This window comes from Ranitomeya variabilis, chromosome 1 (assembly GCF_051348905.1).
Source record: "Ranitomeya variabilis isolate aRanVar5 chromosome 1, aRanVar5.hap1, whole genome shotgun sequence".
Taxonomy (NCBI): Eukaryota; Metazoa; Chordata; class Amphibia; order Anura; family Dendrobatidae; genus Ranitomeya; species Ranitomeya variabilis.
In genome coordinates this window covers 710,621,304-710,693,392 of record NC_135232.1, presented here as the reverse complement: position 1 = coordinate 710,693,392, position 72,089 = coordinate 710,621,304, and the positions used below count along the sequence as shown (strand labels likewise).

Sequence of the window (72,089 nt, the reverse complement as noted above, 5' to 3'; positions counted from 1 at the left end):
TGACTCTAAGCTGGTGGGAGGAAACCTGCTGCTATGATCTCTATCTCAGAGGATTTCTGCTCTTCTTTCCTCTTTTAGCACAAGCATGGGGGAAATTATACAGTAACACTGGGCTGTGTAGATCTGAGAGAGTACGGTAAATGGTCCAAGGTCATCAAAAAAGACCTTTTAAAACTTATAATTGTTATTAGATATACTTTAAAATTGTCCAGCCATTTGTGTCTCGTGTAGATGATGTGAAATAGATGCTGCTAATATTAACTATAAGGTCGGGGGCCACATTTGCGCGTGTGATGTGAGAAACTCGCATCAATACCCGGCACTTGGGACCGAGGCGTTCAGCTACATAGAAGTACATGCAGCCGCATACTGCGGTCCCGAGTGCCGGGTAGTGATGCGTGAGTGCGACGCCGGCCTAATTGTGAGGAATTCATTATCTGTCAACCACCCTGGTTTTGCACATAGTCATGATGGTGATGACTCTGAGTGTTTATACTATTGTCCTTGAACCAGAGAATGGGGAAACAGGGATCTGCAGGGGCAGCCATCGAGTAACAGGGACACCAATTGTCGTATCATTTAGGGTGCAGAGTAAACCCAAAGTTTAGGGCCTCCTAGGGCTCGTCAGGGTGGATATTTTTCTAATATTTGTGTCCTTGTTTGTTCTTTTTGTATTGTCTTTATATTTAAAAACATATCTAATAAAAATGATACGTTTTAAAAGGTCTCTTTTTGATGGAGCTGTGTAGATGTGAGTCCAGATTTGGGGTGAGATAAAAGACTTATTAGAAAGCTCAGCAATATCTTCCCTCTGCTTGTTTCCTCTCTCTGCTCCTCGTTACTCCTCTCACCTCCATTTTCCATAGAATATAGTGGGCTGTATCCAGTGAGACACATGACAGTGAGGTGGCCGTCCATCTTGTTTCTTTCGGAGTGAATTGTGACGGGACATGTGACAGAGCAGTCAGGAACAGTAGGCCGATGAACAAACCAACGACTTTTATTGAGACGGAGAAAATAGAACACCAAACGTAGACTCTTTAAGACTCTGCAAGGTGGCCACACAAAAGGGACAAATCCGGGGACGCCACCCGGTAATCTGACGCCAAGGAATCTGTAACAACAATCTATTGATTCGGTCCTCAAATCCAGCTGGGTTGTAAGACATCACAATCCCAAGTAGCAAATGATCTTCCATCTCCATTAATGTCATAGGACTTGGCAGCAGATGCAGATCCTCATCCTTCCCAAGACACAGCATCAACTGAAAATGTGGATTATTGTCCTATCACTCTTGGGATCAGCCCCTTTGTTGGGCAGAGACAGGGCCCTTAATGCCCTTACTGGCGTATGGGACCCGATGAGCAGAAGGAGCCCGCACCGGGCCCCCTCTTCTCCGCTCAGTGAGCCCCAGTGGCAGGCTTGTGCCGGCTCAGTAACTGCCCATGCGTCCTCAGACTTACGAGCAGTTAAAATTTGTTGCCGTGCGGGAGATTCTTCCCACACGGCAACAGTTAACAGCCGCCAGCCAATCACAGGATGGCAGCTGACGGCAGCGGGCATGTCGCCGGCGTATGACATCACTGTCATACGCCGGAATGACTCAACGCACCTCAGATGTATCAAGCATAGGACATTGCTGGATCTTGGCCAGGTAAAGAGAACCATTTTTATTTTATTGCAAAGCCGTGGTATGGGGGTGCATTATACCCATATGGGGGAGCATTATATTATAGGGGTGCATTATTCCCCTATGGGGGAGCATTATATTATGGAGGTGCATTATACCCCTATGGAGCTTCATTATACTAACTATGGGGGTGCATTATATTATGGGGCTGCATTATACCCCTATGGGGGAGCATTATATTATAGGGGTGCATTTTACCCCTATGGAGGAGCATTATATTATGGGGGTGCATTATGTTCGTATGGGGGTGCATTATATCCCTATGTGGAAGCATTGTACCCCTATGGGGGTTCATTATACTATGGGAAACATTATACCCGTATGGGGGAGCATTATATTATGGGGGTGCATATACCCCTATAGGGCTGCATTATACCCTTAAGGAGCTGCATTATACCCCTATGGGGCTGCATTACGCTGCTATATATGACTTTGAGATGCATCATACTACTATATATGACTATGGGAAGCATTATACTACTATATATGATTATGGGATGCATTATACTACTATATATGACTATGGGATGCATTATACTACTATATTTGACTATGGGATGCATTATACTATTATGGATGACTATGGGGGCAATATGGAGAGACATGAGGCAGAATGGGAGGCCATGTGGGGTCCAGAATGGGAGGACTCGTGGGGTCCAGAATGTGGGATATTATTACTGTATGCTCTAATTAAAGGATATTAATTTTGAGGATACTGTTTTCAGTGTGGGGGAGGAGATCTCCTGTTACTGTGCAGGAAGACACGGTTGCTTTTTTTTCCATCTGGCGTAGTATAGAGGTTGGGGAATGTGCTCTAGATAGCTGTGTCATTTTCTGCAGGGAAAAGTCCTGGCTGGAGGAAGTGATGGTGGTCTGAACCGGATGAAGAAGAAAAGTGAAGATGAAGGACTTCAACTAGAGACGTCACCGGTGAGTCAGTGTGTTACCTGTACACTTACACTATATACTATATACAGAGCTCCTGTGTATTTCACTGGGGATCTCTGTATTACCTGTACACTGACACTATATACAGAGCTCCTGTGTAAATTGTCACTGGTGATGGATTTGGAGCACCCCCACGTTAAGGGCAATGGGGTACTCGGTACCGGGTCTATCTCTCTTGGCTCTGGGGTTGTCACGGTGGCCCGACCCGATCCGTGGCCCTTCTGAGGGACGTCCAGTTAAAGGGGATAGTTTGTATAGTGTTCGTGACGCCACCTGTGGTACTCGGTCAGGGTGACCGACGCTGCTTAGGGGTCCGCTGGGGGTGATGGAATGGCAGCTAGATGGTATACCTTCCTACAGGTGAAGTATGTCCCCAGGGCTTCCCAGATGTGTAGGTGGTGATGGTGGACGATGTAAGGCGCAGTGAATAACGAGGACACAAAAGGGGTGCAGTCTCTTTACTTTTACTGAAGGCTTCAGCATCCACAGTCCAGAGCACTGATCACAGGGCAGGCTGAGTCCGGCCGGTCCGAAGGCACATCCAGAGTTCCTTTACTCAGGTGGAAATCAGTAGCCTTCCTACTAGCGCCTGTGTGTTGTAGTACCTCCCTGCTGAGCACCATGGGATAGTCCTCACAACTTTCGTGGATGTTTCTGATGTTATCTCTCTCTCTGTCCCCCAGATGGTATGGATAGGACAACCCGTATGACTGGGATAGCCTGGGGCTTGTTTGTAGGGACCCTAGAGACGCCCCGACCCCCACAATTTGCCACTGTGTCTTCTTAGGTATTAAGGTCGGGCAGCCAACATGGAATTGACTGTCCTGCCGGTCTCTGAAGTAATGCGTAGAGTCAATTACTCCCTTGGTGTTCCGGCCACCGGCTACGCGCCTCAGAAGGAGGCTGCCGATCTTGGGGCAGAACTCCTCCCGGTATTATCTCCTTGTGCTGTGACTTTGTTTCTCACTCTCCACAATACAATTCCTTTCTTGTCCTTTCTTAGGATGTTGCCGCATGGCGTGCAGGCGCAGCTCCGTGTCTTTCTGTCTCATGCTAGGCCTCTGTCAGGATCCCACCCCTGAAGGGACTCTCTGCAGCTCAGATGTTCCTCCTTTCCCCCTGTCTGCCTGACAGGTGTTGCCTGGGCCGAGCCCAGTCAGCTTCTCACTGACTAGATGTTACCTGGGCGAAGCCCAGCCTGCTTCTGACTAACTTCCTATCCAACCCACCAGTTTTACCTGAATGTGAGGAGTGCCCTAATAGATAGGAGCAAGGCTCCCCCTGGTGGACTGGAGTGTGAAGTGTAGTGTGTGTCTTGTGATACCTGGCAAGGTGAACTCCTTTAATACCATCAGACGTAATATCACTCCCCCTGGTGGAAAAGCGACATTACTGCAATGACCAGGACTCTGGGGCGCTGCACTTTTATTACCTGTACACTATATTCAGAGCTCCTATGTATAATGTCACTGGTGATCACTGTTTTACCTGTACACTATATACAGAGCTCCTGTGTATAATATCACCGGTGATCACTGTATTACCTGTACACTGACACGATATACAGTACAGACCAAAAGTTTGGACACACCTTCTCATTCAAAGATTTTTCTGTATTTTCATGACTAAGAAAATTGTAAATTCACACTGAAGGCATCAAAACTATGAATTAACACATGTGGAATTATATACTTAACAAAAAAGTGCGAAACAACTCTAAATATGTCTTATATTCTAGGTTCTTCAAAGTAGCCACCTTTTGCTTTGATTACTGCTTTGCACACTCTTGGCATTCTCTTGATGAGCTTAAAGAGGTAGTCACCGGGAATGGTCTTCCAACAGTCTTGAAGGAGTTCCCAGAGATGCTTAGCACTTGTTGACCCTTTTGCCTTCACTCTGCGGTCCAGCTCACCCCAAACCATCTCGACTGGGTTCAGGTCTGGTGACTGCACCCCATCACTCTCCTTCTTGGTCAAATAGCCCTTACACAGCCTGGAGGTGTGTTTGGGGTCATTGTACTGTTGAAAAATAAATGCTGGTCCAACTAAACGCAAACCGGATGGAATAGCATGCCGCTGCAAGACGCTGTAGTAGCCATGCTGGTTCAGTATGCCTTCAATTTTGAATACATCCCCAACAGTGTCACCAGCAAAGCACCCCCACCCCATCACACCTCCTCCTCCATGCTTCACGGTGGGAACCAGGCATGTAGAGTCCATCCGTTCACCTTTTCTGTGTCGCACAAAGACATGGTAGTTGGAACCAAAGATCTCAAATTTGGACTCATCAGACCAAAGCACAGATTTCCACTGGTCTAATGCCCATTCCTTGTGTTCTTTAGCCTAAACAAGTCTCTTCTGTTTGTTGCCTGTCCTTAGCAGTGACTCTTGGCCTTCCTTTCCTGGGGCAGTCCTCATGTGAGCCAGTTTCTTTGTAGCGCTTGATGGTTTTTGTCACTGCACTTCGGGACACTTTCAAAGTTTTCCCAATTTTCGGACTGACTGACCTTCATATCTTAAAGTAATGATGGCTACTCGTTTTTCTTTACTTAGCTGCTTTTTCCTTGCCATAATACAAATTCTAACAGTCTATTCAGTAGGACTATCAGCTGTGTATCCACTAGACTTCTGCACAACACAACTGATGGTCCCAACCCCATTTCTAAGGCAAGGAATCACACTTATTAAACCTGACAGGGCACACCTGTGAAGTAAAAACCATTTCCGGTGACTACCTCTTGAAGCTCATCAAGAGAATGTCAAGAGTGTGCAAAGCAGTAATCAAAGCAAAAGGTGGCTACTTTGAAGAATCTAGACTATAAGACATATTTTCAGTTGTTTCACGCTTTTTTGTTACGTATATAATTCCACATGTGTAAATTCATAGTTTTGATGCCTTCAGTGTGAATTTACAATTTTCTTAGTCATGAAAATGCAGAAAAATCTTTGAATGAGAAGGTGTTTCCAAACTTTTGGTCTGTACTGTACAGAGCTCCTGTGTATAATGTCACTGGTGATCATTGCATTACCTGTACACTGACACTATACACAGAGCTCTTGTGTGCAATGTCACTGGTGATCACTGTATTACCTGTACACTGACACTATATACAGAGCTTCTGTGTATGTCACCAGTGATCACTGTATTACCTGTACACTATATACAGAGCTCCTGTGTGTAATGTCACTGGTGATCACTGTATTACCTTACATTATACACTATATACAGAGCTCCTGTGTATAATGTCACTGGTGATCATTGCATTACCTGTACACTGACACTATACACAAAGCTCTTGTGTGCAATGTCACTGGTGATCACTGTATTATCTGTACACTATATACAGAGCTCCTGTGTATAATGGCACTAGTGATCCCTGCATTACCTGTACACTGACACTATACACAGAGCTCCTATGTATAATGTCACTGGTGATCACTGTATTATCTGTACACTATATACAGAGCTCTTGTGTATAATGTCACTGGTGATCCCTGTATTACCTATACACTGACACTATATACAGAGCTTCTGTGTATAATGACACCAGTGATCACTGTATTACCTGTACACTATATACAGAGCTCCTGTGTGTAATGTCACTGGTGATCACTGTATTACCTGTACACTATACACTATATACAGAGCTCCTGTGTATATCGCCGGTGATCGCTGTATTACCTGTACACAGACACTGTATACGAAATACAGATCTCCTGTGTATAATGGCATTAGTCTTGTGTTGTTGTTTTTTATTAATGATCGGTATTGTCGTATTCGGTCGCTATTTGGTAGTAATATCTGGTCCAGTCATGGTGTGGCTGTATTTGTTCCTTGTATGTGGTATTATTCGGTTGCTATGTGGTGGTAATATGTGATCTGGTCATGGTGTGGCGGTATTTGTTCCCTGTATGTGGTATTATTGGTCTCCATGTGGTGGTAATATGTTGTCTGGTCATGGTATGGCGGTATTTATTCCCTGTATGTAGTAGTATTCGGTCACTGTGGTGGTAATATGTGATCTGGTCATGGTGTGGTGGTATTTGTTCCTTGTATGTGGTGGTAATGGTAATATGTGATCTGGTCATGGTGCGGTGGTATTTGTTCCTTGTATGTGATGATATTGATCATTTTAAAAATTGAAAAATAAATAAAAACATGCCTAAAATTGTATTGGATATTTTAACAAATGATTACTAGATTAGAGTAGGGCCCGGCCAAAAGAGTCTGCCTTGTCATTATAGCGTATTTAAAAATCTTTTGGCCAAAACCAAAGCTGCTGGCTATATGTGTGAGTTGGTGATGGGAACTGTTAATGTGTGATGGGGAGGACATGGTGCAGAAGTGGAGTTTTTACAAGAGAGGGTAGTGGGACTGTGGAATGTTCGAGAGGCAGAGGCCGGGCTAGGGTGGAGCCTGTGTGGAGTTTCAAAGGGGCCCTGAAAATGTTGCCAGTATGGGGCCCGGAAATTCTTAGTGGCAGTCCTGGGCAGAGATACTAACACCCACCCCCTTAAACATCGCTCGAAGGATTAAAGGTACCTTCACACTAAGCAACTTTGCAGCGAGAACGACGACGATCCGTGACGTTGCAGCGTCCTGGATAGCGATCTCGTTGTGTTTGACACGCAGCAGCGATCTGGATCCCGCTGTGATATCGCTGGTCGGAGCTAGAAGTCCAGAACTTTATTTCGTCGCTGATCACCCGCTGTCATCGCTGGATCGGCGTGTGTGACGCCGATCCAGCGATGTGTTCACCTGTAACCAGGGTAAATATCGGGTTACTAAGTGCAGCGCCGCACTTAGTAACTCGATATTTACCCTGGTTACCATTGTAAAAGTAAAAAAAAAAACAGTACATACTCACATTCTGATGTCTGTCGCGTCCCCCGGCGTCCACAGTGTTACGCGCTGCTGCTCAGAGCTTCCTGCACTGACTGTGTCAGCGCCGGCCATAAAGCAGAGCACAGCGGTGACATCACCGCTGTGCTCTGCTTAATACTGCCGACACTGACACAGTCAGTGCAGGAAGCTCTGAGCAGCAGCGCGTAACACTGTGGACGCCGGGGGACGCGACAGACATCAGAATGTGAGTATGTACTGGTTTTTTTAATTTACTTTTACAATGGTAACCAGGGTAAATATCGGGTTACTAAGCGCGGCCCTGCACTTAGTAACCCGATGTTTACCCTGGTTACCCGGGTGCTGCAGGGGGACTTCGGCATCGTTGAAGACAGTTTCAACGATGCCGAAGTCGTTCCCCTGATCGTTGGTCGCTGGAGAGAGCTGTCTGTGTGACAGCTCCCCAGCGACCACACAACGACTTACCAACGATCACGGCCAGGTCGTATCGCTGGTCGTGGTCGTTGGTAAGTCGTTTAGTGTAACGGTACCTTTAGAATGTTCCAGAAACCCTGTCTGCAATCTGTCTACAAGTTTGTGTATTGGTGATGCCCCCTGCAGAGAGGAACAAAGACTCACATGCCCCCCACCAGATGCAGGACAAGGAATGTTAATGTAGGCCTGACTACAGTATGGTCCATGTGTACAGGCTGGGGGGACACTATGTTACATGAATGATACCTTGAGGAGGCAGTGAAAGAAGTGGTTCAAAGTGGAGAAAGAAGGAGATTTCTCTGCTAGGCTATATTACAAGGTTTCTTAGGCTCTGTTCACATGTCCAGTTGTGACTTCTATGTAACAGATCACGCATTATAAATCAAAGAATCGGGATCTATTACAAACTGAGCAACTATAGATGGTTTTTGTGCTGCATCCATGTTTGTTACATCCTTTTTTACTATCTGTCTCCGAGCACTTCTAGTGTTACAGCTCTATTTACAAGACCTCTGCTGCCTGTCAGTGATTGTTAACCTCAAACCCTGTAGAACTCTAATATCCCTATTCTTTGCTACATACTCAAGGCTGACACATTTACCTGCACTGATACATTGTAACAAATGCTACTTTCTGGAAGGAGAATTGTGCTGTTGATGCATTTAAAGGGAATCTTTCAGCAGGTTTCTGCTATGTAATCTGAGGACAGCAGGAGGAAGGGACTGAGACACAGATTCCAGCGATGTATCACTTATTATGCTGGGAGCTCTTGTTTACTTAAAATGAATGTTTAATCACCAGGAGATTATCACTGCCTAGACAACAGCTCCTGTGAGCCCTGGTCTGACCAAGCCCCATCCTGTGATTAGCAGCTCACTGTCAATAGACAATGTACATACAGAGACTGATGAGGGGGTAGCTTTTTGAGCTCTGCTACATCTAAAACTCTAATGCTGCTGAGAATGCACAATTTTTGGAAGTCTTATGTAAGTGAATAGAACGAGCTGCACAGGTGAATAGGTGGGACCGCGATTTATCAGACATTTATGGCATATTCTGTGCTTGTCTAGAACTGTAGGAAACCCTCAAGTGCGACTCGGTGAGGACGTTTTCCATTCACTGACATGAAGCGGAGATCTGGAAAGTGTACAGTCATGGCCAAAAGTATTCACACCCCTGCAATTCTGTCAGATAATACTCAGTTTCTTCCTGAAAATGATTGCAAACACAAATTCTTTGGTATTATTATCTTCATTTAATTTGTCTTAAATGAAAAAACACAAAAAGAATTGTTCTAAGGCCAAATTGGATATAATTCCACACCAAACATAAAAAAGGAGGTGGACAATAGTATTGGCACTGTTCGAAAAATCATGTGATGCTTCTCTAATTTGTGTAATTAACAGCACCTGTAACTTACCTGTGGCACCTAACAGGTGTTCGCAATAACTAAATCACACTTGCAGCCAGTTGACATGGATTAAAGTTGACTCAACCTCTGTCCTGTGTCCTTGTGTGTACCACATTGAGCATGGAGAAAAGAAAGCATGAGCAAATCTCAAGGCTACAAGTCCATCTCCAAAGACCTGAATGTTCCTGTGTCTACCGTGCGCAGTGTCATCAAGAAGTTTAAAGCCCATGGCACTGTGGCTAACCTCCCTAGATTTGGCGGAAAAGAAAAATTGACAAGAGATTTCAACGCAAGATTGTGCGGATGTTGGATAAAGAACCTCGACTAACATCCAAACAAGTTCAAGCTGCCCTGCAGTCCGAGGGTACAACAGTGTCAACCCTTACTATCCGTCGGCGTCTGAATGAAAAGGGACTGTATGGTAGGAGACCCAGGAAGACCCCACTTCTTACCCCGAGACATAAAAAAGCCAGGCTGGAGTTTGCCAAAACTTACCTGAAAAAGCCTAAAACGTTTTGGAAGAATGTTCTCTGGTCAGATGAGACAAAAGCAGAGCTTTTTGGGCAAAGGCATCAACATAGAGTTTACAGGAGAAAAAAAGAGGCATTCAAAGAAAAGAACACGGTCCCTACAGTCAAACATGGCGGAGGTTCCCTGATGTTTAGGGGTTGCTTTGCTGCCTCTGGCACTGGACTGCTTGACCGTGTGCATGGCATTATGAAGTCTGAAGACTACCAACAAATTTTGCAGCATAATGTAGGGCCCAGTGTGAGAAAGCTGGGTCTCCCTCAGAGGTCATGGGTCTTCCAGCAGGACAATGACCCAAAACACACTTCAAAAAACACTAGGAAATGGTTTGAGAGAAAGCACTGGAGACTTCTAAGGTGGCCAGCAATGAGTCCAGACCTGAATCCCATAGAACACCTGTGGAGAGATCTAAAAATGGCAGTTTGGAGAAGGCACCCTTCAAATATCATGGTCCTGGAGCAGTTTGCCAAAGAAGAATGGTCTAAAATTCCAGCAGAGCATTGTAAGAAACTCATTGATGGTTACCGGAAGCGGTTGGTCGCAGTTATTTTGGCTAAAGGTTGTGCAACCAAGTATTAGGGCTCATTTCCACTGGCGAGGAAAACGGACAAGTGCAATCCGATAAAAAATCGGATTGCACTCGGACCAATGTTATTCAATAGGTGTCTTTTCATTTGCGATTTTTTTTCTCGGCCGAAATTGGACTGAGAAAAAAATCGCAGCATGCTGCGATTTGCTGCGAGTCTCGGACGAGACTCGCCAATGCAAGTCAATGGGTGCGAGAAAAAAATCGCACAGCACTCGCACCATGCGAGTTCTGTCCGATTTTTACGCACCGGTGTCCTTTGAAAAGCCGGCAATTCAGCGCGGTGTACAGTAAAATCACACTGACAGGTTAGAATAGACTAGATATATACACATAGAATGTGTATATATACATATATATATGTCAGTGAGACACCTATATATGTATATTTATATTTAATGCAGCGCTAGATAGCATAAAAGCCGCTAATTCAATTGCCGGCTTTTGCTCTCTCCTTCACAAACCCGACATGATATGAGACATGGTTTACATACAGTAAACGCTCTCATATCCCCTTTTTTTTTGCATATTCCACACTACTAATGTTAGTAGTGTGTATGTGCAAAATTTGGCCGCTGTAGCTGCTCAAATAAAGGGTTAAATGGCGGAAAAAATTGGCGTGGGCTCCCGCGCAATTTTCTCCGCCAGAGTGGTAAAGCCAGTGACTGAGGGCAGATATTAATAGCCTAGAGAGGGTCCATGGTTATTGGCCCCCCCGTGGCTAAAAACATCTGCCCCCAGCCACCCCAGAAAAGGCACATCTGGAAGATGCGCCTATTCTGGCACTTGGCCACTCTCTTCCCACTCCCTGTAGCAGTGGGATATGGGGCAATGAAGGGTTAATGCCACCTTGCTATTGTAAGGTGACATTAAGCCAGATTAATAATGGAGAGGCGTCAATTATGACACCTATCCATTATTAATCCAATTGTTTGAAAGGGTTAAAAAACACACACACATGATTTAAAAGTATTTTAATGAAATAAACACAGCGGTTGTTTTAATATTTTATTGTTCTCTCAATCCATTTGCAGTCCCTCGCTTGGCAAAACACTAAACACACAATATACATACCTTCTGCTGACCCGTCACGTCCCACGAAGTAATCCATCTGAAGGGGTTAAAATAATTTACAAGCAGGAGCCCTGCAAATGCAGCTGTGCTCGTGCTTGTAATTCCCCGGCGAATGAAGGAAATGTAGGTCATTGACCTACATTTCCTTCAGTCGCGGTGATGCGCCCCCTGGTGGATGTCCTCATATGACCTGGAGCGTGGGAAAAAGTTCCCAGGCTGCAGTTCATGAGAACATCCAGCAGGGGCGCATCACCGCGACTGAATGTAAGTATAGATCACTCTGCTTTCCTTTCAGCACCCGGGGATTACAGGCACGAGCGAGTGGTTTATCGCAGCTCCTGCCTGTAATATTAGTTAACCCCTTCAGATGGATTACCTCGTGGGACCTGACAGTTCATCAGAGAGGGTATGTATATTGTGTGTTTATTGTTTTGCCAAGCGAGGGTGTTGCTGATGGATTGAGAGAGCAATAAAATACTAAAACAACCTGTTTGTTTCTTTCATTAAAATACTTTTAAATCATGTGTGTGTGTGTTTTTTAACCCTTTCAAACAATTGGATTAATAATGGATAGGTGTCATAATTGACGCATCTCCATTATTAATCTGGCTTAATGTCACCTTACAATAGCAAGGTGGCATTAACCCTTCATTGCCCCATATCCCACTGCTACAGGGAGTGGGAAGAGAGTGGCCAAGTGCCAGAATAGGCGCATCTTCCAGATGTGCCTTTTCTGGGGTGGCTGGGGGCAGATGTTTTTAGCCACGGGGGGGGCCAATAACCATGGACCCTCTCCTGGCTATTAATATCTGCCCTCAGTCACTGGCTTTACCATTCTGGCGGAGAAAATTGCGCGGGAGCCCACGCCAATTTTTTCCGCCATTTAACCCTTTATTTGAGCAGCTACAGCGGCCAAATTTTGCACATACACACTACTAACATTAGTAGTGTGGAATATGCAAAAAAAAATGGGGATATGAGATGGTTTACTGTATGTAAACCATGTCTCATATCCTGTCGGGTTTGTGAAGGAGAAGGAAAAAGCCGGCAATTGAATTAGCGGCTTTTATGCTATCTAGCGCTGCATTAAATATAAATATATATATATATATAGGTGTCTCACTGACATATATATATGTATATATACACATTCTATGTGCATATATCTACTCTATTCTAACCTGTCAGTGTGATTTTACTGTACATGGCGCTGATTTGCCGGCTTTTCAAAGGACACTGGTGCGTAAAAATCGGACAGCAATACGGATGTCATACTGATGTCATACGGATGGTGCGATTAAAAATCGCATTGCACTCGCATGACACTCGCATGACAATCGCATACGTTACATCCGTTTTTTCGGTCCAGATTACGGACCGATTTGTCTCTCGCCAGTGGAAATGAGCCCTTAGGCTGAGGGTGCCAATACTTTTGTCTGGCCCATTTTTGGAGTTTTGTGTGAAATGATCAATGTTTTGCTTCATTCTCTTTTGTGTTTTTTTTATTTAAAACAAATTAAATGAAGATAATAATACCAAAGAATTTGTGTTTGCAATCATTTTCAGGAAGAAACTGAGTATTATCTGACAGAATTGCAGGGGTGTCAATACTTTTGGCCATGACTGTATATTACAGCGTTTAGTATAAATTGTACGGACAGGACTCAAAACTCTTCTTACTTGCACTGATACATTGGATCGTTTTCCAGTCTTTTCAATGACAGAAAGCAGAGATGGAGAAATCCTTGTGGAATTGATTCCGATACATTTTCGAACGTTCCATCGTCATCTTTATTTCTTGAATTTTTAAGCCTTTGTTCCCCTATAGGTGAGCGCTTCTTGCGTCCTCTTCTGGGGCCACTAAAATGTGGTTGTGTGCAGCCGTGTGATCCCTCCTTCGTACAGTTGGGGGTGTGATAAAAGCCCATCGCTCGGATGTCAGCTGCAAAAACACTCGAAACACCGAGGAATCAGCTGCGGTTAATCAGCGGAGCCGGCTCTGCGCAACGCCCTACAGCCAAGGTAAAAAGCGCAGGGAATAAGGGAAAGGTGGGCGGCATGGCACATACTTACCTACATGTAGATGTAGCAGAGCTGGAATTGTCATTTATCCTGTGCAGCAGCTGAAGTGCTACTAGCATAGTGTGAATAGCGCAGGAGGTTTACACGCAGCCTCATCTAAGGCTGCCGTCACACTATCAGTATTTGGTCAGTATTTTACATCAGTATCTGTAAGCCAAAACCAGGAGTGGAACAATTAGAGGAAAAGTATAATAGAAACATATGCACCACTTCTGCATTATCACCCACTCCTGGGTTTGGCTTAGATACTGATGTAAAATACTGACCAAATACTGCTAGTGTGACGGCAGCCTAACTCTGAACCAACTGACAAACTCAGCTCTGCTACATCCATTTTTTTTGTATATGAGGATAAATTCAAAAACTTCAGGAATTGGATTTAAAGGCAGGAAAAGGAAATATTAAGCGTTTTCTTCGGATCCTATTTATCACGAATTCTCACTTCTTTTAACCCTTGGCAGAATGGTCTCCCGGTTACGTGTTACATAGGAGAAGCTTCATGCATTTATTATGGGAGAGAAGTGTGTCAGATGCAGCAGAGCTGAGATTGCTGGTTTGCGCATAGGACTTCTTTACATTGTAGAAAATAATAGGCGGAAGTATTGACAAATCCAGCTCTGCTGCATCTGTAGGAGAGTTAATGCTTTAATTGCTTATTAATATATTTTCATTTTTTGTCTCATATCTTCCTTATTTTTAAAACCGCTGTCGGTGAATTAAACTTCTTCCTTTTTTTCTCATTAATATTGAAAACCTGTACAGACCTGTCACAGCTGAGGGTTTGTTATAATTGCATCCAGCATGTGCAGCCCTCTGTGAGCGAAACATCTGAGATGAATCATTCTTCTTTTCTTGTATTCATCTGTTGGGTCTTGAGCACTATTCGGTCGCTTCGAGCACTGATCCATCAATTTCCCCACATCTCCATCACTATCGGAGGGGCTCTTTAATGAAAAGCTACAGCCGCTCAGCCCCCCACTAAATAAACTAACTGCATTCAGGATTAATTGTCATCACTGGCAGCAGAAATTGATGTGACGTGGCTCACTATGGATGAATATATGGTTAGTAGAGCTACTTCTTTGTGGTTTTACTTGGGACTGCAAGTAAGTCTGATAAATCATGACAGTATATAAGAAAATATCAGCATTTCCAAAAGACTTAGGGGAGGGGGAAATGTAAGAAACTTACAGGTACAAAACAATTTTCCTAAGCCCCCCTTATTTCCACCTGTTGTCAGCATAGCCCAGCTGCACTCACTATTCTGCTGAAGCAGTCAATGTGTACATACATTACATTACTAATCCGGAGTTACATGCTGTATTATACTCAAGAGCGCAACTCACTATTCTGCTGGTGCAGTCACTGTGTACATTCATTACATTACTGATCCTGAGTTACATCCTGTATTATACTGCAGAGCTGAACTCACTATTCTGCTGGTGCAGTCACTGTGTACATATATTACATTACTGATCCTGAGTTACATCCTGTATTATACCCTAGATCTGCACTCACTATTCTGCTGGTGCAGTCACTGTGTACATACATTACTTATCCTGTACTGATCCTGAGTTACATCCTGTATTATATTCCAGAGCTGCACTCACTATTCTGCTGGTACAGCCACTGTGTACACACATTACATTACTGATCCTGAGTTACATCCTGTATTATATTCCAGAGCGGTACTCACTATTCTGCTGGTGCAGTCACTGTGTACATACATTACATTACTGATCCTGAGTTATATCCTGTATTATACTCCAGGGCTGCATTCACTATTCTGCTAGTGCAGTCACTGTGTACATTCATTACATTACTAATCCTGTACTGATCCTGAGTTACATCCTGTATTATACTCCAGAGCTAAACTCACAATTCTGCTGGTGCAGTCACTGTGTACATACATTACATTACTTATCCTGTACTGATCCTGAGTTACATCCTGTATTATACCCCAGAGCTGCACTCACTATTCTGCTGGTGCAGTCACTGTGTACATGCATTACTGATCCTGTACTGATCGTGAGTTACACCCCGTATTATACCCCAGAGCTGCACTCACTATTCTGCTGGTGCAGTCACTGTGTACATACATCACATTACTGATCCTGAGTTGCATCTTGTATTATACTCCAGAGCTGCATTCATTATCCTGCTGGTGAAGTCACTGTGTACATACATACATTACTGATCCCATACTGATCCTGAGTTACATCCTGTATTATACCCCAGAGCTGCGCTCACTATTCTGCTGGTGCAGTTACTGTGTACATACATTACTGATCCTGTACTGATCCTGAGTTATACTCCAGAGCTGCACTCACTACTCTGCTGGTGCAGTCACTGTGTACATTACATTACTGATCTTGAGTTACATCCTGTATTATACTCCAGAGCTGCACTCACTATTCTGCTGGTGCAGTCACTGTGTACATACATTACATTACTGATCCTGTACTGATCCTGAGTTACATCCTGTATTATACCCCAGAGCTGCACTCACTATTCTGCTGGTGCAGTCACTGTGTACATACATTACATTACTGATCCTGAGTTGCATCTTGTATTATACTCCAGAGCTGCATTCATTATCCTGCTGGTGCAGTCACTGTGTACATACATACATTACTGATCCCGTACTGATCCTGAGTTACATCCTGTATTATACCCCAGAGCTGCGCTCACTATTCTGCTGGTGCAGTTACTGTGTACATACATTACTGATCCTGAGTTATACTCCAGAGCTGCACTCACTACTCTGCTGGTGCAGTCACTGTGTACATTACATTACTGATCTTGAGTTACATCCTGTATTATACTCCAGAGCTGCACTCACTATTCTGCTGGTGCAGTCACTGTGTACATACATTACATTACTGATCCTGAGTTACATCTTGTATTATACCCCAGAGCTGCACTCACTATTCTGCTGGTGCAGTCACTGTGTACATACATTACATTACTGATCCTGAGTTACATCATGTATTACACTCCAGAGCTGAACTCACTATTCTGAATGTTCATCTGTGTATATGGTTAATAGATTTCTATGTAAGGTTTGTGGGATCCTTAACCCCTTTCTGACATCAGACGTACTATCCCGTCGAGGTGGGGTGGGCCCGTATGACCACCGACGGGATAGTATGTCATACGCGATCGGCCGCGCTCACGGGGGGAGCTCACATGATCGCGGTGTACCGGCGGTATAGGGAAGCATCGCGCAGGGAGGGGGCTCCCTGCGGGCTTCCCTGAGACCCCCAGAGCAACGCGATGTGATCGCGTTGCTCCGAGGGTCTCCTACCTCCCTCCTCGCCGCAGGTCCCGGATCCAAGATGGCCACGGCATCCGGGTCCTGCAGGGAGGGAGGTGGCTTACCGAGTGCCTGCTCAGAGCAGACACTTGGTAAGCCTGCAGCCCTGCACAGCAGATCATCGATCTGACAGAGTGCTGTGCACACTGTCAGATCAATGATCTGCGATGTCCCCCCCTGGGACAAAGTAAAAAAGTTTAAAAAAAATTCCCCACATGTGTGTAAAAAAATAAATAAAAAAAATATCCTAAATAAAGAAAAAAAAAAATATATTATTCCCATAAATACATTTCTTTAGCTAAATAAAATAAAAAAACAATAAAAGTACACATATTTAGTATCGCCGCGTCCGTAACGACCCATCCTATAAAACTGCCCCACTAGTTAACCCCTTCAGTAAACACCGTAAGAAAAAAAAAAAAAAACGAGGCAAAAAACAACGCTTTATTATCATACCGCCGAACAAAAAGTAGAATAACACGCGATCAAAAAGACTGACATAAATAAGCATGGTACCGCTGAAAACGTCATCTTGTCCCGCAAAAATCAAGCCACCATACAGCATCATCAGCAAAAAAATAAAAAAGTTATAGTCCTGAGAATAAAGCGATCCCAAAATAATTATTTTTTCTATAAAATAGTTTTTATCGTATAAAAGCGCCAAAACATAAAAAAAATTATATAAATGAGATATCGCTGTAATCATACTGACCCGACGAATAAAACTGCTTTATCAATTTTACCAAACCCGGAACGGTATAAACGCCTCCCCCAAAAGAAATTCATGAATAGCTGGTTTTTGATCCCTCTGCCTCACAAAAATCGGAATAAAAAGCGATCAAAAAATGCCACGTGTCCGAAAATGTTACCAATAAAAACGTCAACTCGTCCCGCAAAAAACAAGATCTCACATGACTCTGTGGACTCAAATATGGAAAAATTACAGCTCTCAAAATGTGGTAATGCAAAAAATATTTTTTGCAATGAAAAGCGTCTTTCAGTGTGTGACGGCTGCCAATCATAAAAATCCGCTAAAAAACCCGCTATAAAAGTAAATCAAACCCCCCTTCATCACCCCCTTAGTTTGGGAAAAATTAAAAAATTAAAAAATGTATTTATTTCCATTTTCCCATTAGGGTTAGGGTTAGGGCTAGAGTTAGGACTAGAGTTAGGGCTAGGGTTAGGGTTAGGGTTAGGGCAAGGGTTAGGACTAGGGTTAGGGTTAGGGCTAGGGTTAGGGCTAGGGTTGGGGCTAGGGTTAGGGCTAGGGTTAGGGCTAGGGTTGGGGCTAGGGTTAGGGTTAGGGCTAGGGTTAGAGTTGGGGCTAGGGTTAGGGCTAGGGTTAGGGCTAGTGTTACGGCTAGTGTTAGGGCTAGTGATAGGGCTAGGGTTATTGCTAGGGTTAGGGCTAGGGTTAGGGTTGGGGCTAGGGTTGGGGCTACAGTTAGGGTTGGGGCTAAAGATAGGGTTAGGGTTTGGATTACATTTACAGTTGGGAATAGGGTTGGGTGTGTCTGGGTTAGAGGAGTGGTTAGGGTTACTGTTGGGATTAGGGTAAGGGGTGTGTTTGGATTAGGGTTTCAGTTATAATTGGGGGGTTTCCACTGTTAAGGCACATCAGGGGCTCTCCAAACGGGACATGGCATCCGATCTGAATTCCAGCCAATTCTGCGTTGAAAAAGGAAAACAGTGCTCCTTCCCTTCAGAGCTCTCCCGTGTGCCCAAACAGGGGTTTACCCCAATATATGGGGTATCAGCGTACTCAGGACAAATTGGACAACAACTTTTGGGGTCCAATTTATCCTGATACCCTTGTGAAAATACAAAACTGGGGGCTAAAAAATCATTTTTGTGAAAAAAAAAGGAATTTTTATTTTCACGGCTCTGCGTTATAAACTGTAGTGAAACACTTGGGGGTTCAAAGTTCTCACAACACATCTAGATAAGTTCCTTAGGGGGTCTAGTTTCCAATATGGGGTCACTTGTGGGGGGTTTGTACTGCTTGGGTACATCAGGGGCTCTGCAAATGCAACGTGACGCCTGCAGACCAATCCATTTAAGTCTGCATTCCCAATGGTGCTCCTTCCCTTCCGAGCTCTGTCATGCGCCCAAACAGTGGTTCCCCCCCACATATGGGGTATCAGCGTACTCGGGACAAATTGGACAACAAAGTTTGGGGTCCAATTTAACCTGATACCCTTGTGAAAATACAAAACTGGGGGCTAAAAAATCATTTTTGTGAAAAAAAAAAAGAATTTTTATTTTCACGGCTCTGCGTTATAAACTGTAGTGAAACACTTGGGGGTTCAAAGCTCTCAAAACACATCTAGATAAGTTCCTTAGGGGGTCTACTTTCCAAAATGGTGTCACTTGTGGGGTTTTTTAATGTTTAGGCACATCAGGGGCTCTCCAAACGCAACATGGCATCCCATCTTAATTTCAGTCAATTTTGCATTGAAAAGTAAAATAGCGCTCCTTCCCTTCCGAGCTCTGCTATGCGCCCAAACAGTGGTTTACCCCCACATATGGGGTATCGTCGTACTCAGGACAAATTGCACAACAACTTTTGTGGTCTAATTTCTTCTCTTACCCTTGGGGAAATAAAAAAATGGGGGCGAAAAGATCATTTTTGTGAAAAAATATGATTTTTTATTTTTACGGCTCTGCATTATAAACTTCTGTGAAGCACTTGTTGGGTCAAAGTGCTCACCACACATCTAGATAAGTTCCTTAGGGGGTCTACTTTCCAAAATGGTGTCACTTGTGGGGGGTTTCAATGTTTAGGCACATCAGGGGCTCTCCAAACACAACATGGCGTCCCATCTCAATTCCAGTCAATTTTGCATTGAAAAGTCAAATGGCGCTCCTTCCCTTCCGAGCTCTGCCCTGCGCCCAAACAATGGTTTACACCCACATATGGGGTATCAGCGTACTCAGGACAAATTGCACAACAATTTTTGGGGTCCAATTTCTTCTCTTACCCTTGGGAAAATAAAAAATTGGGGGCGAAAAGATCATTTTTGTGAAAAAATATGATTTTTTATTTTTACGGCTCTGCATTATAAACTTCTGTGAAGCACTTGTTGGGTCAAAGTGCTCACCACACATCTAGATAAGATCCTTAGGGGGTCTACTTTCCAAAATGGTGTCACTTGTGGGGGGTTTCAATGTTTAGGCACATCAGGGGCTCTCCAAATGCAACATGGCGTCCCATCTCAATTCCAGTCAATTTTGCATTGAAAAGTCAAATGGCGCTCCTTTCCTTCCGAGCTCTGCCCTGCTCCCAAACAGTGGTTTACCCCCACATATGGGGTATCAGCGTACTCAGGACAAATTGTACAACAAATTTTGGGGTCTTTTTTCTCCTGTTACCCTTGGTAAAATAAAACAAATTGGAGCTGAAATAAATTTTGTTGTCAAAAAAAGTTAAATGTTTATTTTTATTTAAACATTCCAAAAATTCCTGTGAAACACCTGAAGGGTTAATAAACTTCTTGAAAGTGGTTTTGAGTACCTTGAGGGGTGCAATTTTTAGAATGGTGTCACACTTGGGTATTTTCTATCATATAGACCCCTCAAAATGACTTCAAATGAGATGTGGTCCCTAAAAAAAATGGTGTTGTAAAAATGAGAAATTGCTGGTCAACTTTTAACCCTTATAACTCCGTCACAAAAAAAAATTTTGGTTCCAAAATTGTGCTGATGTAAAGTAGACATGTGGGAAATGTTACTTATTAAGTATTTTGCATGACATATGTCTGTGATTTAAGGGCATAAAAATTCAAAGTTGGAAAATTGCGAAATTTTCAAAATTTTCACCAAATATTCGTTTTTTTCACAAATAAACGCAAGTTATATCGAAGAAATTTTACCACTATCATGAAGTACAATATGTCTCGAGAAAACAATGTCAGAATCGCCAAGATCCGTTGAAGCGTTCCAGAGTTATAACCTCATAAATGGACAGTGGTCAGAATTGTAAAAATTGGCCCGGTCATTAACGTGCAAACCACCCTTGGGGGTGAAGGGGTTAAGTTTTGGCGTCTGGTTTCCGTTACATCATCCATCCACAGTTGGCGCTCAGGTTGATTCCCGGGAACAGACACCCCATTGTCGTCTGAGTAGTGATGTAGTGTTGAGGCTCTCACTATTCCAGCATCTCCTCCATTAGTGAGGAATTCCTTGGTGTAAATACAGCTCCATTACTGACTATAATCGCCCCCTTTTCTTTCATTTTTTATTTTTTGCTGTTAAACCGTTTTCCCTCAATTTCCCGTAAGTTTCCAGACAGTGTGATGGGTACAGATGTAGCAGAGGTGAACTTGTCACTTGGGCCATAATACAATATAAGAGCTTGTATATAATATAAAACCCTCTGTCTCCCCACTGCTGCCTGTCTGTAGTGCATCACTGCAGGGTCTGACTGCACAGAGCTGCCTGTAGTCTGTAACTATGGAGACACATACAGTCATGGCTGAAAGTGTTGGCACCCTTGAAATTGTTCCTGAAAATTATTGTAATTCCACATGTTTTGTCATACACATGTTTATTTCCTTTGTGTGTATTGGAACAACACAAAAAAAACAGAGAGAAAAGGTAAATTGGCCATAATCTCACACAAACCCCCTAAAATCCTCTGGACAAAATTGTTGGCCCCTTTCCAAAATTGTGAGTGAACAACTTTGTTTCCAGCATGTGATGCTCATTCAAACTCACCTGTGGCAAGTAACAGGTGTGGGCAATATGAAAATCTCAAGTGAAACCAGATAAAAAGAAAAGTTACCGTATTTTCCGGCGTATAAGATGACTTTTTAACCTCTAAAAATTGTCCCAAAAGTCGGGGGTCGTCTTATACGCCGGGTACGGCGTGTGCAGGGAGCGATCCTGGATGTTCCCAGGGTCTGAAGGAGAGGAGACTCTCCTTCAGGCCCTGGGATCCATATTCATGTAAAAAATAAAGAATAAAAATAAAAAATATGGATATACTCACCCCTCCAACGAACCCTGGCTGTCACCGCCGCAAGCGTCTGCCTCTGTTCCTAAGAATTGCAGAGAGTGAAGGACCTTGGATGACGTCGCGGTCAGGTGACCGGTCACCTGACCAGTCACCTGACCGCTCACATGACCGCGACGTCATCGAAGGTCCTTCACTCACTGCATTCTTTGGAACAGAGGCAGACGCTTGCAGCGGTGACAGCCAGGGGCCGTCGGAGGGGTGAGTATATCCATATTTTTTTTTTTTATTCTTTATTTTTTACATGAATATGGATCCCAGGGCCTGAAGGAGAGTCTCCTCTCCTCCAGACCCTGGGTACCACATGCCGTATAAGATGACTGGACGTATAAGATGACCCCCGTCTTATACGGCGGGCATATCCCAAATTCCATATTTTATATGGAAAAGTTGGGGGTCGTCTTATACGCCCAGTCGTCTTATACACCAGAAAATACGGTAACTCAATCTTTGCATTGGGTGTCTGTGTGTGCCACACTAAGCATGGAGAACAGAATGAGAAGAGAACTGTCTGAGGACTGAAAAACAAAATTGCTGAAAAATATCAACAATCTCAAGGTTACAAGTCCATCTCCAGAGATCTTGATGTTCCATTGTCCATGATGAGCAACATTATCAAGAAGTTTACAACCCATGGTGCTGTACCTAATCTCCCTGTATGTGGACCACAATCAAGCTACAGAGAAATTCATGCTGTCCTGAAGGACAACAGGGTGCGTCAGTGTCAGCGCCAACTCTCCATACACATTTGAATGAAATGAAACACTATGGCAGGAGACCCAGGAGGACCCCACTGCTGACACAGACATTAAAAAGCTAGACTACAGCTTGCCAAAATGTGCATGAGTAACCAAAATCTTTCTTGGAAAGTGTCGGGTGGACAGATGAGACCAAAATGGAGCTTTTTGGTAAAGTACATCATTCTACTGTTTACTGAAAATGGAATGAGGCCTACAAAGAACACAGTGCCTACAGTCATATATGGTGGAGATTCAAAGATGTTTTGGGGCTGTTTTGTTGCCTCTGGGTGCCTTTAATGTGTTCAAGGCATCATGAAATCTGAAAATTACCAAAAGTTTTTGTGTGGCAATGTATGTCCAGTGTCAGAAAGCTGGGTTTGCGTCCTAGGTCATGCGTCCTCCAGTAGGACAATGACCCCAAACATACTTCAAGAAGCACCCAGAAATGGATGGAAACAAAGCACTGGAGACTCCTGAATTGGCAGCGATGAGTCCGGGTCTAAATCCCATTGATCACCAGTGGAGATATCTTACAATTACTGTTAGGAGAAGGCGCCTTCACATATGAGACTTGGAGAAGTTTGTAAGACACATCCAAGATACAAGCTGAGAGGAGTATGAAGCTTGTGGATGGTTATAGGAAGCGATTGATTGCAGTTATTTATTTCAAAGGGCGTACGTTTTCTGGAACAGTTTCAAGGGTGCCAACACTTTCATCCATAAATTAGCATAGTAATAAGCCATAGTAATAAGTAGAATGAACTCTTGTGAACTTGAGTGCCAAGCTCATTCTACTTACTACTTTCATCCCTGACTGTAGGTCTGCACAGGAGCTGTATGCATAAAATTATATATTTTTTTTTAATCAAAACTATTTGCAAAGTGGCTTCATATTATGATTTATATGAGGATGTAATGCACTGCACAATATAAGAGGATACATACCCCGTAATATAAGGTCTAGAAAAAAATGTGTCCTGATCCTCCATTCACCTCTTGCCCATCTTTATGCAGAACTTTTCCCTCCCTCTTGGAGCCAATAGTCACAGATGTTGTTTTGTAAGTGCAGGGAAATGAGATCAACTGTTTCTAAAATGTAACGTTCCAAGTACAAGTATCGCCTCCATATACTGTAGATATTGTGGTGACGGGTTACACGACCAGCTACTCTTCTAGTGACAGATGTTGCAAAATAAGGGGAGCTGGTTTCTGTGCTGTGGACCTGTGTGTGATGTCAGCAAATGCCGGAGATCTGCAATAAACAAGGGGTTAGGTTTCAGAACCGGAGATGGACACTTAATACCCAGCTTCCCGATAAATGTCATGTGTCATCAGTGCCTCATTCCCTCCTGTCCCCGGCTGGCCGGTGTGTCAGGACCTCAGTGTCACTCTTATCATCTAATACTTTACTTCTGGCTCCGGCCCAGATTATGAGGCCTGGAGGGATTTCTAGGGTTTTGTGATAGTCACTCCTTGTGTGTCTTATATGATCTATCTATCTATCTATCTATCTATCTATCTATCTATCTATCTATCTATCTATCTATCTATCTATCGTCTATCCATCTACTGTATTTATTATCTATCTATTGTCTATCATCTATCTTTCATTTATCTATTATCGATCTATTAAATATTATATATATACAGTTATATGAAAAAGTTTGGGCACCCCTATTAATCTTAGGCTTAATGTTTTATAAAAATTGCTTTTTTTGCAACAGCTATTTCAGTTTCATATATCTAATAACTGTTGGACACAGTAATGTTTCTGCCTTGAAATGAGGTTTATTGTACTAACAGAAAATGTGCAATCTGCTTTCAAACAAAATTTGACAGGTGCATAAGTATGGGCACCTCACCAGAAAAGTGACATTAATATTTAGTAGATCCTCCTTTTGCAAAAATAACAGCCTCTAGTCGCTTCCTGTAGCTTTTAATGAGTTCCTGGATCCTGGATGAAGGTATTTTTGACCATTCCTCTTTACAAAACAATTCCAGTTCAGTTAAGTTTGATGGTCGCCGAGCATGGACAGCCCTCTTCAAATGATCCCACAGATGTTCAATGATATTCAGGTCTGGGGACTGGGATGGCCATTCCAGAACAGTGTAATTGTTCCTCTGCATAAATGCCTGAGTAGATTTGGAGCGGTGTTTTGGATCATTGTCTTGCTGAAAGATCCATCCCCTGCGTAACCTCAACTTTGTCACTGATTCATGAACATTATTGTCAAGAATCTGCTGATACTGAGAGGAATCCATGCGTCCCTCAACTTTAACAAGATTCCCGGTGCCGGCATTGGGCACACAGCCCCAAAGCATGATGGAACCTCCACCAAATTTTACTGTGGGTAGCAAGTGTTTTTCTTGGAATGCTGTGTTTTTTTGCCGCCATGCATAACGCCTTTTTGTATGACCAAACAACTCAATCTTGGTTTCATCAGTCCACAGGACCTTCTTCCAAAAAGAAATTGGCTTCTAGAAATGTGCTTTTGCATACCTCAGCCGACTCTTTGTGGCGTGCTTGCAGAAACGGCTTCTTTCGCATCACTCTCCCATACAGCTTCTCCTTGTGCAAAGTGCGTTGTATAGTTGACCGATGCACAGTGACACCATCTGCAGCAAGTTGATGCTGCAGCTCTCTGGAGGTGGTCTGAGGATTGTCCTTGACTGATCTCACCATTCTTCTTCTCTGCCTTTCTGATGTTTTTCTTGGCCTGCCACTTCTGGTCTTAACAAGAACTGTACCTGTGTTCTTTCATTTCCTTACTATGTTCCTCACAGTGGAAATTGACAGGTCAAATGTCTTAGACAGCTTTTTGTATCCTTCCCCTGAACAACTATGTTGAATAATCTTTGTTTTCAGATCATTTGACAGTTGTTTTGAGGAGCCCATGATGCCACTCTTCAGAGGAGATTCAAACAGGAGAACAACTTGCAAGTGGCCACTCTAAGTAGCTTTTCTCATTGCATACACCTGGCTATGAAGTTCAAAGCTCAATGAGGTTACAAAACCAAAAAAAAACTTTAGTAAGTCAGTAAAAAGTAGGTAGGAGTATTTAAAACAAGAAAATGATAAGGGTGCCCATACTTATGCACCTGTCAAATTTTGTTTGAATGCAGATTGCACATTTTCTGTTAGTACAATAAACCTCATTTCAAGGCAGAAACATTACTGTGTCCAACAGTTATTAGATATATGAAACTGAAATAGCTGTTGCAAAAAAACAATTTTTATAAAACATTAAGCTTAAGATTAATAGGGGTGCCCAAACTTTTTCATATAACTGTGTGTATATATATATATATATATATATATATATATTTATATATACAAAAAGAACACAGCAGCACATGTGCATGAATCTAGGCCTTGTGAAAACACAGACAAACATTCAATATAGATTATACGTCTCAAAAATATTTTTCACAAATTTAAAAAAATATATATTTACAGTAATAGATGAAAATGAAGGTTCTTAGCGCATAAATTGGCCAATTCATGTATGTCCATCAACCACGGCAAGGTGATCTCCCTCTGATGGGTCCTACTCTACTGTACATGCCACTTTTGGGCCACCAGCCTACAACTATGGACAATACATGTCACTCTCAGGCTAAGCATACAATTTATGGGCAGGTAGAGCTGATTACGGCCTCCTGCAAGGTCATTGTGACCTTCATTTTCGTCTATTACTGTAAGTTTTATGGAAAAAAAATGTGAAAAAATTTGTGAAAAAATATTTTGGAGAAATGCAGTTTTGCAGCGTGCACATGTTCACATTAGGAGTGCTGGTTGTTTTTTCTTTAAATATATATATATATATATATATATATATATATATATATATATATATATATATATATATATACATACACACAGGGTGGGCCATTTACATGGATACACCTAAATAAAATGGGAATGGTTGGTGATATCAACTTCCTGTTTGTGACACATTTAGTATATATTCCAGGTGACTAGCTTTACATCCTAAATACACTTATTTTGGCTTCCTTCCTTTTCTGGTGTTTTTTCCACGACAGCATTTCTCAGTCTGAGGCTGTCGCAATGCGTCGTTTTGGAGAAAAAACGCATCCTGCAAAGTTGCCCGCAGGATGCGTTTTTTCTCCATAGAGTTGCATTAGCGACGCATTGCCACACGTCACGTCCGTCGTGCGACGGATGCGTCGTGTTTTGGCAGACCGTCGGCACAAAAAAAGTTCCATGTAACTTTTTTTGTGCATCGCGTCCGCCATTTTCGACCGCGCATGCTCGGCCAAAACTCCGCCCCCTCCTCCCCGGACATTACAATGGGGCAGCGGATGCTTTGTAAAACTGCATCTGCTGCCCACGTTTTCCAATTATTTCACAGCATGCGTCGGTACGTCGACCCGACGCATTGCGACGGGCCCGTACCGATGCTAGTGTGAAAGTAGCCTGACAAATATGCCACAATGCAGCAAGATCTTATGCTGCAGAAAAGTGTTATTTGGCACTTAACATGTTAAAGGCCTTTTCTGTGTTAAAAGTTCAGATATAGCTTTGTGCTTTTTTTGCGCCTTTCCGTGACGTGGTGTTACTTAAAGGGGTTGATTTCCACATCTTAAATGGGTATGGAAAAAACAAATACTTTGCAATTTACTTCTTTCTATTCTCAAAAGTGGATTGAATCTTAATTGAATAGCAGGGCTGTCACCAGGAATTTCAGGGCCCCATACTGGCAAACTTTTGGGGCCACATTGAGACTCCACCCAGGCCCCAAACCAGCTCTGCCTCCACCCCTCAAACCTTCCATAGTCTCACCCACTCTTGGAAAACTCCACTTTTGCACCACATCCTCACCAATCACACATTAACAGTTCCCATCTAACACCAGATCACATAGATAGTCAGCAGCTTTTATTTTGGCCAAATATTTTTTAAGTCGCCACCACGACAAGGTAGACTGTTTTGACCGGGTCATACTCTACTTTAACCATTTAAACATTTGTTATTTGTTATACTTTTTAGGTATATTTGTATTTATTTTTATTTCAGGGAATGTGTCACATACATTTTTTAAATGATCAATAATACCACATACAAGGGGCAAATACCGTCACACCATGGGCGGACCACATATTACCACCACATAGTGACCGAATAATACCACATACAAGGGACAAATACTTCCACACCATGACCAGATCACATATTACCACACACAGTGACCGAATAATACCACATACAAGGGACAAATACTTCCACACCATGACCAGATCACATATTACCACACAGTGACCGAATACTACAATACTGATGATTAATAATTAAAAAATGCACAATACTAAGTGCCATTAAACACAGGAGCCCTGTATATAGTGCCAGTGTACAGGTAATACAGGGATTCCCAGTGACATTATACACAGGAGCTCTGTATATAATGTACAGGTACTACACTGACTCACCAGTGACTTCTCTATTTTGTTTTTCATTTTTGCTTTTCTTTCTCATCCTGCACAGACCGCCATCACTTCTTCCTTCCAGGACTCGTCTCTGCATAAAATAGTACATAGTTACCTAGAGCACCACTTCCAGAGCACATTCCCTTCTTTTTCCCTTCTTCTACACTACACATCTAAATAAAGAAATGCACCCACCATTAATATATAGTTAGTTATTATACAACCCACCATTCCAAATATAAATTATAATCCACCACTGTGCCCCTACTAACTATAAATGTTCACTTTCCCCACCTAATAAATATATAAATTAATTAGCCCCTGTAGTTTTACCCCCAATTCAATAAAAATCACTGGATCTCAGCGCACCCACTCTGTACGTCCCACTCCCCCGATTCAATATATTTACATGCCCCCCTACTCCCCAATTCGTTATGTCATGTCCTCGCTCTCTCCCACCCCCACCCTCTATTCAATTTCAACTGTTCTCCCCCACATCCAATACATCATTTACTCTCCCACACCCTCAATTTATCATTATTTGCTGCCTCACCCTCAATTCATCATTTGTTGTTCCCCACCCTCAATTCGTCATCATTTACTGTCCCCATCTCCCAATCTCAATACATCACTATTCATCCTCAAAATGCATCATTATTTTGCTCTCCTCACCCCCACCTTCAATTCAGTTGCAGTCCCCCATCCCCCACCCTCAATTAATTATTTGCATGAATGCTTGGCCAAGCCGATATTTCCAGTGTACACAAGTGTCAAGAGGTAGTTTTCCTTTTTGTCATTGTCATGTTACTAATGAATGGTGAGCATTCACCGGATTTGGGCATCAGTGCTGCGGTGATGATTTTGGAGCGCCCCCACACCGCCGCAGGGCCGAGGGGTACCCGGAGCCGGGCCTCTGGGGATCTCAGTCCTGGGGTTGTCACGGTGGCTAGACCCGGTCCGTGGCCCTGTCTGTCAGTGGGGGACGTCCGTTGCAAATAGGTACTGTTAACGGTGGTATAGCGGTGCAGTTGTGGGGTGCAGGTCGCGGTAAATAACGAGGACACCAGGTTGCAGTCTCTTTACCTCTTTACTGGAGATCTCTCGGTCCTCAGTCCAGAATCCGGTCCACCAGGCTGCGCAAGTCCGGCCGGTCCAATGGCACTTCCAGAGTTCTCCTCACAAGTGGAAATCAGTGCCTTCCTTCTTAGCGCTTTGTGTTGTAGTCCTTCCCTGCTGTGCTTACGGAAAGTACCCCACAACTGTTGTGTCTGTTTCTTAAGTTCCCTCACAACTCGATTAACTGATCTTCTGCTAATCTTCCGTCCCTTCCTGATGTTACAGTAAGAACGGCACCCGTTTGTCAGGTAGGCCTGGAGTTCTTCCGGGACCCTAGAGACGCCCCTCTCCCGCAATTGCCCCCCAAGACTTCATAGGTGATATGTGGTAGACAGCCCGCCTGAGACTGACTGTCCTGCCGCTGTTTGGAGTATGGCTTAAAGCTGTATATTATTCCACTCCCTCGGCGTTCCGGCCACCGGTAATGCGCCTCAGCAAGGTGCTGCCTCTTTCAACAAAACCCCTGCTGGTATTCTCCTTCTGCTTGATTTCGTTTCTCACTCAGCACAATCTATCTCGCTTCAAATCCTTTCTTAGGGCACCGCCGCTATTCTGAGCAGGCACGGTCCCGTTACGTTCTTTCAATGCCAAGCCTCTGCCAGGATCCCACCCCTGGCAGAGACCCTACTGTCTCTTCCTCCACAACACCCTCTCTCACTAGGTGTTGCTTCGTTCGATCCAGTCAGCTTTCTCTACTAACTTCCTGCCTGACCCCCAGTTTACCCACTATGGTGGGGAGTGGCCTAATGAATAGCACCCTTAGCTCCCCCCGGAGGCCCAGCTGTGAAACATATTGGTGTCTGTGATACCTGATTGGAGGAACTCCTTCAGTGCCATCGAACGCACCGTGGCTCCCCTTAGTGGCGGAGCCACAGTACTGCAACGACCAGGACTCTGGGGCGCTGCACTCCCCCCTGGTTAAACACAGTACTCCGGGACTGGGAAGAAAACAACAATACAGGTTAGCAAAAAGACATACAAATTTGTTGAGTGCAAAACAATAAGCATACTTGAACAGGCTTCCCTTTATGGGAGGTGAGGACACTTTAACGTTACAAAACATAATCAAATATCATAGCAACAGGCTACAATTAACTCTCATTACCCAACCGGGTATTCTACTAAGTGCAAATGCTGGAACAATAAATTAACATTGCCTTTAAGAAACATACACTCTTAGTTTATCAAAGGCCTTCCTATAATCACATTACAGGGCAAGGTAACTTCACATTCTCCTACTTTGAACCTGCAGGACCGCCTGTCCCTATGGCACCAGACCTACTGCCTCTCCTTTCTTTTACAGGACCGCCCCGTTCAGCCAGGGCCTACTGCCTTTCTCTACTATACATAGTATAGACATAACATTCCTTTCAATTTGAGAGCATGGAGCACACTCTGCTTGGCTCCTATAAGGACTCACTCACTAACCCCTACGGGTCTACTTTCTGTCCTTAGTAACGAACTAACTTTCTATGGGGACGCAGGGTTTACCTTCTATCCTCACCTTCGTTATTACTTCTTTACTTTCAGTTAAACGGAACTCTACATCTACCCCTACGGGCTTTCTGCATCTTTCTCTTTAAAGAACATTATCTAGGTTTCACATTTTAAACAAATTAAACACACATAACTTTTCCATGAAAAACAGTTACATTTCCTTCAAAGCATTATCTCGACATTACTGTTCTAAAACAGTATCACTTTCAAGTTCAATTCTAACCTCCCCTTTAAGAGGAGATCAAGTCTTTCTGAGGTAGCTCTTCTTCTCAGCCTACCAGTCCATGCAAAGGCTCCGGAATGGTATCTTCGCAAAATGTCTTTAAACAAAACCAGTAGGAAGCACCTTTAAGAAGGTGCAAACTATTTACAAGAAAGTTCAAATCATGCACAGTCCATGATTTCGCAGTTTGTGTAACTTTGTGCAAAACTTCAAGAAAACAACAATAGTGACCCCGGGTCAACAAAGGGGTCACCTTTTTAAAGTTTACCCTGGACGGGTTTAGCAGCAACTTAAAGAACAAACAATAACTATTTACATTTTCAGGTTTCCGAGGTTTACTCTTGCTCAGGTGGCTTGGGCTCCTGCCCCCCGGCCACTGTGGTGCCAGTGTCCGCGGTTCGAACGTGCAGATGAACTCGACTGGCCAACTCGGTGGCCGCTACCAGGCGCACTGTCGCGATGGTGACAAGGTCGGGTGCTCCTGGGACCAGGTCCGAGGTGGTAAGGGTCGCGGCTCCAAACATACACCGCCGAACATTCCGTGCATACCACCCGAGCGGGTTCTGGTGGCGGATGTAGGTCACCTGATCCCCCTTTTGCAATGGTTCTCCACTTCGGCCACAGCAGGGAGCCCTCACGTTACAGTGCGCAACAAAAACGTCAGTATCCAATCCCGGCTCGTGTATGAGGCCCCACCCCCTTCTTGCATGGTAGGCCAACACAGTGCCCCGCCTTATCACGTCTCTGTCATCCCATGCCGGAGGGGATTGTTGTATTTTCGATGGACCCATCGGCTCGGCCTCTTTCCGGCCTTTCCACTGTAGAATCAAGCACTGTCTATATTGTTCCCACGTAAGCACCGCAAGAGTGGACCCGTTCTCCTGGGATCCATCTGTCCCAACCCAGGGGCTGTCCCACCGAAGAACTACTCCATCTAGACTCACATCCACGGGCTCTCCCACTCTAGTCGACAGCGGTGGCACCATCCTCCCCAGGTCACCAGGGGATAACACCATTAACCCTGCCGAGAAGGGTCGACCTTTACTGAGATGGAGGTGGGTCGTGGAAGCGGACTCGTGAGGGGGAGCAGGGGCGTCTTCCGTACCTACGCCTGATGTGGTTCCACCGATGTCGATCCGGTCCGCTGACAAGAACGCTGGAGTCGGCTGCTGCTCGGACCGCGGCTCTTCCGATGCGGCCCCCGAACGCTGCTCCGCTCGCTGTGGTTCCTCCTCCACGGACTCCAAGGTCAGGGTTGGTGGACTCAGCTCTGCTATCTGTTCCAGGAGTTTCAGGTCCTCCGGCTGCAGGGGACATAAGTCCGTCTCCGGTGAAGAGGGGCAAGCCGGAGTCGCATCTTCCTCGCTCAGGCACTTGCTGTTCATCATCGCTGCCTGATAGTCGGTGGCAGTGCATGCACCTGACTCCGCCATTTCTCCGAGGTCGGGCTTCTCCATCTCCTGCTTCCCGCCGTTGCAAATCAGGAGGTTGTCTTCTGCTTTGGGGCAGGTCATCTCCTTGCAGCCCGAAGCGCAGAGGGCGGTATCCATTTCTCGCGCCATTCTGGTAGTCTCCTCCCATAGCACGCCCTCCTTCTTCTCCAAAGTAGCAATGGCGGCGGCTTTTGGCGGGAACTTCTATTGGTCAGTGGTAGCACACAGTCTCTCAATAAAGCTACAGTTCATGCACAACAAATCACAGTCTCTAGGCACACATGACCTGATTCTTCAGGCTTAAGTAGATCCTGTTCGTGACGCCAAGATTTGGAGCGCCCCCACACCGCCGCAGGGCCGAGGGGTACCCGGAGCCGGGCCTCTGGGGATCTCAGTCCTGGGGTTGTCACGGTGGCTAGACCCGGTCCGTGGCCCTGTCTGTCAGTGGGGGACGTCCGTTGCAAATAGGTACTGTTAACGGTGGTATAGCGGTGCAGTTGTGGGGTGCAGGTCGCGGTAAATAACGAGGACACCAGGTTGCAGTCTCTTTACCTCTTTACTGGAGATCTCTCGGTCCACTGTCATGATCTCTGCAAGCAGAGATCATAGCAAGCCTATAGAGGGACAAGCTCTCGGAAGATGGAACTATACTGACCATGAACTAAGCCTGCCGCGCAACTAGAAATAGCCAGGTAGCATTTCCTATTTATCGCTAGATGCCCAGCTCTGGCCTAAGACCTAAATAGCTAGCAGAGGGAAATATAAGACCTGGCTCACCTCTAGAGAAATATTCCAAAGAAGACAGTAGCCCCCCACATATAATGACGGTGAGTTCAGATGAAACAACAAACGCAGCAGGAAAATAGTCTTAGCAAATTTGAGGTCCGCTTACTAGATAGCAGAAGACAGATAGTATACTTTCATGGTCAGCAGAAAAACACTAACAAAACACCATCCAGAGATTACCTTAAACTCTGGCATTAACTCATAACGCCAGAGTAGCAATCCCTGATCAACGAGAGCTTTCCAGACACAGTAACAAAACTTCAGCTGTGAACTGGAACAAATAGGCAAAACAAAACATGGACAAAAGTCCAACTTATCTAGTAGTAGTCTAGAAGCAGGAACAAGCACTGAGAGGCATCAGATAACATTGTTGACCGGCAAGAAACCACCAGAGAAATGAGCTTAAATAGCGACACCCACTACTGATGGAACCAGGTGAAACAGGAAAGAGGATGACAAGTCCAATTCCACAAGCGGCCACCGGGGGAGCCCAGAATCCAAATTCACAACAGTACCCCCCCCTCAAGGAGGGGGCACCGAACCCTCACCAGATCCACCAGGGCGACCAGGATGAGCCCTATGGAAGGCACGAACAAGATCAGAAGCATGAACATCAGATGCATTGACCCAAGAATTATCCTCCTGGCCGTAACCCTTCCAGTTGACCAGATACTGGAGTCTCCGTCTGGAAACACGAGAGTCCAAAATTTTCTCCACAACGTACTCCAACTCACCCTCAACCAACACCGGAGCAGGAGGCTCAACTGAAGGTACCACAGGTACCTCATACCTGCGCAATAACGACCGATGAAAAACGTTATGAATGGAAAAGGACGCAGGGAGGTCCAAACGGAAAGAAACAGGATTAAGAATCTCCAATATTCTATAAGGGCCGATGAACCGAGGTTTAAACTTAGGAGAAGAGACCCTCATAGGGACAAAACGAGAAGACAACCACACCAAATCTCCAACACAAAGCCGAGAACCAACACGACGATGACGGTTGGCAAAACGCTGAGTCTTCTCCTGGGACAACTTCAAATTGTCCATAACCTGCCCCCAGATGTGATGCAATCTCTCCACCACCGCATCCACTCCAGGACAATCCGAGGATTCCACCTGACCGGAGGAAAATCGAGGGTGAAACCCCGAATTACAGAAAAACGGGGACACCAAGGTGGAAGAGCTGGCCCGATTATTGAGGGCGAACTCTGCCAATGGCAAAAAAGCAACCCAATCATCCTGGTCAGCAGAGACAAAACACCTCAGATATGTCTCCAGGGTCTGATTAGTCCGCTCGGTCTGGCCATTAGTCTGAGGGTGAAAAGCAGATGAAAAAGACAAATCTATGCCCATCCTAGCACAGAATGCCCGCCAAAATCTAGACACAAATTGGGTACCTCTGTCAGAAACAATATTCTCAGGAATACCGTGCAATCGGACAACATTCTGAAAAAACAGAGGAACCAACTCAGAAGAAGAAGGCAACTTGGGCAGAGGAACCAAATGGACCATTTTAGAGAAACGGTCACAGACCACCCAGATGACAGACATCTTCTGGGAAACAGGCAGATCTGAAATAAAATCCATCGAGATGTGTGTCCAAGGCCTCTTAGGAATAGGCAAGGGCAACAGCAGTCCGCTAGCCCGAGAACTACAAGACTTGGCCCGAGCACAAACGTCACATGACTGCACAAAGACTCGCACATCTCGTGACAGGGAAGGCCACCAGAAGGATCTTGCCACCAAATCCCTGGTACCAAAAATTCCGGGATGACCTGCCAATGCAGAAGAATGTACCTCAGAGATGACTCTGCTGGTCCAATCATCCGGAACAAACAGTCTATCAGGCGGACAACGATCCGGTCTATCCGCCTGAAACTCTTGCAAGGACCGCCGCAGATCAGGAGAAACGGCCGACAAAATTACTCCCTCCCTAAGGATACCTGTGGGTTCAGAATTACCAGGAGAGTCCGGGTCAAAACTCCTAGAAAGGGCATCTGCCTTAACATTCTTAGAACCCGGTAGGTATGACACCACAAAATTAAAGCGAGAAAAAAATAAAGACCAGCGCGCCTGTCTAGGATTCAGGCGTCTGGCAGTCTCAAGATAAATCAAATTTTTGTGGTCAGTCAATACCACCACCTGATGCCTAGCCCCCTCGAGCCAATGGCGCCACTCCTCAAACGCCCACTTCATGGCCAAAAGCTCCCGATTCCCAACATCATAATTCCGCTCTGCGGGCGAAAATTTGCGAGAAAAGAAGGCACAAGGCCTAATGACGGAGCAGTCGGAACCTTTCTGCGACAACACTGCCCCAGCTCCGATCTCCGAAGCGTCAACCTCAACCTGAAAAGGCAGATTCACATCAGGCTGACGCAACACAGGGGCAGAGGCAAAACGGCGCTTAAGCTCCTGAAAGGCCTCTACAGCATGAGGGGACCAATTAGCAACATCAGCGCCTTGTCTGGTCAAATCAGTCAGTGGTTTAACGACATCCGAAAAACCAGCAATAAATCGGCGGTAAAAGTTGGCAAAGCCCAAAAATCTCTGAAGACCCTTAAGAGAGGAGGGCTGAGTCCAGTCACAAATAGCTTGCACCTTGACGGGATCCATCTCAATGGAAGAGGGAGAAAAAATATACCCCAAAAAGGAAATTCTCTGGACCCCAAAAACGCACTTAGACCCCTTCACACATAAAGAATTAGACCGTAGAACCTGAAAAACTCTCCTGACCTGCTGGACATGAGAGTCCCAGTCATCAGAAAAAATCAGAATATCATCCAGATATATTATCATAAATTTATCCAGAAAATCGCGGAAAATATCATGCATAAAAGACTGGAAAACTGAAGGGGCATTAGAAAGACCAAAAGGCATGACCAAATACTCAAAGTGGCCCTCGGGCGTATTAAATGCGGTCTTCCACTCATCCCCCTGCCTGATCCGCACCAAATTATACGCCCCACGAAGATCAATTTTAGAGAACCACTTAGCACCCTCTATACGAGCAAACAAATCAGTAAGCAATGGCAATGGGTATTGATACTTAACAGTGATCTTATTCAGAAGCCGATAATCAATACATGGTCTCAAAGAGCCGTCTTTTTTTGAGACAAAGAAAAACCCAGCTCCCAAGGGAGAAGAAGATGGACGAATATGTCCCTTTTCCAAAGACTCCTTTATATATTCCCGCATAGCAGCATGTTCCGGCACAGACAGATTAAACAAACGACCCTTTGGATATTTACAACCCGGTATCAAATCTATGGCACAATCGCACTCACGGTGCGGAGGTAACGACCCAAGCTTGGGTTCGTCAAAGACGTCTTGATAATCAGAGAGGAACTCAGGGACTTCAGAGGGAATGGACGACGAAATAGAAACCAAAGGTAAGTCCCCATGAATACCCTTACATCCCCAGCTCAACACAGACATTGCTCTCCAGTCCAAGACTGGGTTGTGAGACTGCAACCATGGCAATCCCAGTACCAAATCGTCATGTAAATTATACAGCACCAGGAAACGAATAATCTCCTGGTGATCCGGATTGATACGCATGGTTACTTGTGTCCAGTATTGTGGTTTATTATTAGCCAATGGGGTGGAGTCAATCCCCTTCAGAGGAATAAGAGTCTCCAAAGGCTCTAAATCAAAACCACAACTATTGGCAAAGGACCAATCCATAAGACTCAGAGCGGCGCCAGAGTCAACATAGGCGTCCGTGGCAATGGATGACAAAGAGCAAATCAGGGTTACAGACAAAATAAACTTAGACTGAATGGTGCCAATGGAAACAGACTTATCAAGCTTCTTTGTACGCCTAGAGCATGCCGATATAACATGAGTAGAATCCCCACAATAGAAACACAATCCATTCTTCCGTCTAAAATTCTGTCGCTCGCTCCTGGACAGAATTCTATCACACTGCATACTTTCTGGCGTCTTTTCCATAGACACCGCCAGATGGTGCACCGGTTTGCGCTCCCGCAGACGCCTATCAATCTGAATAGCCATTGTCATGGACTCATTCAGACCTGCAGGCACAGGGAACCCCACCATAACATCCTTAACGGCATCAGAGAGACCTTCTCTGAAAGTTGCCGCCAAGGCGCACTCATTCCACTGAGTAAGCACAGACCATTTACGGAATTTTTGGCAGAAAACTTCAGCTTCGTCTTGCCCCTGAGATAGTGCCATCAAAGTTTTTTCTGCCTGAAGTTCCAAATGAGATTCCTCATAAAGCAAGCCCAAGGCCAGAAAAAACGCATCCACATCGCGTAACGCAGGATCCCCTGCTGGCAATGAGAAGGCCCAATCTTGAGGGTCACCCCTGAGCAAGGAAATCACAATCCTAACCTGCTGAGCGGGGTCACCAGCTGAACGAGACTTCAGGGACAAATAAAGCTTACAATTATTTCGGAAATTCTGGAAGCTAGCTCTATTCCCTGTGAAGAACTCCGGCAAAGGAATTCTCGGCTCAGATACCGGAGCATGTACCACAAAATCTTGTAAATTTTGTACTTTCGTGATGAGATTATTCAAACCCGCAGTTACACTCTGGAGATCCATTATTGTCAGGTGCACACAGAGCCATACAGAGATTAGGAGGAGAGAGAGAAAAAAGACTGCAGCAAGGCAGACTGGAGGAAAAAAAAAAAAAAAAAAAAAAAAATTCCAGCAGACTTCTTATAACTCTCCTTTCTCAACCTGGGTCCTTAACACTTTATTGGCCGGTCAAACTGTCATGATCTCTGCAAGCAGAGATCATAGCAAGCCTATAGAGGGACAAGCTCTCGGAAGATGGAACTATACTGACCATGAACTAAGCCTGCCGCGCAACTAGAAATAGCCAGGTAGCATTTCCTATTTATCGCTAGATGCCCAGCTCTGGCCTAAGACCTAAATAGCTAGCAGAGGGAAATATAAGACCTGGCTCACCTCTAGAGAAATATTCCAAAGAAGACAGTAGCCCCCCACATATAATGACGGTGAGTTCAGATGAAACAACAAACGCAGCAGGAAAATAGTCTTAGCAAATTTGAGGTCCGCTTACTAGATAGCAGAAGACAGATAGTATACTTTCATGGTCAGCAGAAAAACACTAACAAAACACCATCCAGAGATTACCTTAAACTCTGGCATTAACTCATAACGCCAGAGTAGCAATCCCTGATCAACGAGAGCTTTCCAGACACAGTAACAAAACTTCAGCTGTGAACTGGAACAAATAGGCAAAACAAAACATGGACAAAAGTCCAACTTATCTAGTAGTAGTCTAGAAGCAGGAACAAGCACTGAGAGGCATCAGATAACATTGTTGACCGGCAAGAAACCACCAGAGAAATGAGCTTAAATAGCGACACCCACTACTGATGGAACCAGGTGAAACAGGAAAGAGGATGACAAGTCCAATTCCACAAGCGGCCACCGGGGGAGCCCAGAATCCAAATTCACAACAGTCCTCAGTCCAGAATCCGGTCCACCAGGCTGCGCAAGTCCGGCCGGTCCAATGGCACTTCCAGAGTTCTCCTCACAAGTGGAAATCAGTGCCTTCCTTCTTAGCGCTTTGTGTTGTAGTCCTTCCCTGCTGTGCTTACGGAAAGTACCCCACAACTGTTGTGTCTGTTTCTTAAGTTCCCTCACAACTCGATTAACTGATCTTCTGCTAATCTTCCGTCCCTTCCTGATGTTACAGTAAGAACGGCACCCGTTTGTCAGGTAGGCCTGGAGTTCTTCCGGGACCCTAGAGACGCCCCTCTCCCGCAATTGCCCCCCAAGACTTCATAGGTGATATGTGGTAGACAGCCCGCCTGAGACTGACTGTCCTGCCGCTGTTTGGAGTATGGCTTAAAGCTGTATATTATTCCACTCCCTCGGCGTTCCGGCCACCGGTAATGCGCCTCAGCAAGGTGCTGCCTCTTTCAACAAAACCCCTGCTGGTATTCTCCTTCTGCTTGATTTCGTTTCTCACTCAGCACAATCTATCTCGCTTCAAATCCTTTCTTAGGGCACCGCCGCTATTCTGAGCAGGCACGGTCCCGTTACGTTCTTTCAATGCCAAGCCTCTGCCAGGATCCCACCCCTGGCAGAGACCCTACTGTCTCTTCCTCCACAACACCCTCTCTCACTAGGTGTTGCTTCGTTCGATCCAGTCAGCTTTCTCTACTAACTTCCTGCCTGACCCCCAGTTTACCCACTATGGTGGGGAGTGGCCTAATGAATAGCACCCTTAGCTCCCCCCGGAGGCCCAGCTGTGAAACATATTGGTGTCTGTGATACCTGATTGGAGGAACTCCTTCAGTGCCATCGAACGCACCGTGGCTCCCCTTAGTGGCGGAGCCACAGTACTGCAACGACCAGGACTCTGGGGCGCTGCACTTTCACTCAGTGACGTGTATTAACCACTGGTTACAGTGATCGCCACAGCCCTGGTGCCCGGACCTGGAGAGCACTCACAATTCATTACCGTGATCTGAGCAGATCAGTCATGTCATTGCGGTGCTCAGATCATAGTAATCACCGCTGACTGCTTATTAGTTCCGGGTGACTGCGTAGCTGCGGTGACTTTATTTAGTGGTGAGTATACGTCACTAGCACAAATCACTGCTGCAGCACTGGTGCCTGGACCAATGACATGACTGCTTTGCCCAGTTCACAGCAACCCGAGTCGAGCTGTATATCTAACTCTGTCATGTGATATACAGTCTGCATACCTCTGTATTAGTGATGAGTGAGTACACTCGTTACTCGAGATTTCTCAAGCATGCTCGGGGCGTCTCCGAGTATTTTTTAGTGCTCGAAGATTTAGTTTTCCTCACCTCAGCTGAATGATTACATCTGTTAGCCAGCTTGATCACATGTGGGGATTCCCTAGCAACCAGGCAACCCCCACATGTACTTATGCTGGCTACCAGATGTAAATCATGCAGCTACGTCAACAAAAACTAAATCTCCGAGCACTAACAAATAGTCGGAGACCCCCCCGAGTATGCTCGGGAAATCTTGATTAACGAGTGTACTCGCTCATCACTACTCTGTACATGATCTAATAATGTGTGATACTTGCTGCTGAACTGTGTTATTACTGTGATCTGAGTCCTACAGTCACATTGATATGACTGCTTTCTCAGATCTCCTTAAAGACCAATGAGCAACGCAGTGCCGACGAGCCCAATTGCCGAACTTCAGGAGCTGCATCCCATATAGTCGTAAAAGTTGAAAATATCAAAACTTTTTCAATCATTTTTCATATTTTACACCTTCAAACAATTAAACATTAACTCTTTAAATTATTTTTCAATTTGATTATTTTTTTAAACACATTTCCCTGTGATTTCCCACAGCCGATGTCTTTCTGTTCTGCCGTAGTTTTCAAACTGCATCCACGTGCCGAGGACGCTGATACAGTACACAGTGCTTCTTGCCCAGGAGATTTGCCAATTCCTCCATGAGTGTGGGGGTCTCACCTAATTCTGGGAGCCGAGGGAGATGACAGGTGTGATCAATCTGGGAAAGGCAGACATTGCAATGATAGATCTCAGATCGATAGATATTATATCTCTTCTCTCTATTTCTACGTAAGACCTTGTGCAGGGTTGGACATACCATTGGTGCAACCTGTGCAGCCTCACAGGGGCCCAGGAATTAAGGGGGGCCCTAATCTACCTCCATTGCAGGTGGATTGTGCTTTATGACGAGCTCTTGGATTGCAGAGGGCCCATACTTTGCTCCTGCTCAGGAGGTCTGTGGCTGCCCCAGTCTCACATGTAATAGTTTTCCCATCACATTTCCACGTTCCATAAAACATCCCGATCACATTTCCTTGGAATTCAGTTGTCGTCCGGCGCCGTCCTCGCAGTCATGAAGCGGTAGTCACATCCTTTTTCTATTCCTCTTTGCAGTCTTTCCAGGTGGGCGGTGTAGGGGTGCGTCACGGTAGGTCCAGAGATATTTGTTTCTCTGGTATTGTGTGACGCTTCCAGCGTCTTCTCTGGGGATTCACCTTTCATTGTATACATGGAAACTCCAGGACGGGAACGGTTCTAAAAACTGTGAATTGTTCCGTGAAGCTTCTGGCTTTGGGCCAATGTAAATGAAGTCTGACAACTGACACCTAATTATTTTCATCATCTATTTCCCAGAGTCCAGAATTCTGAAAGATTAAACAATTTTGCAATAACATTCAACATAGATGAACTTGAGTGTGCTGTGCTTGAGCCCTCGGTAGGGCATGTTTGCCTGGAGAAGCATTTGTAGCCCTCATCGTGGCGGTATATGTGGCCATGCCATTTTATTTTTTTCCTTCTGTACTGGAGACTGCGCTTGTCTATACATTAGTCCACAGTAAATGTATCCTCAAGGAACAAGGGCTTTTATCACATTGTGACATATACCTCCAAAGAGAAGCTCAAACGCAGAGCCCAGAGTGCCATAATTTCCTGCAAAGCAGTCCCACCCCCGCATCCACTTCGCTAAGCGGAGGTGGGACATAAACAAGCCTGTGCAGCCTTAAGAGGCAGTTTGATAGATAGAAGATAGAAGTGCTGATCACCACTTTAAAAACTGGCAAAATAGTGCAGATACGTCATGGCCCCGGTGGGTTATCACATGATAATGCCTTCCATGATGACCCTTTTTAACTCTTTGTCAGTTTGTAAGGAGCCCTTGGTACCTGATCCTCAGAGAACCATGCTATCTTCATTGTTACTGTTCTCTTTGGCGATAAAGTAGGAGGCCAACTAGGTTCATCTGTATGGAGACAGTTGGGCTATATGTGGCTCTGTATGGGCCATAGCTTCTACTTTATGGGGCACATCTTGTACTGTATGGAGCATTCTCTACATGATTCTTTATTAGGATTATGTTAGTATGTACAATATATACAGTGGTGTGAAAAAGTGTTTGCCCCCTTCCTGATTTCCTATTCCTTTGTCACACTTAAATGTTTCAGATCACCTAACAAATGTAAATATTAGACAAAGATAACACAAGTGACACAAAATGCAGTTTATAAATGAAGGTCTTAACTATTAAGGGAAAAAGAAATCCAAACCTACAGTGCCCTGTTTGAAAAAGTGATTGCTCTCCCTCTTTCCCCTCTTAACCCCTTAACGTCTATTTGAAAAAGTGATTGCTCTCCCTCCTTCCCCAGCCGGACAGCTGAGAGGCACAGGAAGAGGTGCGGGGACCCATGCCGGCGGTCCCCGTACCCAGAACGCTGTGATCAGTCAGTCAATCTGACTAACCGATCACAGCTTGACTGCGCAGGAGATGCTGAAATATTAACACCTCCTGCACGGTCAGTGTAGGAGCTCAGCGCTGCGAGTGGCTGAGCTTCTGCACTAAACAGTCAGGAGCAGTGTCTGCGCCGCCCCTGGCTGTTAACCCCCTAATTGCTGCAATCAGGCGCGATCGCAGCGTTCGGGGGGGGGGGGGGGCAGAGGGATGGGAGCTCCCTCTGCCTTCAGATCGGCATCCATGTGACGTCAACGCGGGGCCCAATCGCTGCCTTGATGACCCGGGGTCGTCATGACGACCCCCAGGTCATCAAGCAATGGAAAGCCTCTGGGACCATGGTCACAGCATGGTCTCAGAAGCTTTCATCATAGGTTTAATGCACTGCAATGCTAATGCATTGCAATGCATCATACCTGCAATCAAAGTGTAAAAAGTGAAAGTCCCACAAAGGGACTAGGTAAAAAGGAACATTTTATAAAAAAAAAACATAAAAAAATAATACAAATAAAAAAATCCACTAATAAATACACATTTTTATGTAAAAACAAAAAAAAGCAAAAAAAGTACACATGTTTGGTATTGCCGTGTCCGTAAAAATCCCATATATAAAAGTGTCACACTAGATAACCCCTTCAGTGAACGCTGTAAAAAAAAAAAACCACAAAAAAGTAGCAAATTATACTTTTTCCACGCGGTATCATCATAACTCTTGGAAAAAGTGTTATAAAACACGATCAAAAAAACCAATGGTAATAAAAATAGAATCACTGAAAGCGTCATCTTGTCCCGCAAAACATCACTGGAAAAATATACAAGTTACAGCTCTCAGAAAAAAGCAATGCTAAAATAATTATTTTTGCTATAAATGTTTTTATTGTGTAAAAATGACAAAACATAAAAAAATTATATAAATGAGGTATCGCTGTGATCGTACTGACCCGAAGAATAAAACTGCATTATCAATTTTGCCACACACGGAACGGAGAAAAAAAAATCCCGAATTGCTGGTTTTTGTTCATTCTACCTCCACAAAACTCAGAATATAAAGTGATCCAAAAATGTGATGTGCCCGAAAATGGTGCCAATAAAAACATCAGCTTGTCCCGCAAAAAACAAGCCCTCACATGACTGTCGGCTGAAATATGGAAAAATTACAGTTCTCAAAATGTGGCGATGCAAAAACTTCTTACAAAAAAAGCGTCTTTTAGTGTGTGACAGCAGCTAAAAAAAATACCTGATATACAGTCATATGAAAAAGTTTGGGCACCCCTATTAATCTTAAGCTTAATGTTTTATAAAAATTGTTTTTTTTTGCAACAGCTATTTCAGTTTCATATATCTAATAATTGTTGGACACAGTAATGTTTCAGCCTTGAAATGAGGTTTATTGTACTAACAGAAAATGTGCAATCTGCATTCAAACAAAATTTGACAGGTGCATAAGTATGGGCACCCTTATCATTTTCTTGTTTTAAATACTCCTACCTACTTTTTACTGACTTACTAAAGCACTTTTTTTGGTTTTGTAACCTCATTGAGCTTTGAACTTCATAGCTAGGTGTATGCAATCATGAGAAAAGCTACTTAAAGTGGCCACTTGCAAGTTGTTCTCCTGTTTGAATCTCCTCTGAAGAGTGGCATCATGGGCTCCTCAAAACAACTGTCAAATGATCTGAAAACAAAGATTATTCAACATAGTTGTTCAGGGGAAGGACACAAAAAGCTGTCTCAGAGATTTAACCTGTCAATTTCCACTGTGAGGAACATAGTAAGGAAATGGAAGAACACAGGTACAGTTCTTGTTAAGGCCAGAAGTGGCAAGCCAAGAAAAGCATCAGAAAGGCAGAGAAGAAGAATGGTGAGATCAGTCAAGGACAATCCTCAGACCATCTCCAGAGAGCTGCAGCATCAACTTGCTGCAGATGGTGTCACTGTGCATCGGTCAACTATACAACGCACTGTGTTTTTTTGCCGCCATGCATAACGCCTTTTTGTATTACCAAACAACTCAATCTTGGTTTCATGAGTCCACAGGACCTTCTTCCAAAAAGAAATTGGCTTCTCCAAATGTGCTTTTGCATACCTCAGCCAACTCTGTTTGTGGCGTGCTTGCAGAAACGGCTTCTTTCGCATCACTCTCCCATACAGCTTCTCCTTGTGCAAAGTGCGTTGTATAGTTGACCGATGCACAGTGACACCATCTGCAGCAAGTTAATGCTGCAGATCTCTGGAGATGGTCTGAGGATTGTCCTTGACTGATCTCACCATTCTTCTTCTCTGCCTTTCTGATGTTTTTCTTGGCCTGCCACTTCTGGCCTTAACAAGAACTGTACCTGTGTTCTTCCATTTCCTTACTATGTTCCTCACAGTGGAAATTGACAGGTTAAATCTCTGAGACAGCTTTTTGTATCCTTCCCCTGAACAACTATGTTGAATAATCTTTGTTTTCAGATCATTTGACAGTTGTTTTGAGGAGCCCATGATGCCACTCTTTGGAGGAGATTCAAACAGGAGAACAACTTGCAAGTGGCCACTTTAAGTAGCTTTTCTCATGATTGCATACACCTAGCTATGAAGTTCAAAGCTCAATGAGGTTACAAAACCAAAAAAAGTGCTTTAGTAAGTCAGTAAAAAGTAGGTAGGAGTATTTAAAACAAGAAAATGATAAGGGTGCCCATACTTATGCACCTGTCAAATTTTGTTTGAATGCAGATTGCACATTTTCTGTTAGTACAATAAACCTCATTTCAAGGCAGAAACATTACTGTGTCCAACAGTTATTAGATATATGAAACTGAAATAGCTGTTGCAAAAAAAACAATTTTTATAAAACATTAAGCTTAAGATTAATAGGGGTGCCCAAACTTTTTCATATGACTGTAAATCTGGTATCGCTGTAATTGCACTGACCCGAAGAGTAAAGTCGTCTAATCACTTATACCGCACGAGGAACGGCGTAAAAAGTAAAACCAATTCTTCACCTTTTGTGGATTTGTTCATTCTGCCTCCCAAAGATCGCAGTAAGGTGATCACAGTGGTTTACCCCCACATACGGGGTACCAGCATACTCAGGACAAATTGCACAACAACTTTTGGGGTCCTATTTCTCCTGTTACCCTTGTGAAAATAAAAATTTGGGGGCAAAAAAAAGATAATTTTTGTGGAAAAAATGATTTTTTATTTTCACGGCTCTACAATACAGCACTTGGGGGTTCAAAGTACTCATCACACATCTAGATAAGTTCCTCGGGGGGTCTAGTTTCCAAAATGGTGTCACTTTTGGGGGGTTTCCACTGTTTAGTCACATCAAGGGCTCTCCAAACACGACATGGCGTCCGATCTCAATTCCAGCCAATTTTGCTTTGAAAAAGTCAAACGGCGCTCCTTCTCTTCTGAGCTCTGCCATGCGCCCATACAGATGTTTACCCCCCCCGTATAGGGCATCAGCGTACTCAGGACAAATTGTACAAAAACTTTTGTAGTCCAATTTCTCCTGTTACCCTTGGGAAAATAAAAATTTTGGGGCAAAAATATATTTTTTTGTGGAAAAAATACGATCTTTTATTTTCACGGCTCTACGTTATTAACTTCTGTGAAGCACTTGGGGGTTGAAAGTGCTCACCATACATCTAGATAAATTCCTTGGGGGTGTAGTTTCCAAAATGGGAACATTTGTGGGGGGTTTCCACTGTTTAGGTACATCAGGGGCTCTCCAAACGCGATATGGTGTCCGCTCTCGATTCCATCCAATTTTACGTTCAAAACCTCAAACAGTCCTCGTTCTCTTATGAGCCCTGCCGTGCACCTAAAGAGTGGTCTTCCTCCACACATGGGGTATCGGTGTACTTGGGAGAAATTGCACAACAAATATTGTGGTTCATTTTCTCCGGATACCCTTGACAAAATAAAAAAAATTGTGTCCAAAGTAAAATTTTTGTGAAAAAAAGGGTAAATGTTAATTTTTTTCCTTCCACATTGCTTCAATTCTTGTGAAGCGCCTAAAGGATTAATACATTTTTTTAATGTGGTTTTGAGCACCTTGAGGGGTGCAGTGTTTAGAATGGTGTCACTTTTGGGTATTTTTTGTCATATAGGCCCCTCAAAGTCACTTCAGTGGTCCCTGAAAACAATGGTTTAATAAATTTTGTTGAAAAAATGAGAAATCGGTGGTAAAATTTTAACCCTTATAACTTCCTAACAAAAAAATGTTCTTTCTAAAATTGTGCTGATATAAAGTAGACATGTGGGAAATGTTATTTATTAAGTATTTTGTGTGACCTAACTCTCTGATTTAACGGCATAAAAATTAAAAGATGAAAAATTGCAAAATATTTGACATTTTTGCCATATTTCCGTTTTTTTTAATAAATAACCGCAAGTGATATCAAAGAAATGTTACCACTAACATGAAGTACAATATGTCACGAAAAAAGATTCTCAGAATCATTGGGATCCATTGAAGCTTTCCAGAGTTATAACAACATAAAGTGACAGTGGTCAGATTTCAAAATTAAGACCTGCTCATTAACCTACAAAGTGGCTTGGTCCTTAAGGGGTTAAATCATAAATTAACTGTGGTTTATCACATCTTTTGGAAGCTGAGTTAACATTCCCTATTACTGGCACACCTTGAACCTACCTGACAAAGTGAAGTAGACCAAAAGTCCTCAAAATCTAGACATCATTCTGCGATCCAAAGAAATTCTGGAACAAATAAGAAACAAAGTAATTGAGATCTATCAGTCTGGAAAAGGTTATAAAGCCATTTCTAAAGCTTTGGGACTTCAGCGAACCACAGTGAGAGCCATTATCCACAAATGGTGAAAACATGGAACAGTGGTGAATCCTACCAGTAGTGGCCGGCCAACCAAAATTACCCCAAGAGCGCAGCAACGACTCATCCAAGAGGTCACAAAAGACCCCACAACAACATCCAAAGAACCGAAGTCCTCACTTGCCTCAGTTAAGGTCAGTGTTCTTGTCTCCACCATAAGGAAGAGACCGGACAAAAATGGCCTGCATGGCAGAGTTCCAAGATGAAAACCACCACTGAGCAATAAGAACATAAAGGCTAATCTCAGTTTTACCGGAAAACATGTTGATGATCCTCAAGAGTTTTGGGAGAATACGCTGTGAACCAACGAGACAAAAATTGTACTTTTTGGAAGATGTATGTCCCATTACATCTGGCGTGGAAGTAACATAGCATTTCAGAAAAGGAACACCATACCAACAGTAAAATATGGTGGTGGTAGTGTGTTGGTCTGGGGCTGTGTTGCTGCTTCAGGACCTGTAAGACTTGCTGTGGTAAATGAAACCATTAATTCTGCTGTCTACTAAAAAATCCTAAAGGAGAATGTCCGGTCATCTGTTCGTGACCTCAAGCTGAAGTGCACTTGGGTTATGCAGCAGGACAATGATCCAAAACACAGCAGCAAGTCCACCTCAGAATGACCTGATAAAAATTAAATTAAGACTTTGGTGTTGCCTAGTCAATGTCCTGACCTTAGATTGATTGAGATGCAGTGGCATGACCTTTAAAAGGCTCGGAAACCTCTAAGAAGGCTGAATTACAAGAATTCTGCAAAGATGAGTGGGTCAAAATTCCTCCAGAGCGTCGTAAAAGACTCTTTGCCAGTTATCACAGACGCTTGATTGCAGTTGTTGCTGCTAAGGGAGGCCCAACCGGTTATTAGGTTTAGGAGGCAGTCACTTTGTCTAATATTTACATTTGTTTGGTGATCTGAAACATTTAACCCCTTAGTGACAGAGCCAATTTGGTACTTAATGACCAGGCCAATTTTTACAATTCTGACCACTGTCACTTTATGAGGTTATAACTCTGGAACGCTTCAACGGATCCTGCTGATTCTGAGAATGTTTTTTCATGACATATTGTACTTCATGATAGTGGTAACATTTCTTCGATATTACTTGCGATTATTTATGAAAAAAAACAGAAATATGGCAAAAAATGTTAAAATTTTGCAATTTTCAAACTTTGTATTTTTATGCCCTTAAATCAGAGAGATATGTCACAAAAAACAGTTAATAAATAACATTTCCCACATGTCTACTTTACATCAGCACAATTTTGGAAACAACATTTTTTTTGTTAGGGAGTTATAAGGGTTAAAAGTTGACCAGCAATTTCTCATTTTTACAACACCATTTTTTTTAGGGACCACATCACATTTGAAGTCATTTTGAGGGGTCTATATGATAGAAAATAACCAAGTGTGACACCATTCTAAAAACTGCACCCCTCAAGGTGCTCTAAACCACATTCAAGAAGTTTATTAACCCTTTACGTGCTTCACAGGAACTGAAACAATGTGGAAGGAAAAAAATGAACATTTAACTTTTTTTTGCAAACATTTTACTTCAGAACCATTTTTTTTTATTTTCACAAGTGTAAAAACAGAAATGTAACCATAAATGTTGTTGTGCAATTTCTCCTGAATACGCCGATACCCCACATGTGGGGGTAAACCACTGTTTGGGCGCACCGCAGGGCTTGGAAGAGAAGGAGCGCCGTTTGACTTTTTCAATGCAGAATTGGCTGGAATTGAGATCGGATGCCATGTCACGTTTAGAGAGCCCCTGATGTGCGTAAAACAGTGGAAACCCCCCACAAGTGACCCCATTTTGGAAACTAGACCCCTTAAGGAACTTAACTAGATGTGTGGTGAGCACTTTAAACCCCCAGGTGCTTCTCAGAAGTTTATAACGTAGAGCCGTGAAAATAAAAAATCGCATTTTTTCTGCAAAAATGATCTTTGTGCCCCCCAATTTTTATTTTCACAAGGGTAACAGGAGAAATTAGACCACAAAAGTTGTTGTGCAATTTGTCCTGAGTACATTGATACCCCATATGTGGGGGTAAACCACTGTTTGGGCGCACTGCAGAGCTTGGAAGAGAAGGAGTGCCGTTTTACTTTTTCAATGTAGAATTGGCTGGAATTGAGATCGGACGCCATGTGGCGTTTGGAGAGCCCCTGATGTGCCTAAACAGTGGAATCCCCCCACAAGTGACACCATTTTGGAAACTAGACCCCTTAAGGAACTTATCTAGATGTGTGGTGAGCACTTTAAACCCTTAGGTGCTTCACGGAAGTTTATAGCGTAGAGCTGTGAAAATAAAAAGTCACATTTTTTCTACAAAAATGATCTTTTTGCCCCCCAATTTTTATTTTGACAAGGGTAACAGGAGAAATTAGACCACAAAAGTTGTTGTGCAATTTCTCCTGAGTAGGTCGATACCCCATATGTGGGGGTAAACCACTGTTTGGGCGCACCGCAGAGCTTGGAAGAGGAGGAGTGCCGTTTTACTTTTTCAATGTAGAATTGGCTGGAATTGAGATCGGACACCATGTCGCGTTTGGAGAGCCCCTGATGTGCCTAAACAGTAGAAAACCCCACAAGTGACCCCATTTTAGAAACTAGACCTCCCAAAGAGCTTATCTAGATGTGTGATGAGCACTATGAATCCCCAACTGCTTCACAGAAGTTTATAATGTAGAGCCATGAAAATTAAAAAAAATCATATTTTTTCCACAAAAATGATTTTTCACCCCCAAATTTTTGCTTTCACAAGGGTAACATGAGAAATTGGACCCCAAATTTTATTGTGCAATTTATGCTGAGTAGGCTGATACCCCATATGTTGGGGTAAACCACTGTTTGGGCGCATGGCAGAGCTCGGAAGGGAAGGAGTGCCGTTTTGGAATGCAGACTTTGATAGAATGGTCTGCGGGCGTTATGTTGCGTTTGCAGAGCCCCCGATGTACCTAAACAGTAGAAACCCCGCACAAGTGACCCCGTTTTGGAAACTAGACCCCCCAAGGAACTTCTCTAGATGTGTGGTGAGAACTTTGAATGCCCATGTGCTTCACAGAAGTTTATAATGCAGAGTTGTGAAAATAAAAAATATTTTTTTTCCCACAAAAAAGATTTTTTAGCCCCCAAGTTTTTAATTTCACAAGGGTAACAGGAGAAATTGGACCCCAAAAGTTGTCCAATTTATCCCGAGTACGCTGATGCCCCATATGTGGGGGTAAACCACTGTTTGGGTGCACGGCAGAGCTCAGAAGGGAGGGAGCACCATTTGACTTTTTGAGTGCAAAATTGGCTGTGGCGTTTAGAGACCCCCTGATGTACCTAAACAGTGGAAACCCCCCAAATCTAACTCCAACCCTAACCCCAACACACCCCTAACCCTAATGCCAACCCGATCCATAATCCTAATCACAACCCTAAGGATAATCGCAACCCTAACCCCAAAACAACCATAACCCTAATCAGAACCCTAAATCCAACACACCCCTAATCCTAATCTCAACCCTAACCTCAAACCTAAGCCTAATCCAATACACCCCTAATCCCAACCCTAACCTTAACCCTAATCCCAAACCTAACCCTAATCCCAAACGTAACCCTAATGCCAACCCTAATCCAAACCCTAATCCCAACTCTAACCCTAACTTTAGCTGCAACCCTAGTCCTAACTTTAGCCCCAACCCTAGCCCTAACTTTAGCCCCAACCCTAACCCTAAATTTAGCCCTAACTCTAACTCTAGCCCTAACTTTAGCCCCAACCCTAACCCTAGCCCTAACCCTAAATTTAGCCCCAGCCCTAACCCTAAATTTAGCCCCAAACCTAACCCTAAATTTAGCCCCAACCCTAACCCTAACTTTAGCCCCAAACCTAACCCTAGCCCTAACCTTGGCCCTAACCGTAACCCTAGCCCTAACCCTTACCCTAGCCCTAACCCTAACTCTAAATTTAGCCCCAACTCCTCTAGCTGCTGGCCGGCAGGTCATGGCGGGCGTACGGCGCATGCGCCCGCCATTTTCTTACAGAAGGAAGAAGCCGGCGGCCAGAAGAGGACACAGGAGGACCCAGGGACACCGGTAAGCATGATAAGGTCCCCGAATCCCCCTATTTCTCTGTCCTCTGATGTGCGATCACATCAGAGGACAGAGAATTACACATCGCTTTTTTTTTTTTGCGGTCGCCGGTAAACAGTTAATTACCGGCGATCGCAAAACAGGGGTCGGTCAAAACCGATGCCGATCATGTTCTTTGGTGTCTAGGCTACCCCCGGCAGCTGAGACCCCAAAGATCTCCCTGGTGCCGGCCGGCGGGCGCACTGCGCATGCGCCCGCCATTTTTTTGCCGGAAGAAGATGGCGGCGCCCATCGGGAGCCACGAGGAGCACCGGGGGAGACAGGTGAGTATCGGGGGGCTATCGGGGGCGATCGGGGACCCCATTTCTCTGTCCTCTGATGTGCGATCACATCGGAGGACAGAGAAATTAAATGGAAAATCGCATTTATTTTTTTTTTGCGACCGCCGGTAAACGGTTAATTACCGACGATCGCAACTCGGGGGTTGGTAAAAAAAACCCGAATCATGTTCTCTGGGGTCTCGGCTACCCCCGGTAACCGAGACCCCAGAGAAAATCCGACTCTGGGGGGGCGCTATTCCCCTTTTTCCACAGCGCCGTTAATTAACGGCGCTGTGGTTTAAGTACCCTTAGCGGCGGCTGTTAAAAGGCGTATCGGCGGTCGTTAAGGGGTTAAGTGTGACATATGTGCAAAAGAATAGGAAATCAGGAAGGGGACAAACACTTTTTCACACAACTGCAGGTATGTGGGGCACAATATTGGAGATATGTGGCATTGGTATATGATACAATGCGTGGTGGTATTTGAGATATTTTCTGGAACTGCACGTGATATACAGTGGGGCAAATAAGTATTTAGTCAGTCAGCAATAGTGCAAGTTCCACCACTTAAAAAGATGAGAGGCGTCTGTAATTTACATCATAGGTAGACCTCAACTATGGGAGACAAACTGAGAAAAAAAAATCCAGAAAATCACATTGTCTGTTTTTTTATCATTTTATTTGCATATTCTGGTGGAAAATAAGTATTTGGTCAGAAACAAACAATCAAGATTTCTGGCTCTCACAGACCTGTAACTTCTTCTTTAAGAGTCTCCTCTTTCCTCCACTCATTACCTGTAGTAATGGCACCTGTTTAAACTTGTTATCAGTATAAAAAGACACCTGTGCACACCCTCAAACAGTCTGACTCCAAACTCCACTATGGTGAAGACCAAAGAGCTGTCAAAGGACACCAGAAACAAAATTGTAGCCCTGCACCAGGCTGGGAAGACTGAATCTGCAATAGCCAACCAGCTTGGAGTGAAGAAATCAACAGTGGGAGCAATAATTAGAAAATGGAAGACATTCAAGACCACTGATAATCTCCCTCGATCTGGGGCTCCACGCAAAATCCCACCCCGTGGGGTCAGAATGATCACAAGAACGGTGAGCAAAAATCCCAGAACCACGCGGGGGGACCTAGTGAATGAACTGCAGAGAGCTGGGACCAATGTAACAAGGCCTACCATAAGTAACACACTACGCAACCATGGACTCAGATCCTGCAGTGCCAGACGTGTCTCACTGCTTAAGCCAGTACATGTCCGGGCCCGTCTGAAGTTTGCTAGAGAGCATTTGGATGATCCAGAGGAGTTTTGGGAGAATGTCCTATGGTCTGATGAAACCAAACTGGAACTGTTTGGTAGAAACACAACTTGTCGTGTTTGGAGGAAAAAGAATACTAAGTTGCATCCATCAAACACCATACCTACTGTAAAGCATGGTGGTGGAAACATCATGCTTTGGGGCTGTTTCTCTGCAAAGGGGCCAGGACGACTGATCCGGGTACATGAAAGAATGAATGGGGCCATGTATCGTGAGATTTTGAGTGCAAACCTCCTTCCATCAGCAAGGGCATTGAAGATGAAACGTGGCTGGGTCTTTCAACATGACAATGATCCAAAGCACACCGCCAGGGCAACGACGGAGTGGCTTCGTAAGAAGCATTTCAAGGTCCTGGAGTGGCCTAGCCAGTCTCCAGATCTCAACCCTATAGAAAACCTTTGGAGGGAGTTGAAAGTCCGTGTTGCCAAGCGAAAAGCCAAAAACATCACTGCTCTAGAGGAGATCTGCATGGAGGAATGGGCCAACATACCAACAACAATGTGTGGCAACCTTGTGAAGACTTACAGAAAACATTTGACCTCAGTCATTGCCAACAAAGGATATATTACAAAGTATTGAGATGAAATTTTGTTTCTGACCAAATACTTATTTTCCACCATAATATGCAAATAAAATGATTAAAAAAACAGACAATGTGATTTTCTGGATTTTTTTTTCTCAGTTTGTCTCCCATAGTTGAGGTCTACCTATGATGTAAATTACAGACGCCTCTCATCTTTTTAAGTGGTGGAACTTGCACTATTGCTGACTGACTAAATACTTTTTTGCCCCACTGTATATGCAGAAGAGACAACAAAACCAAAGACATACTGATAGGGAATTTAGATTGTGAGCCCCAATGGGACAGCGATGATAATGTGTGTGCAAACTGTAAAGCGCTGCGGAATATGTTAGCGTTATATAAAAATAACACCAAAATTAATACTTGGTACACAAACCTTTGTTTGCAATTACAGAGGTCAGATGTTTCCTGTAGTTCTTGACAAAGTTTGCACACATTGCAGCAGGGATTTTGGCTCACTCTCCCATACCGATCTTCTCCAGATCTTTCAGGTTTCGGGGCTGTCGCTGGGCAACATTGAGTTTCAGCTCCTGTAGCCCATCCCAGCCTTGTGCAGTTCTACAGTTTTGTCCCTGGTGTCCTTAGACAGCACTTTGGTCTTGGCTATGGTGGAGAGGTTGGAGTGTGATTGAGCGTGTGTATGCAAATTGCCTCTTCTGAGAAGAAGAGGACTTAACTCTATAGCGCCACCTGTTGGAAGTAGCGATCCTACAAGTCACAATCAACCCTTTAACGAGTCGTGCAATATGACTTAGGATAAAAGCCAAATCAGTATCTCAATTCGCAGACACGGTGTTTCGGGCTGTTGGCCCTCGTCAGTGCGAAGCATGAGAACTGATTTGGCTAGGTGAGAGGCTGGACAGGTGTCTCTTATACAGGTAACAAGTTAAAACAGTTAACCAGGTAATGAGAACAGAGTAGGAGGCTTCTTAAAGAAAAACTATCAGGTCTGTGAGAGCCAGAATTCTTGCTGGTTGGTTGGTGATCAAATACTTATTTCATGCAATAAATTGCAATTTATTTTCCCCACTGTATGTATGTGTATATACAATATATATATATATATATATATATATATATATATATATATATATATATATATATATATTTGCCTGATCAAAACCAATCTCATCACACGTTTGTCCCCTTTGTTTCAACTACACTAAATAAATAGTCATACTTCAACTAAATCAATTGTTTACATCAAGAATTTACCTAATGGGGAATTTCACCACGTTAAAAGATGAAGTACAAATTCCTTAATAAAACATAATATTATATTGATATAATTCTTATAACATCAATTTAAAATGGAAAGGTGCTGAAAAAGGAAAATAAAAATGAGGGGCACTAATCAATGGTTTACAATGCGATAAGGATAGTTCATACATATAGGTATTATGAAAATCGCTAACTTGATGTGCACACTCAAGGAGCAAGGATGTAGAAAGATTATTACCTGTCACTAAGGATACGATTGCATCCCTTTGCCCTGACGTGCGTTTCGTTCAGCTTCTTCGGGTGGCGTTTTGCAGTAGTGACCACATAGCAAAGCAGCACTAGTATTATTTCCCTGTGTTTCTTGGACCTGAGAGTGGTGGTCATAGTAACTTTTCATGATACCTATATGGATGGACTATCCTTATCGCATTTTATACCATCGATTAGTGTCCCTCGTTTTTCTTTTTCAGCACCTTTCTGTTTTGAATTGATTTTATAAGAAAACATAAAATATTATGTTTTATTAAGATATTTGTACTTCATCTTTGATAGTGGTGAAATTCATTATTAGGTAAATTATTGGTGAAAGTAAAGCCAGTATCTGCATACCCATAGAATAAAATAGACTAAATAAAAGATGTGATTTCTTTCTAGGCAGAGCTCAACACTTGTCCGGTGTCTATTACCTATGTAAGATTATTGGGCTGAGCTGCAATACCAGACAGAGTCTATTGACAAGGATGGCGCTGTTTCTGTAAAAAAATAAAAAACAGAATTCTTTCACATCTCAGACAAAGCTTTTAATGTATAGCTTTGAATGGAAAGGTCACTTTTAGTTCCTCTCGTGAGACACAGACATCAATCACCGATTATCGGCCGGCTCCATCCTCTCCAGTGACTTCCATCGTGTTTGCATTAGATTTCGCTCAGATTATCAGCCACAATCTCATAAATACATGGATTGTGACAACAAAAGTAACTTTTATTTCTGCCATATTAGGAAGTGGAGAGCGACTATCTGGGCACAATGGCGTTTGCTTAATTCTTCCTATGCGGTCATCAGTGGTAGGACTGAAGTAAAAATAGGGATAGATAACATCTCAGGGAGGGTGAAGAAGAGCCCTAAGGAAAAGTTAAAGGAGTTCTACTCGGTTAGGAAAACACTTTGAATTTTTTTAACCAAAATAGCGCCACCACCATTCACAGGTTGTGTCTGGTATTGCAGCTAAGATATTTTAGAGGGAAGCTGCACTACTCCCCGCGACCATTAGGCAGGTACTTAATGCATCCACAACCTGCGCTTGTCACCGGTGGAGCTTACAGTATGTCAGGGTTTCCAGATGGTGGTGGTGGTCTCCACTGCTTCTGACATCTTCTGCCAAGACCTAATCACCAATGACTGAGTAAGTGTAAATTCCTTCACCAGTGCCGCAAACATGGAAATGCATAGTTCGGCATAGGAGCTGCGTACACATAACGGTAGAAGGCAGTTTTGAATCCAGTTTTGTGCTCTGGTTTGGAGGTTGACTATATATTATTCCTCAGTATTGGACACAGTTATTCTAATTCATCTAGAGGTAAAGTTTGGATTAAAGCTCTTGCAATGTAATCTTCCTGGATTAACGATGGAGCTGCCGTTGGCAGTAGATGAGAAGAAATAGACGATGGGATCATATGTTTCATCCCAGCAAAGGAGGAGAAGCCTGGCCAAGGTCCAAATTATGGTAAAAATGTGCAAATAGACCCACGTCCTGCCGACCGGACAGATTTATATCTATTTATCCATATTACATCCATTGACCTACGAAGAAAATCACTAAGAGCCAATCTACGGACCCCGTCTGATTTCACATTTCTGCACATGGCGCTAACATATACTGCATCGCTGTACATAAATCGTGCAACACTCATGTCATGAAAAAAACAATGTGTGTGCATGAGATTTCTGAAACCTCATAGCCTTGGCTTTTTACTGTAAAACGCAGCTGAAAATTTGCAGCAAAAACTCAACGTGTAAACATAGCCTAAAACAGCAGAGGTGGCAAAGCTTTAAAAAAAAAAAACGGTGGTTCATGCTGTTTTCATATTGGGATCACACACACATTTGCAATTCTACATACATTATCAAGCTGTTAGTAACTGTTCAATGATTTAGAAGGCCTAAGAAGTAGTATTGTCATTTATTTTGCATTAGATGTAGTTGGTGCAGCATTTTACTAGTTGTCTGTCTCAGACTTGGAAAATCAGCAACCCAGATACAAATCTAGTAGTCCACTACACCAAAGTCACCACTGAGTGGACTCCATACATTGCACTCTATATGTAGAAATATCTTTACCAAAGATCCAACACTTACTACATAGATACAGAAACAGAACCACATTTACTACACATATAAAGGACAGAACCAAGCTTACCACATAGTAACATGAACAGAACCGAGTTTGCTACAATGATGTTGTAACAGAAACAGTCGTAATACATAGATGCAGGAACAGAAACCAGCTCATTACACAGATACAGGAACAAGCTTATTACATAAATACGGGAGCAGAACTGAGCCTACGACACAGATATGGGAACAGAACAAATTATAAATATTACAAATAATTAGGATTCTTCAGGTCAAAGTCCGTGTCGAATCCAACAAATGTCAGTTTTAACATCAGCATTACACAGTCAGCAGAAAACCATTGTAACACATAGCAAAAACAAATCCATCTGAACCAGTCTAGTTTGCGTACAGGGCATATCCTTGCCTCTGAATACATCATTTGTATTTTTTAAACTGTCCACATTCGGCCAAAGCAATATCATAATGTCTATTGTATATTAGGAACAGATCGATGGAATTAATGTACAAAACGGAGAACCCCACAGCTTCCACTTGTACTAGTTATATAAATGTTCGGGTTTATGCTTTAATTGCACTTGTCTGTCCCTAAAACAGAAAAAACAAATGCAACTCCCTAAGGCCTCGTTCACACATCCATGTTTAAACCCGTACGTAAAAAAATGTTACCGGTGTCATCAGTATTTTGCATCCGTGTATGGTGTGTGCCCGTTTTTACCAACCATCAGTATCTTTCACATATGGATAAATCACAAAGATTCTTCTATCCTGTGCAATGTTAAGCTCACGGATTGCACACTGATTATACACTGACGCCATCCGTGGTTTTCACGGACCCATTGACTCGCATTGGCCCTTATCATATGAGACAAAGGAGAAAAACGGACATGTCTCAGTGAGTTTTGCATGGACACGTGGTCCTGGAAAAAAGATGGACATGTGAATAGCAGCATTGATTATAATATATTATATAAAACTGGATACAACACGGATGTCTGAACGAGGCCTTAGGCAGATTCGAAAGAGTTTTTACAGATTTAGTAAATATGCCCCAAACATGTGAATATGATTTTACACTCTCTTATCTACCATACGTATCCGCACACCACAATACACTGTTACACACAGACGCACAGCTACAAACACGTATGGAAACAATTCCGGGTGAGACTGGGACTAAGGAGCCGCCCTAAATACAAACCCACAACAGCCTACACCCAATAACACTCCTGCGTAATTTGCGGTGGAAAATAAAAATAGTTTTATTTGGTCATTTATCCAGAAACAAAGATAATAAAAAAAAGATAATTCAGATAAAGGGGTTTTCCGGGACTAATTTATTTTTTTTACTATGGGCCTAAGAACTAATAGGTAATTGCTATCTACCTGCCTGTAATACCCGTCACTGGCTCATTGCAGTCATGGACCGCTCTCCATCTTCCAGGATGCTCTTTCGATGAGGTGTGACTGTTGGCGTCATGCTGATTGACAGTCGGCTTCCCACAGTTAGGCAGCAGTGAGCCGACTGTCAATCAGCATGACATCTTCAGTGACACCACATCAACAGAGCAGAGCGGAAGAGTAGCCGCTGCTCTGTCAACGTGACGTCAGCGTAATCAGCAAAATTGCCAGCAGGAGGGATTTGTGACTCTTCTGTGCCGGCAAAGATTAGTGCCAGGCACAACAGGCAGGTAGGTAGCGACAATTTTTTTCAACTGTGGGCCTTAAAAGGCAGGTGCCCATTTGTACTTAGGTCCATAGAAGAAATAAATAATTATTCAGGGATATTCCCTTTAACCAGCTCCACAGTTTTCAGTCATTCAGAGACAATATAACACGCTCCTCACACACCTTATATACTGTAACACCCCCAGCCCATCAAGGATCACAGCAGCTCAGGGTAGGTATACAACGATGAAGTGATCCCCATACCCCTCATAGTATAACACCCACCAGCACCCCAAAGTATCCAATGCAACATGCAATACACTGCATGTAAGGGTACTGTCACACAGTACCATTTTAATCGCTACGACGGCACGATCCGTGACGTCGCAGCGATCGTATTATTATCGCTCCAGCGTCGTAGACTGCGGTCACACGGTGCAATCACGGCGCTGGAGCGATGCCGAAGTCCCCGGTAACCAGGGTAAACATCGGGTAACTAAGCGCAGGGCCGCGCTTAGTAACCCGATGTTTACCCTGGTTACCAGCGTAAACGTAAAAAAAACAAACAGTACATACTTACATTCCGGTGTCTGTCCCCGGCGTTCTGCTTCTCTCCACTGTGTAAGCGCCATAGCCGGAAAGCAGAGCGGTGACGTCAGACGTCACCGCTGTGCTCGCTTTCCGGCCGGCAGACGCTCACACAGTGGAGAGAAGCTGAGACGCCGGAGGACAGACACCGGAATGTGAGTATGTACTGTTTGTTTTTTTTACGTTTACGCTGGTAACCAGGGTAAACATCGGGTTACTAAGCGCGGCCCTGCGCTTAGTTACCCGATGTTTACCCTGGTTACAAGCGAACACATCGCTGGATCGCTGTCACACACAACGATCCAGCGATGTCAGCGGGTGATCAAGCGACGAAAGAAAGTTCCATACGATCTGCTACGACGTACGATTCTCAGCAGGATCCCTGATCGCTGCTGCGTGTCAGACACTGCGATATCGTAACGATATCGCTAGAACGTCACGAATCGTACCGTCGTAGCGATCAAAATGGTACTGTGTGACGGTACCCTAACAGAAGACAGTGCAACACCCCTATCCCCCATACACACAGGGTATAAAGTGTGGCAGACCCCAGCCACTCACAATATACCTTGCCTCAGACCCCACCAGGCCCTCATAATACACATTGCTGCAGACCCCCATTTAATAACACCCACTAGCACCCCAAAGTACCCAATGCAACACGCAGTACACAGGGTAATATGTCCCCAGCTCCTAACAGTAGACAGTGTGACACCCCTCCGCCTCACATACACAGTGTACAAAGGGTACATAATAAGCCCCTCATAATATACATTACAGTAGACTCCCCCAGCGCCTCTTGTCATACATTGCTGCAGAACCCCCAGTCCTTTGTAATAGAGTGCAGGGTTGCGTATGTCACCACGGAACAGACAGACCAACTGTTGAAGGGGATTTATTAACAGGGGTAAAATTCTCCTCGCAGGGAGTAAACGGGGTTAATAGAGTCAAGTAAAACAGTAAACAGTTAAGCGGAATCAAAGGGTTAACGAGTGTTCTTGTAACTTATCAGTCCAGGGAGGTCCTGACTGGAGGGTCCTTTTTCCCAATGTGGATACAGTCACCAGCAGGGCTTGAGGTCCTGAAGTCTCTTCTGTGTCTCCTGGAAAGTCTGGGGTTAAGCCTCTCTGCAATCTGTTCTTCGCAAAGTGAAACTGAAACCAGGAAATAGCACAGCCTCCGTCGCTGCTGCAAGAGCCTCTGTGTACCAGGCTGACAGTCTCCCTGTAGTAACGCTGTCACACACACACACTGGGTAGTTACTTATCACACTCAGGGATTCTTTGCTTGTCACTGCGGTCACCAGGGATTCTTTGCTTGTCACTGCGGTCACCAGGGCTGCACAGTCACTGTCTCTGATTCTGGAGGCTTCCAAATCTACACCCCCACATCCAGCCTTCACTCTGGTGGGTATCTCAGCCTCAGTGCCCTCACGGGGAGCACTACTTTTAGGGGAGCGCGGCGCTGCAGCCTGCCCTCTCTTTGGCGCGCTGCTTTCTCTCTGCTCTCCCGCTCTTTTCTGACCACACCTCTCTTTTCCCAGCAGTCCCCTGGTCCCCTCTGTCCAGGGCAGAAAGTCTTCCCCCCAGCAACCCAGCTGTCTGACTAAGTGGTTCCAGGCAAGGAGCAGGGAAAGCAACCTCCTTACATTCCCCCTCTCTTAAAGCTCGCCATTCCACGGGCGAGGACTCTTCGTGCTTCTCTTTGTTCTTTGGAGGGGAGTCAGATACCTGCGATTCTCGCATCTCCTTCTGCCTTTCTTCTTGTACATACTCCCAGACTAAATGGTTTAGGAGCTGCTCATCAGTCAGGTTGAGATATGCTTTCTCTGCTTCATCAACAACTGCTGTCTTCTTCTTTTTCTTCTTCTTCTTAGCTTTGCCGCTAGCAGATGTCTGCGTAGATGACTCTTCCTCCTCCTTGTTGTTATCGGAAACTTTAGGGACTTCTTGTTCGGGCTCCTCAGTTTGGGGGCTTAGTTTAAGCAATTCTTCTCCATAGCTCCCCCTCTCTTTGACAGGAGCATTCTCATCAAAGCTTGAGTCAGATGAATTAAGACCATGCAGGCCGGACTCTTTTTCATCTGCGCCGGGCTCTGCGGACATCACTTCCCAGGGCTTCTCAACCACACGCCCTGTCTCACACAGCTGTTCCATTTCCCCTGTCCGATCAGGAACTGGTGAGCTGACGGCCAGCACATTCTTCACCTCAGGGGATGACATCAGTGGTTTCTCCTTCTCATTGGCTCGGACCTTGAAAACGAGTGTCGCAGGAACACTTGGCACTTTCTCTCCTTCTTCGGGAACTCGTGCTGGGCAAGGTAGTAAAGCACTTCGGTGGTCTTCTCGAGCGAACGTCACTTTCTTTCCTCCGGGCTGAGTCTCACCAATAAAACCTTCAGACCCAGGCTGTAGATCCACTAGGCTCGCCTTTACGCGTTGGGACAGCGCAGTCATTTCACCAGAGATGCTTGACACCTTCTCCACCTCTCCTTGGAGTCCGACATTATGGTACTGTCTTGCCTTAGGTGGAACTCTTCTCTTCCTGCCGTACCATTCCCTCCAGGGGCGACGTTCCCTCCAGTTAGCAGGACCCTCAGAGGGGCGAGCGGATCTCTGCCACCGCTCTTCTCGGGTAGGGCAATTTCTGGACATGTGTCCCACCTTTCTGCACGTCCAGCACTCACGTCTGCGTCTGTCTGGAGGGTGCTTCAGTCTGGATCGTTGACCTCGGCGGGGAACACCTCTCATCTGCGGTTGCTCTTCACCCTAGGATACAGAGTTACACTCTGGGGCCACCACCGAAGCCTTCTTCATGCTGCGCACCTCTCCTCTAACTCTTTCTGGCGGCTCCCGCACGTTACCTCGGGGTATGCCGCTGGTCCCCAAAACCGCAGTAAGGGCTTTCCCCAGACTCTCAATCTCCTCCCAGATTCTTCTTATCTTCAGCTGGGAATCTCGGGTCCACATTGCCTCCTCTTCATTCTGACTGGGTGCTCCGCAGTTGTAGCATCTAGGCAGTATTCTTCGCCGAGCGGCACTAGTCTCACTTTGGAGGGCGGTCTCTCTTTCACGCACCGGAGGGCTGTACTCTGCAGCAGGGATCTTCTTATATTCATCCACCTCCTCACGGACTCGCTTAACCTCCTTCTTCAAGTCTTCTACCCATTGAGGGGCTGTTACCTCCCTGCTCCATACCTTTCCCACTGGCACTACCGCCCCTTGCTCTTGCTCGCATGTGCGTGCCTCACTCCCGACCTCAGAGAAAGTCATGTCTGGCTTTACACGCATGCGCTCTCGCAGGGCCTGTTTCATCAACACGTCTCGCAAGCCTGTCACCAGTTGGTCTCGCAGCACAACGTCAACTGTCCCCACACCTACGCCGTCCTTCCGTATAATGGCAGTATGAAGCTCTTGCAGTGCGTTCATATATTGAGTCACGGTCTCCCCCTCTCTTTGTACCCGGCGGAACAGTCGCATGCGCAGCTCCCCTACGTCAGTGGGGTCCCCATGCGTCTCCTCAAGTATACGTAATACTTTGTCCAGGGTATCTCTCGCCTGGGGGGGTCTGAGCATAACAGAGTCCCGTGCATCCCCCTCTAGGGCCATCACAGCTATTTCCGCCTGCAGAGCCGGTGTCATAGGATGCATCCGCATCATCCCTCGGATGCGCTCCGTCCAACCCGACAACATGACATTACTCCCTGAAAATTTTGGCAGGTTAGCTAACATGGCTCCCAGGGAGATGCTAGACCTGGGACCTCCCTCAACTGCTTGGTCTGCCCCTTCCGCGCTACCGTGTGACATCCTGCCGACTACGCCAAGTGTAATAGAGTGCAGGGTTGCGTATGTCACCACGGAACAGACAGACCAACTGTTGAAGGGGATTTATTAACAGGGGTAAAATTCTCCTCGCAGGGAGTAAACGGGGTTAATAGAGTCAAGTAAAACAGTAAACAGTTAAGCGGAATCAAAGGGTTAACGAGTGTTCTTGTAACTTATCAGTCCAGGGAGGTCCTGACTGGAGGGTCCTTTTTCCCAATGTGGATACAGTCACCAGCAGGGCTTGAGGTCCTGAAGTCTCTTCTGTGTCTCCTGGAAAGTCCGGGGTTAAGCCTCTCTGCAATCTGTTCTTCGCAAAGTGAAACTGAAACCAGGAAATAGCACAGCCTCCGTCGCTGCTGCAAGAGCCTCTGTGTACCAGGCTGACAGTCTCCCTGTAGTAACGCTGTCACACAAACACACTGGGTAGTTACTTATCACACTCAGGGATTCTTTGCTTGTCACTGCGGTCACCAGGGATTCTTTGCTTGTCACTGCGGTCACCAGGGATTCTTTGCTTGTCACTGCGGTCACCAGGGCTGCACAGTCACTGTCTCTGATTCTGGAGGCTTCCAAATCTACACCCCCACATCCAGCCTTCACTCTGGTGGGTATCTCAGCCTCAGTGCCCTCACGGGGAGCACTACTTTAGGGGAGCGCGGCACTGCAGCCTGCCCTCTCTTTGGCGCGCTGCTTTCTCTCTGCTCTCCCGCTCTTTTCTGACCACACCTCTCTTTTCCCAGCAGTCCCTTGGTCCCCTCTGTCCAGATATAAAAAAACACCATTGGAGGAAAACCTCCACTAAACTAAACAAAAAAACACCAGAACACAGGCAGGGATGCTTACCTGTTCAAGGCCTCCAACAATTGCACTACCCAGGGTGCACCAGGCCCAAGTAAAGATAGCAAACAACACAGGTGCAAATAATACCGATGCAGCCAACCTACAATCAGGAATTGGCTGCTTGGAGCACCCGTGCAAAAAAATAGTCTGTATGTGGCATGTTCACACAGGACTGCAGAGTATATGGTGAAAAGCCTATTAATGACGCCATAAATATAGCGGGCTAACCATGATGCATCCTGTGTGAACAGAGGCCACAGTGTACAGAGCCATCTAGGGCCCAGGCGCACCCTGGAAAAATGTACAGTGCACCAAAAACATAACAATGTATGCAAGGTATTGGTTGATACCAATACTTCCAAGTCTTCCCCCCAGCAACCCAGCTGTCTGACTAAGTGGTTCCAGGCAAGGAGCAGGGAAAGCAACCTCCTTACACCTTCATAATATACATTGTTGTAGACCCCCTAGCCCCTCAAAATGTACATTGCTGCAGACCCCTTATAATATACACTGCTGCTGACCCCACCAACCCCTATTAATATGCATTGCTGCAGATTCCCCTTTAATGACACCCACCAGCCCCCAAAAGTATCAGACGCAACACGCTGTACAAAGGGTAATATTTCCCCTGCCCCTAATAGTAGACAGTGCGACACCCTCCACCTCATACACACAGTGTACAAAGGGTAGCAGACCCCCAGCCCCTCATAATAGACTAATAATTGCTGCAGAAACCTGAGAACCTCATATCATACATTGCTGCAAACCCCCACAGCCCCTCATAATAAACATTGTTGCAGACCAACAAAAATGTACATTTCTGCATACTTCATACTCCCCCATAATATATGTTGCAGTAGACCCCCCAGCCCCTCCATAATATACACAGTCCTAGACTGCAGAGAAGACAGACAGTAATCCGTTTCAAGCAGCTACTCTGTGACAGGATGTCTCCATGCAGAGCGTGCTGCGTTGGCACTTCTGATGCAGCCAGGCAGTAAAATTTAAAGGTACAGAGGCGCCCAGCAGCTGCTGAAGCTGCAGATGGATAGGGCGGCCCTAACAGCTGCAGAGCGATCTGCCCGGGTGTCCCCCCCTCCGGCCCAGCCAGCCCCTGGTGGCAAGTCACATATGCCCATATCAACATCATTTAGAAACTATGTCCCCTATTCCTGTATCTGCCAGCCACCGTACCCTTATACTAGTATCTGCCAACCACAGTGAACCCTATACCAGTATCCGCCAGCCACAGTACCCTTATACCAGTATTCGCCAACCGCAGTGCCCCTAAACAAATATCCGCCAACCACAGTGAACCCTATACCAGTATCCGCCATCCACAGTACCCCTATTCTAGAATTTTCCAGCCACAGTGCCCCTATACCAGTATCCAACAACCACAGTGCCCCTATACAAGTATCCGCCAACCACAGTGAACCCTATACCAGTATCCGCCAGCCACAGTACCCCTATTCTAGTATTTTCCAGACACAGTACCCCTATACCAGTATCCACCAACCACAGTGCCCCCCTGTACTAGTTATCATTTGGCCAAGCTGCCCCAAAAATCATTACCTGGTGGCCACCATACACCCCAATACCAGTATTGGCCAGCAACCATGCCCCTGTTACAATACCAGCCATCCACTGTGCTCCTATTCTTACCAGTATGGGCAGGGTGTGTGTGTGGCTTCTTGGGTTTTTCCAGTTGACGGCTGATTGCTGATGGGGCTGTTTTTTGGGGTGGGGTTGGTCAAGGACTACAATAACTTTTTCTTTCCCAAAATTAAAAGAATCAGTCAGGATTATAAAGACTCAACCACTTTCTTGTACAAACAGCACCATGCCCTGTCTATGGCTTGTGTCCGATATACTGGCTTACTATATCAAGTGGGGCTGTTTGTTTGTTTTTTTAAAGCCATGTTTTTCCAGTCCGGGACCCCTCCTTCAGATTCTCCTTTTAAAAGTAGATAACAGCAGCAATTAAATCGAATGTCAACTAATATAATTAATGACCATGGGACCTGAGCAGAGAGAGAACAGGCTGTGCCCGGTCTGTGGACACGTTTCACAATGGTTGGACCTCCGATGCATGACGGTAACAATCTTATCCTAATGGTAAGATTATCATTCCTCTTCCTTAGGTCAATACACGTTCTGCATTTCCCACCATGCCATGGTGGGTACCAGTCTCTGCAGGCTTTCTCGAGCTGCCTCCACCTGCTTGGCTCAAATTAAAATTTCCACGCCACTAAACTTTGGTTAATGAGGCCAAGCAGCAGTGCATCATGGGAATGTTTAAATTTTCTCCCACACGACTCCACATTCATCTTCAGTATTTACAGCAAAGGCCTGGAGATGTTGGGATCCTAGTGTTTTGGCTTTGAGGTTCAGAGTTCATTGCTGTGTTGAGTGGGTCTCTGTCACTTGTGAGTGGGGGAGGGGAAGTGAAAACGGATCTAAGCAGCATATAATGCTCCTTGGGGTCTGGGTGAATATTTATGCTCACTCTCCCAAATTCCTTGCTGGTTCAGTTTTTAGGGAGATGAAGAATACGCCAAATATTTGGAATCTGTACCCTTGGCCATGGATAAAGACTGTAGAAACCCTTTTGGTCACTGTATCCTTGTTGGATTCCTGTTGGCCAATGTATGTGATGGATGTTTGCATTGATCCCCCTCAGATGGTCCGGTGACTTTGTAGAGGTTTGGACGGAACTTTACCAGTATTGGGCACTTTGGTCAACCTTTAGAGACTTAGTGAAGAGTTAAGCTGCAACAGGACACAAAAAAACGATCATCCTGTGCTGGAAGTGGAAAGTTCAAAATCCATTATGGTGGTCTCCAACTTGTGGCTGTCTCTGAAGTTTGGTAACATTTCACTATCAGAAACCTGCACAAATATTGTGGCACTAGCATTTCTCCATGGTGTAAGAGTACAGGCATACTGATTTGCAGCAGACGACCCAATCAATCTATTTTCTTTCCACCTAATGTCCGTGGCTCTTTTTGTGCTTCTCCCATTTTTCATATCATACATACACTTTGATATTGCATTGTTGGCTTTATACTGATGATCATATTGGTCAAAACAATTAAAAAAAGATTTCTTTGTGTTTCCAACAGGAATCCAAGTGTACAGAACCCAAGATGATGATCGAACATCCTAATGTGACCGTGTTGGCTAATACCAAGGCACCCCCAAGAAATGAGTGCATAGATGTTGCACAATTTGAGGGGCTCTTCACCTATCAGCCCATCTATATGTGGTTCATCTTCGTTCTGGGCTTCATAGAAAACTTGTTTGCCATCTCAGTTTTTATCCTTCATAAGAGTCGCTGCACAGTGGCGGAGATCTACCTAGGCAATATGGCTGCTGCCGATCTGATTTTTGTCAGTGGTTTACCCTTCTGGGCTATATATATCTCCAATAGGTTCTATTGGCCATTTGGAAGTTTCATGTGTGTAGCCGTCAACGGCTTGATTCAACTCAACCTCTATAGCAGCATCTACTTCTTAATGATGGTCAGTATTGACCGATATCTGGCTCTGGTGAAGACTATGTCTGTTGGTCGGATGAGAAGACCATGGTGGGCCAAGGTGAACTGTGCCATCATCTGGATGTTTGCATTTGTGTTAAGCTTGCCCTCTGTGATCTACCGAAGAGTGCAGTTCTATGAACCCCTTAATACCACAGCCTGTTTAACAGTACCACCATTTGAAGACTGGGAAATTGCCACAAATATGATTCTGAATATCCTCGGCTTCTTGGTGCCACTGTTTGTCATCGCCTTCTGTACATTTCAAATTATTTGTGTCTTGAGGAACAATGCAATGCAACAGTTCAAGGAAGTCAACAAAGAGAAAAAGGCCACTTGGCTGGTGTTATCTGTGCTCTTGGTTTTCGTAGTGTGCTGGCTCCCTTTCCATATTTCCGCTTTTATTAACACATTGGAACGTTTCAAAGTCTTTTCCTCATGTAAAGTGGAATCGGTGAATCATATTTTGAACCAAATCTCTACATATATCGGCTTCAGCAACAGCTGTATCAATCCGATCTTGTACATCATGGTTGGCAATCACTTTAGACAAAAAGCCATAGAGGTTTACAAAGCACTTCTATGTAGAGGAACCAACAGAAGAAAGTCATCATTCGGGTTAGATGAATCCAGTTCAACACAGATTTCATTCTCCATTGGACTCAACAAGAAGAAATCAATTGGTTGAATCTACGATTGCAGCTTTTTAGTTCTAATGTTTGTTTGTATTTTTTTTTAGCCTGGGCATAAAGGACTGGTATTTATTTGAGGACTATGAAAGGATGTAGTATAATCTTATAGAGGATGTAGATCAGTTTAAAAATGATATCAACACCTTTCCAAGAGGACCAATTCAGATCAAAGATCCAGAAGTGCTCATCACCCTGCCATCTATATCTGGTGATCTAGAACCAACAGGACTTTCAAAGTAGGACCATAGCTCTAACTTTCCTACACGGATTTAGTTTCTTACTGTTCTTTGTAGTCAGTGTCACTTAAATCCATCCTATACCATTTCTAAAGATGCCTTGGGTTGGTATTCCTAAGGCCCCTTCATTTGGTGGAACCCAGCTCTACAAAATCACATTGTCGGCACTTCTCTGGGATTTTTTGCTGATGACTTTCTACCTGAGGCTCAAACACAAAGGAGATCTTTGTGAAAGTTATGTCTCATCAAAGTGTGCTTTATGGACTTCCACCACTCCTTTATTTTGGGAACCTGGAGCAAAGGTGTGCATACCTTGGAGGTAAAAGCAGTGAGGCTCCTAAAGAGAGGTTTCCCAATCCTAGTTGACCTCAACCCTTTGCTAATCAATGGCAAAAAACTGGGAAGGCCTTCCGACTTCAGAAGAAGACTCAATTGTTGGCAATGATGGGGAGAATAAAATGTGGAAAGGAGATAGAGAGAAATCAAACACCAGGACGTTGACTCCTTGGTGGCAAACCCAGTCACCATAACAGGGGCAAATTATGATTTTGTCTAAGGTTCCATTACTTCATTCTATTTACACCATCTCATACACCTTAATGCTGGCACCTTCTGACACCAGAGGATGGACTTTGGTGAACAAGACCTGAGATGTTATGTTTCCGTTACCAGTGTTTCTGCATCTGTTGTATATTTTTGTGTAGCTGGTCATCTACAAAAATGCTTATTTTTTCATATATATGAAAAAAAAGATGTACTTTGCTGGTGTGCAAGAGCTGAGAAGACGCCACTGTCACTGGATCCAGACAGTCCTGTTCAGTCTTGGTCTTGGGCTCCTTGGTGTGGAGACCTTTTTGAAAAGGTGGGCTTTGCTCATTAAATGACTTTTAGTCTGCAAAAGAACAGGCCTTGCCAAAACCCAAGGGTTCTGTTATAATCATCATCTTTGCCATGAATAACTGATATGAACTGTACTTTATTTGAGCTGCTGGACTTTTTAGGAGGGGAAACCTCAATATTTAGAGTTGAGAAAAAAATGTGATGGTCAGTGGCCGATTGACCAGAGCCCCATGACCCTCCTCCTTCTTGACAGCAATCTGGGTGCCTCTTCTGGTTAGCAGAGCGGGCACAACGCTCACAACATAAAGAGGCGCTGGAGATGCCACCAGATAGGAGGAGGTTCGTAGGGCTCTGGTCTGGCAACAGTTGACCACCAATGTAGTCGCTGAACCAAGGTCCTGCAAATCTTTGTGCTCCACTCTATCAATTATTTCTACACAGTGGCAGGAAGATCCAAGGTTTATTTTTTGTACAGTAATGTAAATTTTTTACCCGTGTGTATGAAGATAAACATATGATTGCCACCAGTTTTGATCGGCCATACACAGTGTCAGAGTGAATGTTCTTCTTGTGCCATACTTTTAAATGAACCTGCCATTGACCTGAACATATTAGGCCCTGCCATAGCAAACATTCTAAAAATGTGCCAGCTTTCTGCCGGAAAGAGCGCCACTCTTCTGTGTGGTCTGTGTATGGTATTGCAGCTCAGCCCTATTCACTTGGAATGGCAATGAGCTTTCAATACCACATTCATCTTATGGAAGAGACTGCCACTGTTTTTGGAAGAAAGCACCCATCATGCAATCTCTTTAAGGGGGTTTCAAAATTTAGAAAAAATTGTCTTATTTTCTTCCAAAAACAGTGCCACACCAGTCCACTGGTTGTGTGTGTTATTGTAAGTGAGCCTCATTCGCTTTCAATGGGGCTGAGCAGCAATACCTGACATATTGGGCCTCATGTATCCAAGCTGTCTAATAGAATGCATGAGCCACCTTCTATATGATCTCAACCTGACCTCTAAAGGGTATTTTTCACCCAAGATGTAAAATTTGACCATATATTAGTAAACCAGAAGTAGCAGCAGTAACCAACGTTTGGCATTGTTATTCCTTTCACTTACAGAGGTATAGGCTATTATATATTGTTGTGTTTTTGCGGCCATTTTTGCATGATTAAAACCAGGGAATGCAGCAAGATAAGTTTTCCTCTTTAAATGAGCCTCTCAGAAACCATGATCAGTCATTCTGTCAGCAGGATAATTTACCAAGAAGCTGATTACCACTTGTGGCAGCACTTCCTGCTTTCACATAGCAAATATGGCTGCCACAGCAATACAGAAAATGGGCATCATCTCTGAAAGTAGAAGAGACACAAAGACAAAACTTTGGCTGCTGCTTTAATTTCTGATTTACTAGTATTTTGATTAAATTAACTTTGTAGGTGAAAATCCTCTTTAAGTGGCGTCTCAGTGTATCATTATGCTGGTGTTGATATTATAGACACTTATTTTATAGTTTTTTTTTACCTTAATGTTTTGTAATGGGCGTCCATATTTGTTATATCCATCAGGAATGCTGTTGGGTACAGAGTTCTTGCCCTTTATTGGCTGCCAAGATGATTTTAATTATTCTAAATGAAAAATAAAGTGTACATATGACATCCTATAAAAGTTTCAGTTGCATTTTATGGAAATATGAGTGACTATATTTTTTATTTTGCCAAGGGTTGAACAGGGGGCCACACAGTAAACTTGCAAAAGGGCTCCCTCAGTAAGTGGGGAAACTGGATTTGGGAAGTGTTATGGTCTTTTTTCTTATCCTCTGGGGGTCTGTGTATAGAAAAATATGGAGCAAGCTTTGTGGATTTTGTTTTCGGCACTATGTGATGTAAATATGTGATGCTAGGAATGGCGCAAGTGCAGGATATGTGCTTCCACCACTGGCAGCTGGTGTTACCTATATGATATAGCTGATACTCCGCTGCAACAGCCTGAATTGGAGAATACTCTGAATCTGGCTGATGGGTTTCCTGAAATAAAGCTCCCAAGTCTGTCAAGTTTGTGCTCTGACATTGGACTGGCCTGATAAGATTTCCTTAAATTTTAGACTGGCAGGCATACATTACCAGAAAGGAGTAGGTGGACCTTCTGCGTGGCTATCAAAGAAAACACACCGAACACTTGTTTTGCATCAAGCTTTGTCAGGGGTGTAAAATTCCCTGAAGAAGTTTGATACGAAATGCGCATCAGGTGCATTTTCTTTAATAGCGCAGAAGCTACTCCTGTTAAAAAAAAAAAAAAAAATGCACCTGACATGTGTTTCACATCAAACTTCTACAAGGGGTGTAACACCCCCTGAAGAAGCTTGATACAAAATGTGTGTCAAGTGCGTTTTCTTTGATAGCGCAGAAGGTCCACCCGCTACTTTCTGGCATATTACTGTGTTTTTTTTAACCCGTAGAACTGGAGCAGCTGATATTTTGTTGGGTAACTTATTGTCTTTGAGGATCAGGACAAATGGTGGCATCCCTATATAAGCCTCTAGGTCACATACATTGATGACATCCTCATACCCTGGTCTGGCCTAGAAGCTGATTTCCTCTTTTGTTGATTATCTTAATGTCAACATGCTTTGTTTTAGATTCATGTGTGAATACACTGCCAAAGAAATTGCTTTCCTTGACCT

At 44.3% G+C, this 72,089-nt stretch overlaps 1 protein-coding gene across 1 annotated transcript; it reads left to right on the top strand.

Moving 5' to 3' along the window:
* Nucleotides 1-13,407: 13,407 nt before the first annotated feature.
* On the top strand, nucleotides 13,408-71,304 carry LOC143778262 (B2 bradykinin receptor-like). The gene is made up of 2 exons (XM_077267370.1): nucleotides 13,408-13,596; nucleotides 67,225-71,304. Exons 1-2 carry the CDS (start codon nucleotides 13,510-13,512, stop codon nucleotides 68,323-68,325), a joined length of 1,188 nt encoding a protein of 395 aa, XP_077123485.1. The 5' UTR covers nucleotides 13,408-13,509; the 3' UTR covers nucleotides 68,326-71,304.
* Nucleotides 71,305-72,089: the final 785 nt, after the last annotated feature.

Excerpts from the sequence above, each read along its gene's own strand:
- LOC143778262 (XM_077267370.1), top strand. The coding sequence starts at position 13,510 with ATGTCAGCTGCAAAAACACTCGAAACACCGAGGAATCAGCTGCGGTTA. Across the intron at positions 13,597-67,224 it reads CGCAACGCCCTACAGCCAAG|GAATCCAAGTGTACAGAACC; the intron begins GTAAAAAGCGCA and ends TGTTTCCAACAG.